The sequence below is a fragment of the Microcaecilia unicolor genome, chromosome 4 (genome assembly GCF_901765095.1).
Source record: "Microcaecilia unicolor chromosome 4, aMicUni1.1, whole genome shotgun sequence".
Lineage (NCBI taxonomy): Eukaryota > Metazoa > Chordata > Amphibia > Gymnophiona > Siphonopidae > Microcaecilia > Microcaecilia unicolor.
Window position 1 is genome coordinate 368,010,833 of NC_044034.1, and position 72,089 is coordinate 368,082,921.

The 72,089-nt window shown below is 46.8% G+C and overlaps 1 protein-coding gene across 1 annotated transcript; it reads left to right on the forward strand.

Annotated features, from left to right (window-relative positions):
• The first annotated feature begins 1,144 nt into the window (after positions 1-1,144).
• On the forward strand, positions 1,145-50,392 carry TMEM47 (transmembrane protein 47). Its single transcript, XM_030202358.1, has 3 exons — positions 1,145-1,414; positions 27,010-27,150; positions 48,629-50,392. Exons 1-3 carry the CDS (start codon positions 1,183-1,185, stop codon positions 48,805-48,807), a joined length of 552 nt encoding a protein of 183 aa, XP_030058218.1. The 5' UTR covers positions 1,145-1,182; the 3' UTR covers positions 48,808-50,392.
• Positions 50,393-72,089: the final 21,697 nt, after the last annotated feature.

A 72,089-nucleotide genomic window follows, 5' to 3' on the forward strand; every position in this document is an offset into this window, starting at 1 on the left:
CGAGCAGGGACTGTCTCTTCATGTTCAAGTGTACAGCACTGCGTACGTCTAGTAGCGCTATAGAAATGATAAGTAGTAGTAGTCTTTGGGATTCCAGAATCTTGCTACTCTTTGGGATTCTGGAATCTTGCTACTCTTTTGGGATTCTGGAATCTTGCTACTCTTTGTCCTTATCCCTTATCTGGCCTGTTTGTCTGTTCTGATTAGATTGTAAGCTCTGTCGAGCAGGGACTGTCTCTTCATGTTCAAGTGTACAGCGCTGCGTATGTCTAGTAACGCTATAGAAATGATAAGTAGTAGTAGGATTCAAGTGCATGCATCGTGTATTACTATATCTGCCCATATTAGTACACGTGTTCCATGCATTGCTGGATGTGCATGCATTAATTAGTACACAGGTAGAATGTGGTGCTACGATGATTCGTGTGCATATATTAGCACGCATGTATTGCTGGATGTGCACGCATTTAGTACACGGGTAGCACGCAGTGCTGAGAGGATTCACGTGTGTATATTAGCAAACATGCATTGTTGGATGTGCACAAATTAATTAGTACACAGGTATCATGCGGTTTTGCGAGGATTCGTGTGCATATATTAGTACATAGGAGCCGGCTCTGTGGGTGCTATGGGTGCTTGAGCATCCCCAATATTGAGAAAATTCCTTGTATGTGTCCAGGGAGGGGTTATTTCCACTGGGCTTAGCACCCCTAATAATTTTGAAAAGTTGGCTCCCATGTATTAGCACACATGTATTGCTGCTGGAAGTGCATGCATTAATTAATACACGGGTAGCATGTGGTGCTGTGATGATTCATGTACATATATTAGCACACGTGTATTGCTGGAAGTACATGCATTAATTAGTACACGGGTATCATACGGTTTTGCGAGGATTCATGTGTACATATTAGCACACACGATTTGCCGGACGCGCATGCATCACACAGCACCCTGAATCGTGTGTGTGCACGGAGTGTGTCGGTATCGGGGGGGTCTGTGCACAAGCGAGCGCGCTCCCCGCCCCTCCCCCGTGACGTCGAGGGGGCGGGGTGAAGTAGCAGCTGAGGAGCAGGAGCGGGGGAGCCGGTAGAGAGTCTGCAGCGACGGCGGCGGGGGAGGAGGAGGAGGAGGCGGAGGCAGAGCGGCGGCTGCTGCTGGAGCCGGAGCTGCGGTGGACGGATGGCTTCGGCGGGCAGCGGCATGGAGGAGGTGCGGGTGTCGGTGCTGACCCCGCTGAAGCTGGTGGGGCTGGTCTGCATCTTCCTAGCGCTCTGCCTGGATCTGGGCGCTGTGCTGAGTCCGGCCTGGGTTACGGCCGAACAGCAGTACTACCTGTCCTTGTGGGAGGCGTGCAGGAGGGGGCCGGGGGCCGCCGCCGAGAGCTGGAGCTGCGAGAGCACGCTGCACACGGGTGAGTGCAAGACCCGGCACCGCGCGGGGGAATGATTGCCAACCCACCCGAAACCCCCTGCGCACGGGGGAATGCAAAACCCACGCGCTTATCCAGCGGAGCTCAGCCGAAACCGTGGGATGAAGGGAAAAGCCCTACACTCCTCCACTGTAAACACGCTGCACCCACTCGCGCTCATCCCCACACTGGTGAGTGCAAAATCAGACCAAACACTCTGCATATGAGTGAATGCAAACCCACATCCACCCAAACACCATAGACATGCTACCTTCCATCAACCCAGGCACCCAATCGTCCACCCATGCGAAACACCCTACGCTCATCTGCACCTGACCTCCCACTCATTGGAAAAGTTCTGCTCCCATCCACACCCATCTGCTCAACCACCTGAAACGCCCTGCTCTCTCTCGCCCACATCGTCTGCCCTCCCACTTGAAGCACCGTGCTCCCATCCACACCCATCCATCCACCCGCTTCCAACGTCCTGCTCCCATCCACACCTGTTTGCCCACACACCCACCCGAACACACAGACATACGGTATTACCTTCCATCCACCGTTGCTGAGTGCAAAACCCATGCACCCACTTGTCTGCCCATGTGAAACACCCTGCACCTATCCGCACCTGACCACCCACTCTTGGAAAAGTCCTGCTCCCTTCCACACCCATCTGCCCAACCACCAGAAATGCCCTGCTCTCGTTCACATTAACCTGCCCTCTCACTTAAAGCACCCTGTTCCTATCCACACCCGTTTGCCCACAAACCCACCTGAAACACGTTCTTCCATCCATAGCCGAAACACCCTTGGGTGTGTGGGTTTTGCATTCATCCAACACACACCCACTCATCTAAACACACCCTGCACATAGGTGAATGTAAAACCCACTCGCTCACGGACCCACTTGAAACGCCCTACTCTTATAAACACCCAACCACACCCAATCTACCCTTTAGAAACACCCTATACGCTAGTGAATGCAGAACTCTCACAAAACACCTTGCATCTTCTCACATTCATCCACCCACCCAACACATCCTGGGCGTGGGCAAGTACAAAATCCATACACACATCCACTAGAAAGATCCTGCACACAGTTGAATACAAACCGACACACCCACCCGAAAAACCCTGCACTGAGGTGATTGCCAAACCCACTCGCCCAACATGCCCTGAACGTTGTTGAGCGCAAAACATACATCCCCACCCGAAACACCACGCACCCACCCCCACCCAATCCAAAATATCATTCAGATTGGTGAGCGCATAACTACCACACCCACCCCATCTACCCAATGTACTCTGCACACTGGTGAGTTCACTCTTACCCACAACCAACTGTCCAGGCATCCAAAACACCCAGCATGCAGTTGGACTCTGTAACCATGTGTTACCCAAAATACTGTGCAATTGTATGGTGCACCGTGAGATCTTTTCCTTCTATCCACTGCCCTCTGACAGTAACCATTTCCAATCTACTTGCTTGCAGAGGGCTCCCTCCTCGTACTCATCAGAGAACCTCCCTTCGACCCATCCACTCGTCCATCACAAGCACCTCTCTCCCAGCCATACTTTCATGAGGAGTAGAGAATAACATGGGGTTTGTCCCCATCCCGTCCCCGCAACAGTACAAAATCTCCTTTGTACAAGAAGCGAGCAATTGTCTTTTATCAAAAATGATGGAACTAGTGTGGTGGAGTTTGATTTTGCGGCGAAGAGGTGGGGATGGAGTGAAAACTTATTGGGATTGGGACAGACTTTGTCTCCGTGTCATTCTCTAATGATTTGCACTTGCTGTGCGAGAACCCCCTCCCTCCCAGCCAGAGCAACCTGACTGAATCTGTAACCCACCCTGCTGTGCTATGAGTACCCCCATCTTCCACTCCCACATCCAGAGCACCTTGTGAGGGCACCCATCACAGAGCAGTCTATCCTTCTAGTCATCCACTGACAGCAGCCCCCACTCCCCCACTTTGTGTGCCTACAGAGAGCAACCAACACTTAACTGACCCACCTATCCATTGAGGACACCCCACACAGCAGCGAAAACGACCAACGCCCTCTATCTCACTAAAAACTCCACTTTCTATCTCATCTGACCGACGGTAGAATTTCCTGTTATCCACCCACTCAATACAGAGCTGTCAGGTTACCCCATTCACTCTGCAACCCATCCACTCAAGCTGAGAGCATCTTCATGTTATCACTCGCCCGCCTTTGCATTTAGATTAACCTATCCTGCTGCTTATGCACCAAGAGCAGTCTACTCGCTTATTGACCCATCCACACCCACCGAGATAAACTCATCTTCCAAATCATCCGTTCACCGACCCCACCATCTGCAGAACAGCAACAGATCCCGCCATTTTTGCCCTTCCGTTCGTTCAGCCAAAGCACACTCGCCCGTTTGCCCGCTGACATCGTCCGGCAGATCATTGAGAGCGTCTACTCAAACCACCCACTCATTCATGCACCCTTCCAGTCACCCGCTGACGGCATGTTGCAGAGCAGAGAGCACTTGCCTCATCAACCCACCTTCCCTTTCTCTCTTCCACTCACTCCCTGAAGACTTGTGTAGGACAGTGAAAACATTCGACCACAGCACCTCACCCTGCTGTCCAGTCACTGTTCTGATGAACCCAACCTCCAAGGGAGTAACTTTGTAAAGTGAGCACCAAGTACTGGAATGTGTTTCTAGGTGTGAACATTGGATCCGATTCAGTAAATTAAAAATGTGCACCAGCGTTATTCTGTAAGAGGCGTTCTGGGTTGAGCAATCTTCATAGAACAGAGCGTAGTGTCGACTCCACCCAAATTTGGGCTCCAGGATTTATGCCTGCGGAAACCAGGTATAATTCCAAGTGCCCAATTTGGGCTGGTATCCTTGGTATTCTATAACATAGTGTTCACATTTCTGGAAAGCCCTTGACTCGCCCATGTCCCTCCCGTGGCCATGTCCCCTTTGGGTTGTACTGTACGGGATTTAGGCACATAGTTTTATAGAATACTGTGTAGCAGGATGTGCGTGCAAATCCCACGTTGGTGCAGTTAACATCAGTAATGGATTGTGCCCAATTGATGTTAATTGGCTCGTTACCCAGTGTAGTTGCACCCGCGTTTCAGGAACATGCCCAACTTGTAGAGTAGGGAGAGCAAACTGGTTCAAGCACCTTCTTCTCCTTCCCCCCACTCATCAACCCCTACACACACATACTCTGTGACATGTACCATTTCACCAATCCACTGTGGCAAATCTTCAGAATGAGGGATGAGTATATTTATCACTTTTTTCCACACTCATCTTTCTATCTGCCCCCACCCTCACCTACATACTCATTTGGGAGTCTATACGGTTAGAGAGTACTATGCATGTTATTGAGAGCACATTGGTTGATGCTCTGACCTATCCAGAACCTCCCATACCTACCAAGGCACTCTGCAGTGCTGTGAGAGCAAACTGGGATAGCACACCTAGATAGGGAAAATAAGGGTGTCACTTGGGAGGATGGGAGTGTCCACCTGCTCGTTAGGGGCTCCTTCTAATTCATTCCAGCCACCTTGTGGGACACCTGTACACTCTTCAAGTAACCCATACCACAGCCGGGACAACATTTCTAACTCGCTCAGCCTTCAACATACCTCTCCCACTTATCCACTTGCCCAGTCACTCACCAAAGCACCTGTATCCCACTCATCCATCAACTTGCTCACTCACTGAACCCCTCCCCCTAGGCTTTCTTGATTTTTAATCTTCCCTACATCTGGTCAAGCATTCCTCTGTCTGTCCGGTTAGGCACCCTAAGTCCATCCATCCCACTGTCTACTTAAAATATCCTCTCTCGTCCATCTGAATGGACCACTTACTGACCATCCTCCTAGGGCACCATCTCAAACAGACCTGCAGTCCGCTCAGGGCATCCTCCACCCCTGCTGATGGAGAACCACGACGTCTCCGCTTCCATCCACCTGACCTCTACCTAACACAAGTCAGAGCCTGAGAGACGCACGGTTTTATTTTCTAAGGTGGGGGCTGCAGCGAGGTTTCTTTGGTTTGCAAAATTGCTGAAATGTTTCCTTTTCTCCATCCTGCAAAGTCCCCCCCCCCCCCCCCCCCGGTCCTGAGAGGGGAAGCAGATCACTATGGCTGGTATGTGCTATGTTCTTGCAGCTCGGCCATGTGACGTGCTAGGTCCCTGAGGATCTTCAGACTGAATGCACGCTATGACTGTCGCCCTCAACCCTGTCCCCACATATCTGCTCCCTCGCTGTATCGGTGTTGGCATCCGTAAAATGCAGAATCCTGAGTATCTTGAGCATTGAAATTTGGAGGTTGATCTATAAGTAGAGGAGTGTGGTAGCCGTGTTAGTCCACTCTTAAGGTTATCAATAGAAATCAAACAAAATAAAACATGGAAAAGAAAATAAGATGATACCTTTTTTTATTGGACATAATACATTTCTTGATTAGCTTTCGAAGGTTGCCCTTCTTCCTCAGATCGGAAATAAGCAAATGTGCTAGCTGACAGTGTATATAAGTGAAAACATTCAAGCATTACTATAACAGTCTGACAGGGTGGGAGGATGGGGGTGGGTAGGAGGTATGAAATGTCTGTTTTTAGTAGGATTGGGGGGGGGGAGGGAAAGTGCTGAGGGAGAATTGATGTCTTGGGGGTGGGGTTGGGTTCCTATTTCTACTTCAGGCTGGATAGATTTTCCTTTACCCAGGACAAGCCCTGGATTTTGCAGCCTCTGAGAGAGAGAACCGTCAAGATGTAGATTAGCAGGGAAATACAGAGCGCTGGAAGGAATTTTCTTTGTTTTTCTAGCACCGTCCGTTTATCATCACAGACACCCTCTTTGGTATTTTTCTGCCTCCCTGGCAGTTCCCTTCATTTTCCTTTGGTCATAAGTATATAAGTATTACCATACTGGGACAGACCAAAGGTCCATCAAGCCCAGCATCCTGTTTCCAACAGTGGCCAATCCAGGTCACAAGTACCTGGCAGAAACCCAGATAGTAGCAACTAGCAACATTCCATGTAGAACCCCAAAGAGTAGCAAGATTCTAGAATTGTAAAGAATAACAAGATTCCATGCAGAATTTCAAAGTGTGGCAACATTCCATTTAGAACCCCAAAGACTAGCAAGATTCCATTCAGAATACTAAGTATTGTCGTACTGGGACAGACCAAAGGGCCATCAAGCCCAGCATCCTGTTTCCAACAGTGGCCAATCCAGGTCACAAATACCTGTCAAGATCCCCAAAAAGTACAAAACACTTTATGCTGCTTATCCCAGAAATAAGCAGTGGATTTCCCCCAAAGCAAATGTTTTACCTCCTTTGTATGGAAGAAAGATGCCTAGGCAAGGTGCCCCTGCCTAATCTAGCTGGGGTGATTGTCCTTTCCTCGCTTTCCCCATCCCAGATCTGAACTAAGGAGCGATGCTCCAAGTTGCTGGACAGCGTCATCCTCTCTTCCCCAATCTTTGCCCCTGTTTTGATTGGACTGCACGCTTCTTTAAGCTGGAAATCGTGGGGCGTTATTCCTCTATCCTCTACCCCCTGCATCCGCTGCAAGATGAGAAGCTGGGAAGGGTCTTTGTTACGGAGATCGAGGCCAGGAATTTCTAACTTCTAGAGAAGAACGGACTATGCCATAAGTCATTTCCCCTTTAACTCTTCCATCTCTGCCTGCTTCACATGTTCCCCTTGCACTGCAGGGTCAGCTCTCCTTGTGTGGCTTGCTAAATGTTTGGGTTGAGTTTGTTTTCATTTACGAGGTGGATAATTAATGCCCCAACTTCAGAACCCTGTTCAGGTTGTGCCATAAACACTCTTTCCTCTAAGTGGAGGAGTGGCCTAGTGGTTAGGGTCGTGGACTTTGGTCCTGAGGAACTGAGTTGGATTCCCACTTTAGGCACAGGCAGCTCCTTGTGACTCTGGGCAAGTCACTTAACCCTCCATTGCCCCATGTAAGCCGCATTGAGCCTGCCGTGAGTGGGAAAGCACAGGGTACAAATGTAACAAAAATAAAATAGATACTATTGGAGATTCTACATGGAATGTTGCTAGTATTGGAGATTCTAACATGGAATGTTGCTATTCCACTAGCAACATTCCATGTAGAAGCCTGCGTGGCCACATTGGTGATCTGCAAGGGCCGACTTCTAGTGGAACAGCAACATTCCATGTAGAATCTCCAATAGTAGCAACAGTGGAGGAGTGGCCTAGTGGTTAGGGTGGTGGACTTTGGTCCTGAGGAACTGAGTTCAATTCCCGGCACAGGCAGCTCCTTGTGACTCTGGGCAAGTCACTTAACCCTCCATTGCCCCATGTAAGCCACATTGAGCCTGCCATGAGTGGGAATAAATAAATTAAATAAATAAATTTTAATAATAGCAGCGCAGCCCTCAATCCAGGAAGGGAATTCATGTGCAAGCTTTTGCATTTTCTCATTCCAGTTTTTCAAACCCTCCCTTCTGTATTTAAAGTTGCTGGAACATACCCACTGCTTCTTTTCTCCTAGACCAAATAAAGAGTTTCCTATTTGTCAGTCTGCAGAGTCCAAAACAACCTTAAAAAAAGAAAGTTTAGTTCTCCTGGTTACCAGGAAATAGAAATAAACTTTGGAGAATTTTCTTTTCTTTTCTTTTTTTTTTGGTGCTTCTTACACAGCAGAAATGGAAATTTATGGAGGAATGTGTACACTTAAGAACAGTCTCCTTAGCAACGGCCGTCCCTCGCCCCTTCCTGTGGAGTCCCTGAAATATCATCTCTGGCTGCAGATTTTCAATAAAAGACTTTTTTTTTTTTTAAAAGGTGAATTGGAAAAAAATCGAATAGAAGACACAAGGGAACTTTTAAGCCCCTTCCCCTGACCTTGAGGAGAAAGAGAAGCTTCTGCCACAGTTTGCAGAGAATGGACTCTGGATGTTGCTTTCTGTAGGGTTCAGGCACCTGCTTTCAGGTCCCTGGAAGGGTGGGATCAGTGGTCTGGCAGGGTACATTGCAGATCTGACCCTACTCCCAAGAGCTTCCCTGCCTTCTGCTGTGGTCCAGTCCTAATAGAAAAAAGAAAAGCTCAGGTGTTGAATCACCATTATTTTAAATTTGGGGTTAATAGCTTTTTGGCAGCTCCTGGAGCTGGATTTCACGAAAATATCATAGGTGGCATGGTTGACTTGTTTCAGTCAAGGGCATTCGAGCAGATCCTTTTATTTTTCTCCTGTCTAGCACCTAGCCAGACCCAGACAGGGGTTTGAGGGTTAAGGAACTCTATTTTAAAAGAGAACACAAATGCCATTGAAAGGGGCTGGTTGTCTTTGCTGCTAGTTTCAGATTCAGAAAGGCAGAACTGGAGTTGGTGGAGAATGCCTGTGGTTGGGGGTGGGGTGGGGGGGGGGGGGGGTAACTGCTGGGGCCAGGCCAGCTATAAAATGCAGAAGAGACCAAAAAAAATACACAGCAGTTGCCTTCTGTTTCCAAGATTTCCTGACCCATTTCTGTAGCCTCGAGAACATCCTGAATTGTGCTGATGTGGTTTAACATACATTCCAGACTTAACCCTAATCTGAGCAAAGATTCAGGCTTCCAGTTTCTGGCCAAAGGCAGGTCTCTGTGTTTAAAAAAAAAAAACCAAAAACAAAACCCAGGGATGTTGCTGGAAGGGAATCTAGGGAGCTGGCTCCAGCTCCATGCACCCTTCAGATCTCCAAAGGTCGTCTGTGACGGCCTCTTTGCAAGGGACAGAACGTGTGGGGTGGGTTGAACTGTGCTTACAGGGCATGCAATAACACCGAGGAAGTCTTCAGACTTTGGCAAATTGGTTTTGAAAGGATTTGAAAAAGAACACTTTACAAACTGCAAGCCCTTCTATCTGAAGTGATAATGCACAATTATTCAGTGAAAAAGTTAGCATCATAATTAAGAATGTGAAACATCCGTATATTTCCAGCCTAACCAGAGCAGGATGCTTTGTGAACTGGCCATTTTGATATTGTCTTGACTTTGTTTTATGTGTGTTCTGTTGAATGTTTTGACTTGTGACTGACTTGCATGGAAGGCAGTTACGGCTTGCATTGAGTTATTTACTTTCAGTTACTTTGATAGCGACCCAGCCCAGAGAGTACATTTTAAAAAGGTCTTAGCCGTAGCTGCTGTGTGGATGGAAGGATTACAGGGTTGGCAGGAGCTGTTGATCCATCCCCTGCATCTGAGAAGGGAGATGTGGGTTCTTTCTTCATCCCTGTGTTGACACATATTCCAGGGAGACCCGGTAATTGGGGCAGTGTCTCCTCTTGAGGTTTCCTGGAAACTGGCATAAGCAGAGCCAGTGAAATCTTATTAACTCGTTAGTGCCCCCCGCCGGTTCGCCTCGTTTCGTTGTCGTTATGTTGGACACCTTATATCTCACGGGCCCGTTCTGGATGGAAAATAGAATCTCTTATTTAGGAAGTTTAAATGATTTCGCTATGTCATTACTTTATTTCCTCATATACTCCAGAGAGACGGAAAGTTCCCTCAGATTGTCAGGATTTGTGTGCTTCCTTTTTAAGTGAAAACTTAACTGTTTTCTGCCAGCTTGTGCCTCTGGGGGGGGGGGGGGAGCCTTGACTGCATCAGTGCCCCTGTTTTGGGTAACAGGCACAAAAGCCCCTTTCAGCTGCTCTTTATCTCCTGCCAGGTAAAAGTCACTGTGAAAGAATCTTTTTTTTTTTTTTTTTTGTTAAGGTAGATGACAGTGCACTTTACTTAAATGGCCCGAAGGGTAGCTCTACACACCTGTCCACTCTGTTTAAAAATGAAAACCTCTGACACTGTAAGCTCCTGGCGTGGCAGGATGTCTCTCTCTAGAGATGTGCAGATGTTTCTACAAGAAAGATCCTTTAGCTGTCTGGGTTTTTTTTTTCCCCAGATCGTTCAGAATCTTAGGGTTCCTTTTACTATGGTGAATGCAGCAACTGTGCACAAAATCCTAAATTCTTTAGCTCAGCAGCCTGACGCCCCCTCATTGTACAATGTGAGCACCTAAATGTAAGTGCCATTTGTGCGTTCGGATGATAGAATATCAAGTACTTTCAGATTCATGCGTGTGTTGCTAGTTGGGCATTAATCCCCAGATTCTGTATAGCGTGCCTAGAGTTACGCGCATAAATCTAGGCGTATTTTATAACTACTTGTGTACATTAATTGTTTTAACAAGCTGCTAAGCGTTGTTAACAGCTCTTACTACTACTACTACTACTTATCGTTTCTGTAGCGCTACTAGACGTACGCAGCGCTGTACACTTGAACATGAAGAGACAGTCCCTGCTCGACAGAGCTTACAATCTAATTAGGACAGAGAAACAGGACAAATAAGGGATAATGACAAAGAGTAGCAAGATTCCGGAATCCAAGAGTAGCAAGATTCCATTCAGAATCCCAAAGAGTAGCAAGATTCCGGAATCCCAGAGTAGCAAGATTCCATTCAGAATCCCAAAGAGTAACAAGATTCCGGAATCCCAAAGAGTAGCAAGATTCTAGAATCCCAAAGACTACCACTACTACTTATCATTTCTGTAGCACTACTAGACGTACGCAGCGCTGTACACTTGAACATGAAGAGACAGTCCCTGCTCGACACAGCTTACAATCTAATTAGGACAGACAAACAGGACAAACAAGAGATAAGGGAATATTAAGAGGAGGATGATAAAATAAAGGTTCTGAACAAGTGAATAAGGGTTAGGAGTTAAAAGCAGCATCAAAAAGGTGGGCTTTTAGCTTAGATTTGAAGACGGCCAGAGATGGAGCTTGACGGACCGGCTCAGGAAGTCTAATCCAGGCATATGGTGCAGCAAGATAAAAGGAACGGAGTCTGGAGTTAGCGTTGGAGGAGAAGGGTGCAGGTAAGAGAGAGAGAAGCAATAACGAACACTAATTGGCAAAAATTAGAATTTACGCGCGTACATTGCCAAGCGTATTCTGTAATGTACTGCGCCTAAATTCTAATGTGTGCAGGCAAAAAGGGGCGTGGATAGGGCTGTGGAAATGGGAGTTCCAAAATCTATGCGCGTTGTTATAAATCTACGCGCAGGGATTTACACCAGCTTTTCATTGGTGTAAATGGACACGCATAGATTCAGTCACACGAACTATGCCTAAGTGTAGATTTACGCACGGTATTTAGAATAGGCTTAGGCGTAATTACCTAGCGCGCATTAATTTTAGGCACCATATATAGAATCGGTCCTTAGCGGTATTCCATAATCTTAGCACGGGGGTTTTCATATGGGCGTGGCGCGGGTAGCTCCCACAACTACACACCTGTTTTCCGGAACAGTGCCATTAATGTGCTAAAGTGCCGCATTTTGGGGCGCATATTCACAGCCAGAGACATGGCGCAAGTGGGCGTGCCTAATTTGGTGTGGAAATGCTGCCTTTCCATAGTATTCTGTAATGGAATCTGGGTGCCCTGATCCCGTTATGAAATTCACGCTTACCTCCGGATTCCGTTTATAGCGCCTGGGGTTCCACGCCAAAATGCAAGCGTATTCTATAATAATGCGTGTAACTTCATTGGCTTAACATGCCAATCAGCGTTTTTAACAGCACTTAACAAGCAATAATGAGCACTGACTGGCAATAATTAGAATTTACGCTTATAACTCGTTAAAACTCAGTAAGCATATTCTGTAACGCAGAGCGCTTAAATTCTAACATGCAGAGCTAAAAAGGGGCGCGGTTATGGGCGTTCCAAAATGTATGCGCACTGTTATAGAATATGCCCTTCTGCGCCTAAATCTACGTGCTGGTATTTATGCCGCATTTCCCTTGAGGTCTATAAAATAATGAGTGGAGTTGAACGGGTAGATGTGAAGCGTCTGTTCACGCTTTCCAAAAATACTAGGACTAGGGGGGCATGCGATGAAGCTACAATGTAGTAAATTTAAAACTAATTGGAGAAACTTTTTCTTCACTCAACGTGTAATTAAACTCCGGAATTCATTGCCAGAGAATGTGGTAAAGGTGGTTAGCTTAGCAGAGTTTAAAAAAAAGGTTTGGACGGCTTCCTATAGGAAAAGTCCATAGACCGTTATTAAATGGACTTGGGGAAAATCCACTATTTCTGGGATAAGCAGTATAAAATGTTTTGTACATTTTTGGGATCTTGCCAGGTATTTGTGACCTGGATTGGCCACTATTGGAAACAGGATGCTGGGCTCGATGGACAGTTTGGGAACCGCTGCTATAAGGGGTCATTTATGTGTGTACGCTGCTACTTCTGTAGTAAATGGTTTAATACCCTCTTGACATACCTTAATAGAAGGCCTTAACGGCACTGCACCAGTGGCGTAGCTACGTGGGGTCGGGGGGGGGGGGGCCTGGGCCCCTGTAGATTTGGCCCTGGACACCCCTGCTGACGACCCTCCCCCGCCGAAGCCTTGCAGATCAGCCAGCGAGGTTCTCTTCTTCCGGCGCAAGGCTTTGCTCTGTTTCTGTGAGTCTGACGTCCTGCACGTACAACATGCAGGACGTCAGAAACAGAATGAAGCCTTCGCGGGAAGAACAGGACCTCCTCGGCTGGCGGGGATTGGGGTCCCCCCGCCAGCAAAGGTAGCCCACGGCGACAGCGGGGGAGGGTTTGTGATGGGAGAGGGGGGTCGAGAGGGTCGTCGGCAGGGGTCGTCAGTTGGTGGTGGCGGCGGGTGGGGTCGGTATTGGCGGGGGGGTCGGCGGCACCGGGGGGGGGGGGCTAAATGTGCCCCCTCACCTCGGGCTCTGGACCCCCTCCCGCCGAAGTCTGGCTACGCCCCTGCACTGCACATACATTTAGCACAGGTTAAGGGTATTTGTGGCCTTCTGTGTGGCAGATGCCAGGAATACCCCTAAAAGTCAACGCAAAGCTTTGCGGTTACTTCCTGGTAATTCTGGCAGTTACCACGCTTAACTGTACTTTGGTGAAAGGGCCTTTTTAGGCTCATCTTTCTTTAACTGATGGGAAGTGAGTGAGGATATACCTCAGTTTGTGGTATTGTGTCAGGAAAAAGATCAGGGTGTAGTTGTAGATATTACGCGGAAATTGTTTTGCTCAGTTTGCAACGGTGGCCAAAAAAAGCAAACTGTGTGCTAGGAATTATTAGGAAAGGGATGGTGAATGAGTCCAAAAATACTACAATGCCTTTGTATCGCTCCATGGTGCGTCCACACCTTGAGTATTGCGTTCAGTTCTGGTCGCTGTATCTCAAAAAAAGATTTTCAAAGCACTTAGCCTTCCAAAGTTCCATAGGTTTCTATGGAACTTTAGAAGGCTAAGTGTTTTGAAAATGAGCGAAGAACAACAAAGAGAGTCCAATTCTCCCGCAAAAACACACAAAGAAACAACGAGTCAAGCGGAAGATATTCAGAAGGACCAGACTGAAGTCACAGATGTTGACAGTCAAAAATGATGGTTTATTAAGACCCTGCACGGTCCGTGTTTCGGCCAAGAGGCCTCCTTCAGGGGTCCAGTTTGTCCGTTATTGGAAAGCGAAGATAGTATTTGTGTCCAACTCCCTCAATTTTCTCCCTGCTGGCCGTTTCCACCTTCTGGGCCAAGAAGATCTGGTGCGGGGTTCCGTGCTGATAGGTGATGTAGTTCACCACCACCCGGACTGCCCTGGTAGCTGGGTGAAAATGAGCCCCATAGCGGAATTAGAAAAAGTTCAAACAAGAGCGACCAAAATGATAAAGGGGTTGGAACTCCTCTCGTATGAGGGAAGGCTAAAGAGGTTAGGGCTCTTCAGCTTGGAAAAGAGATGGCTGAGGGGAGATACGATTGAGGTCTACGAAATCCTGATTGGTGTAGAATGAGTAGAAGTAAATCAATTTTTACTCGTTCCAAAAGTACAAAGACTAGGGGACACTCGAGGAAGTTACATGGAAATACTTTTAAAACAAATAGGAGGAAATATTTTTTCACTCAACGAATAGTTAAGCTCTGGAACTCTTTGCCGGAGGAGGTGGTAACAGTGGTTAGCGTATCTGGGTTTGGACAAGTTGCTGGAGAAAAAGTCCATAGTCTGCTATTGAGACAGACATGGGAAGCAACTGTTTGCCCTGGGATTTGTAGTATGGAATGTTGATACTCTTTGAGATTCTGAATGGAATCTTGTCACTCTTTAGGATTCCGGAATCTTGCTATTTTGGATTCTACATGGAATGTTGCTACTCTGAGATTCTGCATGGAATCTTGTCACGCTTTAGGATTCCAGAATGTTGCTATTCTTTGGGGTTCTACATGGAATGTTGCCACGATTTGGGTTTCTGCCAGGTACTTGTGACCTGACTCGGCCACTGGGATACTGGGCTAGATGGACCACTGGTCTGACCCAGTATGACTACTACTCTTATCTTCTTGGTTGTCTTCCTTCTCTTTGTCCTTCCCATCCTGAAACATTGCCCGAGAGTCACAAGTCTTAAACTTAGATTTGCAAGGGAGATTTGATTCCTCCACACTGATCTAGGGCTTTCTCGGCCACAAGGGGTCACTAAAGAGCCTTATCCAAGATACCCAGCAGATTGGGGATGTGAGCCTGACCGATGTAGTCCTGGCGTGCCCCCCCCCAATCTGCAGATGTAGCTTCTGTTTTTCTTCCCCCTGTCTTTAAGTAAGAATAATTTTTACAAATGTGCCCTCAAAAGGGTTTATGTGGTTTTAATCCTTATGATGTAATGTGGCAGTTCTACAGATCGGCATCCTAAGTACCGCAAAAAAGCCATGCTTAGTGCCAGTTCTGTAATGGGGTTTAGGCTTGCCTAAACCGCTAGAGAATATGGGCCATAAGGTGGCATTGGCACCCCAAAATATAGGCACGGTCGTTTGTTTCAAGTTACTTTATCGCTTTATATACCGCTAAAGGGTGAATATTATCAACACGGTTTACAAAAATTTTAAATAGGAAAGTTTACGGCAAATGAACATAGGAAAGATAAAGGGCTAGAGATGAGGGGAGAGGGTAAAGAAGGGGAGGGGCAGATAATGTCAACTCAATGTAGGTGTAACTGGGTGCACCGCGCCACACACGCAACTTATAATATTTTTTAAGTTGCCTATCCAGCTCATTTTCGAAAGAGAAGGGCGCCCATCTTTCGACACAAATCGGGAGACGGGCGTCCTTCTCGCAAGGCCGCCCAAATCGGCATAATCGAAAGCCGATTTTTTTTTACACCCTCGACGGCTTTCCGTCGCGGGGACGACCAAAGTTTACGGGGGGGAGGGGTGTCAGCAGGGTAGCGAAGGCGGGACTGGGGCATGATTAGGAGATGGGCGTCCTCGGCCGATAATGGAAAAAAGAAGGGTGTGCCTGACGAGCACTTGGCTGACTTTACTTGGTCCATTTTTTTTCACGACCAAACCTCAAAAAGATGCCCTAACTGAGCAGATGACCTCCCCTTACTCCCCCAGTGGTCACTAACCCCCTCCCACCATAAAGAAACAGGTTAAAAATACTTTTTTGCCAGCCTCTATGCCAGCCTCAAATGCCATACTCAGGTCCATCGCAGCACTATACAGGTCCCTGGAGCAATTGTAGTGGGTGCAGTGTACTTCAGGCAGGCGGACCTGGGGGGGGGGGGGTTGGGGGGCTCAGCACCCAAGGTAAGGGAGCTAGGAACCTGGGAGCAATTTGTGAAGTCCACTGCAGTGCCCCCTAGGGTGTCCGGTTGGTGTCCTGGCATGTGAGGGGGGACCAGTGCACTTCAAATGCTGGCTCCTCCCACGACCAAAGGACTTGGATTTGGCCGTTTTTGAGATGGATGTCTTTGGTTTCCATTATCGGCGAAAACCAAGGGGGGCCATCTCTAAGGTCGATCTAAATGTCAAGATTTGGGCGTCCCCGACCGTATTATCGAAGCGAAAGATGGATGTCCATCTTGTTTTGATAATACGATCGGGGACACCCCTTTACGGGGCCGTCCTTAGAGATGGGCGCCCCCGTTCGATTATGCCCCTTCACGTCACTAGGTGAAATGCTGTGTCACGCCCATGCTCTGCCCACATTAATGCTCCCCATGCAGGGACTTAAACATGCATTTTGTAGACTAGCACTTACGAGCATAACTACCAATTATTGGTGCCTGTTGTGCATAACTGCAATTATTTTATTAATGTGGGCTTTGTTAGCGCCTAATTTTGGTGCATATTATAGAGAGGCCTTTTAAGTTTATACCTGAGGCAGTGGAGGCTTAAGGGACTTTGCCAAGGTCACAGTGAGCCACGAAGTTACATGGAAATACTTTTAAAACAAATAGGAGGAAATATATTTTTCACTCGAAGAATAGTTAAGCCCTGGAACTTGCCACCAGAGGATGTGGAAACGGTGGTTAGCGTATCTGGTTTTAAAAAATATTTGGCAAAGTTCCTGGAGGAAAAGTCCATAGTCTGTTATTTAGACAAACATGGGGAAGCAACTACCGGTACTTGTCTCTGGGATCAGTAGCTTGAATCTTGCTACTCTTTGTGGAGTTCTGGAATTTGGGATTCCAGAATCTTGCTACTGTTTGTGGGATTCTGCATGGAATCTTGTTACTCTTAGAGATTCTGGAATTTTGCTACTCTTTGGGATTCTGGAATCTTTCTACTGTTTGTGGGATTCTGTACGGAATTTTGTTACTCTTTGTGGCATTCTGGAATTTTGTTACTTTTTGGGATTCCGAAATCTTTCTACTGTTTGTGGGATTCTGCATAGAATCTTCTTTGGAATTCTGGAATCTTTCTACTGTTTGTGTGATTCTGTATGGAATCTTGCTACTCTTTGAGATTCTGGAATTTTTTTACTCGGATTTCAGAATCTTGCTACTGTTTGTGGGATTCTGTATGGAGTCTTGTTATTTTTTATTTTTGTTACATTTGTACCCCGCACTTTCCCACTCATGGCAGGCTCAATGCGGCTTACATGGGGCAATGGAGGGTTAAGTTCCTCAGTTCCCCAAGACCAAAGTCCACCACCCTAACCACTAGGCCACTCCTCCACTCCGTTACTCTTTAGGATTCCGGAATCTTGTTACTCTTTGAGGTTCTGCAATCTTGCTACCCTTTGGGTTTTGCCAGGTACTTGTGACCTGCATTGGCCACTGTTGGAAGCAGATTACTGGGCTAGATGGACCCTTAGTCTGACCCAGTATGGCTATTCCTACATTCTAAATGGGGTTTGAGCTGTTTTCCCTGCTTCCCAGCCCATTGCTGTAGCATGCGAGTTTTCTATCCCCCCCACCCCCCCCCGTTGACTGTACCGTGGACTTGTTTTTGGTACCAGACACTGAAACCCTTTTAAGATCAGTAAGTCTTCCCTTGCTGGCTTTTCTGTGCTTTAAGCAGAACAGTTGATATTTGGCCGGTGTTAATAGACATAAGTAACATAGTAAATGACGGCAGAAAAAGACCTGCATGGTCCATCCAGTCTGCCCAACAAGACAAACTCATATGTGCTACTTTTTGTGTATACCCTACTTTGATTTGTACCTGTGCTCTTCAGGGCACAGACCGTATAAGTCTGCCCAGCACTATCCCCGCCTCCCAGTCCCGCCTCCCGCCACCGGCTCTGGCACAGACCGTATAAGTCTGCCCAGCACTATCCCCGCCTCCCAGTCCCGCCTCCCAACCACCGGCTCTGGCACAGACCGTATAAGTCTGCCCAGCACTATCCCCGCCTCCCAACCACCAGCCCCGCCTCCCACCACTGGCTCTGGCACAGACCGTATAAGTCTGTCCAGCACTATCCCCGCCTATTTGGGTGCAAGCAGATGGTAATGACACATCTCTAGCTAATACGCATTCGAAAATGGTTAGGCAGGATTAGACTTAAAGAGAAAAAAAATGGAGAGAGGGCTGGGGGTTAGGTTAGGCAGCTTTATATACCAAACGTGGGAGGTAAAAACGCTGCTTTGAATTGTTTGAAATTCAAACAGTTGTATGAATTTTTAGCAGCTGCTCCCATTCGGCAACAAATTCCAGAGTTTAATGCACAAACTTTGGAATTCGTTGCCGGAGAATGTGGTGAAGGCGGTTAGCTTGGCAGACTTTAAAGAGGGGTTAGACCAGGGGCGTATCTGCGTGTGGCCACAGGGGCCTGGGCCCCCGCAGATTTCGCCCTGGCCCCCCTCCCCGCCGTCAACCCTCCCCCGCTGCTTACTTTTGCTGGCGGGGGGCCCCAACCCCCGCCAGCCGAGGTCCGACCCGCAATCTCCATATTTCGTCTTCCTCCGTGGCCAAAACCATGTGCTTCAAGGAAGTAACACTGCAGTGCTGATTCGTTGAATCCAGTTCGGCGTCTGACGTCGCAGCACGTCAGACGCCGAACTGGATTCAACGAATCAGCACTGCAGCGTTACTTCCTTGAAGCACATGGCCACGGAGGAAGACGAAATATGGAGATTGCGGGTCGGACCTCGGCTGGCGGGGGTTGGGGCCCCCCGCCAGCAAAAGTAAGCAGCGGGGGAGGGTTGACGGCGTGGAGGGGGTGGAGAGAGGCGGCGGCGGGGGGGGGGGGGGGGAGGGAGGCAAAAATGTGCCCCCCCTCTCTGGCTCTGGCCCCCCCTACCGCCGGATTCCAGATACGCCCCTGGGTTAGACGGTTTCCTAAAGGACAAGTCCATAAACCGCTACTAAATGGACTTGGGAAAAATCCACAATTCCAGGAATAACGTGTATAGAATGTTTGTACGTTTGGGAAGCTTGCCAGGTGCCCTTGGCCTGGATTGGCCGCTGTCGTGGACAGGATGCTGGGCTCGATAGACCCTTGGTCTTTTCCTAGTGTGGCATTACTTATGTACTTAACTTCTCCCCTAGTTGAAAGCTGAGGTGTGGCGGTAAAGGACGCTGGCAATAATTTCTCTGCCTTGGGTTGTTTCAGTGGTTGGTAAACGACCCAGTGTACGGAAAGGGGTGTGCGGAAGTTGGGGGTCCTTTAAGGTGTGTTTAATACCGGTCCGGTAGTGAAAAGCCAGTAACGCATTGGAAGCAGCAAAAGGTTTCCATTTAGTGCAAGGTCAGAGATGTATAGTCCAGGCGAACGAGCGGGGCTTGGCGTTCTTTTCCTGTGAATGAATTATAGATTAAGCCATTTCTTGTAACTCTGCATCTTAGGTGGAGAAGCCCGGCTGAAAGGCAAGCAGAAAGATGCCCTGCATCCTGTGGAGCTCCACAAGGTATTCAGCCTGTCACTAGGAGAACTGAGGTTTTGCCTGAAACCTTGCTAACATTTGTTTCCTGTATCAGTCAGCAAAAAGTCACATTTGGTTTAAAAGCGTGTGTGACTGACGTCCTTCGCGGTGAAAGGAACTCCCAGTTGTTTGCTGGAACTCTGCGGAAGGGAGGAATCTTTGCTCATGGCATGCAGAAATAGTGTCAAGCATGTTAAGCGTTTTCTCCCGTGGACACGAAATGGGGAAAAGCCCTTTGGTGCAGCCTGAGGTACTATTCTTACAGAAGCAGCAGCAGCAGCCCAATTTAACCGTTTAATCCGGCGTGTGCTTCCTGTAATGCAGCCAAATAAAATGTCTTCTGTTTCATGTCACTGGTGGAGCTGGGCTAGACGGAATAAAAATGTGTGTGGAGGGGCCAGGCGGGGCATGAGAGGGGGAGGAGCAAACCTACCTGATGGGGCTTGCATATTTCAAAAGGAAAACGGGATCTAATGGGCTTTGCCTGTACCATTAGATGGAAACTTTATCGAATTTTTTTTTACCCGTGCAGGGTCCAGGCAGATAAGGTGGAGGAATGTGATGCTAGCAGTGTGTAAAAGCCAGCGCTGCTACCTTTCCTTATGATGCGAAAGATTCTCAGATTTTTTTTTTTTTTTGTAGGAAGAAACAGATTTAGGTGCTTGGAAAAAGCGTTTGGAATGGGGGTGGGCAATCTCATTACTACTACTACTATTTAGGATTTCTATAGCGCTACAAGGCGTACGCAGCGCTGCACAAACATAGAAGAAAGACAGTCCCTGCTCAAAGAGCTATGTAATAAAAGTGAGCCAAGTATAGGACAATCAAGCCATTGTGACATCACTGATGAGGTTGGCTCTTATTGGTGGCCTGAGGCATTGTGACATCACAATATCACCTCTGATTACAAGAGACTACTACTACTACTATTTATCACTTCTATAGCACTACAAGGCGTACGCAGCGCTGCAGAAACATAGAAGAAAGACAGTCCCTGCTCAAAGAGCTTACAATCTAATAGACAAAAAATAAATAAAGTAAGCAAATCAAATCAATTAATGTGTACAGGAAGGAGGAGAGGAGGGTAGGTGGAGGCGAGTGGTTACGAGTCAAAAGCAATGTTAAAGAGGTGGGCTTTCAGTCTAGATTTAAAGGTGGCCAAGGATGGGGCAAGACGTAGGGGCTCAGGAAGTTTATTCCAGGCGTAGGGTGCAGCGAGACAGAAGGCGCGAAGTCTGGAGTTGGCAGTAGTGGATAAGGGAACAGATAAGAAGGATTTATCCATGGAGCGGAGTGCACGGGAAGGGGTGTAGGGAAGGACGAGTGTGGAGAGATACTGGGGAGCAGCAGAGTGAGTACATTTATAGGTTAGTAGAAGAAGTTTGAACAGGATGCGAAAACGGATAGGGAGCCAGTGAAGGGTCTTGAGGAGAGGGGTAGTATGAGTAAAGCGACCCTGGCGGAAGACGAGACGGGCAGCAGAGTTTTGAACCGACTGGAGAGGGGAGAGGTGACTAAGTGGGAGGCCAGCAAGAAGCAGATTGCAGTAGTCCAAACGAGAGGTGACAAGGGTGTGGATGAGGGTTTTGGTAGAGTGCTCAGAAAGAAAGGGGCGGATTTTACGGATGTTGTAAAGAAAGAAACGACAGGTCTTGGCGACCTGCTGGATATGAGCAGAGAAGGAGAGAGAAGAGTCAAAGATGACCCCAAGGTTTCGAGCTGAGGAGACAGGGAGAATGAGAGAGCCATCAACAGAAATAGAAAACGGGGGGAGCGGGGAGGTGGGTTTGGGGGGGAAAATGATAGTGATAGTGATAAGCCAGTCTTAGAATATGAAGCAGTTTTGCTGCTTCTCTCGCTCTTTGCTTTCATGAATTAATCTTAAGTACGTAAGTATTGGCACACTGGGACAGACCAAAGGTCCATCAAGCCCAGCATCCTGTTTCCAACAGTGGCCAATCCAGGTCACAAGTATCTGGTATGATCCCGAAAAAAATTCAATACGTTTTACGCTGCTTATCCCATAAATAAGCAGTGGATTTTTTCCCCAAGTCCATTTAATAATGGTCTATGGACTTTTCCTTTAGAAAGCTGTCCAGGCCTTTTTTAAACTCCGCTAAGCTAACTGCCTTTACCACATTCTGCGGCAGTGAATTCCAGAGTTTAATTTCACGTTGAGTGAAGAAACATTTTCTCCGATTTGTATTAAATTTACTACTTTGTAGTTTCATTGCATGCCCCCTAGTCTTAGTATTTTTGGAAAGAGTAAACAGACGCTTCACGTCTACCCGTTCCACTCCACTCATTATTTTATAGACCTCTGTCATATCTCCCCTCAGCCGCCTTTTCTCCAAGCTGAAGAGCCCTATCCGCTTCAGCCTTTCTTCATAGGGAAGTCATCCCATGTCCTTTATCATCTTCATTGCCCTTCTTGATGTATCCATCAAAATTCTGAATGTTGCTGAAGCGTTTGGGGCTGGCTGTGCACTTCTGAACTTACTGTGGATAAAATACTTCCATACCTGATCTTTTTTTTTTTTCTGGGTAAGACAGCTGCGCTTCCTTGCAGCTGAACGAACCTGCCTAATAAACTCTGCCTCTGTGCCAGGTACTATCACTGCAAAAAGCAAAAGGAGTTTATTTAAAGAGAGGCACAGAACAGCTTGAATACAGATTTTAAAGCTGCAGGACCAGTGAAAGTCTAAATGGTCTGTCAGCTTTCCAATCTTTGCCTGTCAGTTTCACATTTTCTTTCACAGACCTCTGTGCTTTAGAACAGATTTATCCCTTCATTTTGGCCACACCTCCTGATTAAGAAGCTCCCATGCCAACCCTCTTCAGTTATCCTAGAGCAGTGATGGTGAACCTATGGCACGTGTGCCAGAGAGGGCACGCGCGCCATTGCCAGGGGCAGGCCAGGACGGGCCCAGCCACTTTCCCTCCAGGCCCGCCCACCCAACATCCCCTCGCATGTCCTCCCCGCCGGTGCTGATTACCTCCGTCGAAGCGGCTGCGTCTTTGAAAGCCCTGCCCGTCTCTAGCCTTCCCATCGTGAGTTCGTTCCCTCAGAGTCAGTCCCGCCTTCTGACATCATTTCTGCGAGGGCGGGACTGACTCTGAGGGAACGAACTCACGAAGGGAAGGCTAGAGACGGGCAGGGCTTTCAAAGACGCGGCCACTTCGACGGAGGTAATAAAAAAGATTTTACATGCAGGGCATGGATGGGAGCAGGAGGGGAGGGCAGGGGAGAGAAGAGAATCGCTGGGTATGGATGGATGGAGGGGAGGGCAGGGGAGAGGAGGATTGCTGGACGTGGGGGGAGGGCAGGGGAGAGAGGAGGGTTGGTGGACATGGGTGGATGGAGGGGAGGGCAGGAGAGAGGAGGGTTGCTGGATATGGATGGATGGAGGGGAGGACAATTGTTGGACGGATGGAGGGAAGGGAAGACAGGAAGGAGATGCACATAGATGGAGGGGAAGGGAGTTATCAGCACGCATGCAACAGCAAAAATCACATTAATTATTCAAAAGCATGCCAAATGCTTTTAAAGTTCTGTTATTCAGAACATTGCCCTGTTGGCACTTTGCGATAAATAATTAGATTTTGGGTTGCTGTTTGGGCACTCGGTCTCTGAAAGGTTCGCCATCACTGTCCTAGAGGTATTCATGCTTTATATATCGGTGTGATGTTTGCATGGGGCTCTGAAGATCAGCTCTTCAGCTGTCTGTGCTGTAGTCATGATTTTCTTCTATCAAACTGACGCCTGCATGGGAGAGGGGAGGAGGGGGGGTGCGTGAGGAATAGCACCCAGTGTGCTAACGTTTATCGTGATGGGAGTGACTGAGTAGGAAAAGCTTTGATGAAGTTCAAAAGTGTAATTGGAGCAAAATTGGAGGGATCTTACTGATTTTGCTAGTTCAGACAGCTGGATGTACAAAACAAACCCCCTATAAATCAGAAGACGTGATTAAATTCCACTTTATCTAGTTCAGTTTTTCAAATTTTGAATGATTTTGTTGGAGGAAACCATAACCATAGATTTACCATTCAGTTCTTATTAGCAAACCAAAATTATACCCAGATTTATCATCTGCCTCCGTTTGTTTATATATATTTCTCTGGGAAGCAAAACCAGTGCTGGGCAGACTTCTACGGTCTACGCCCTGATTGTGGCTGAATAGATAGGGATGGGCTGGAGTGTGAATTTTAAGGGGCTTCGACGTTTGCTTCAGAACTTATAGTACAAGAACAGTGCTGGGCAGACTTCTACGGTTTGTGTCCCGAGAATGGCAAGGACAAATCAAACTCGGGTATAAAGTATCACATACCATGTAAAATGAGTTTATCTTGTTGGGCAGACTGGATGGACCGTTCAGGTCTTTATCTGCCGTCATTTACTATGTTACTATGTTGTGGTCTGGGGGTGGAACTGGAAATTTCTCGGTTAGTGGCAATATTTAGAGGCCTATTTTCAAAGCACTTAGACTTACAAAGTTCCACAGATTACTAAGTGCTTTGAAAATGAGCCCCATTGATGTACTAACTGGGTAACCATACATACATAAAATATGTCCAGCTTCCAGAAAAATACACAGGTCTACATCATCAGAATCGGCTTTTCGCATCTGGTATTTCAAAAGAGGAAGACTAGCTTTTTTCACAACGTTTCTTTGACGTTTGTGCAGATATGGAACTGCTCGATAGTGGCAAAGCATCGCGTGGCCCGTAGCCCCTCCTCTTTGGAATCCATAGCAGTACAGGCAGATATGAGGAGAGGCTGTCGGCACTGCCATGAGTACAGGAGTAGCCTAAAAGAGCAGGGCTGCCGAGAGACCCAGCAGGACACGGGGCAGGACTGGACCACTGCGTCCCCCCACTCGGGCCACTGCCGCACCAACTTGTGCCGCCCCCGTACCGACTGCTGCTGTCTTCTCCTGCTGCGTGTGCCGCCCAGGAACCGGATGATTGCATTAACGCGATATCGCATGGATGATCAGAGATAATGCATGCAAATTTAAGCAGCGCAATTATCTCTGATCATGGGGTAGACGTTCGGGAGAATTGTGCCTGAGCATTGCCTCAGCACAATCCTCCCGCACTTGTTTGACAGGCCTGGGCTGTCAAAAGCCCAAACCTGTCAAACACAGGGGCTTGGAGGTCCATGGGACCACCAGGCCCTGACTACCCCTGCCCCGAGCAAGGCAAAACGGGGGGCTGGAGGTCCGGCGGACCTCCGGTCCCCCCGACGATCCCCCCCCCCCCGAAAATGGTCCCTGGTGGTCAAGTGGCCGCCGCCCCCCCCAACCCAACCCCCAGCATTGGCAAGGGTCCACTCTGCCATCCGATCCGACGCCCACCCTCCCTCTCAGCCTGCCTGCCCGCTCCCCTACCTTGATTGGAGGAGGGTCGCAGCCTGCCTGCCTCCCTCCTCTTCCTTCGATGCCGCAAAATGGCGGCGCCCTGCCCAGCGCATCCTGGGATGCGCTGGGCGGGGCTACACACCACATAAGCCCCCCCATCATGTCTTTCCTAGTGAGAATGTTCAAGCCTCCCCACCCAACTAAAGCAGGGGCATAGCCAGAACTTGATTTTTGTGATGTACTGGGGGGGGGGGGGGAGCTTTTCCTTTCGGTCCCCCCCATCATGTCTTTGCTGGTGGGAATATGCAAGCCCCTCCACCCAACTAAAATAAAGTAGGGGCATAGGCAGAACTTGATTTTTGGGATGTACTGGGTGGGGGGGGGGGGGGCGGGGGGGGAGATGAGCGTGGCGGTAGAATGGATTTCAGGTCTGTTTTGGTGCCAAATCTAGAGGCTGACCAAATTTCAGTTTCCGAGTCGGAATCCCTGGTATGGCCCTTGCCCAATACAGGTCTGAGAGGAAGGCAAGAGCCTGCATCTGTCGGGGAAAAGAACTCATGTGCTCAACTGCATGATGACACGTGATTCAGTGGTGCTGCCGTGACACGGGGGGCATTTTTGATATGACGGCTAAGTCTGACTTTAGACGTTTTGCAAAAAACAAAAGTCCAAAATCTGAATAGGAAAGAAGTTCATTTTCAAAAAAGAAAAACATCTTTCTTTTGTTTTCGAAAATACTGTTTCTAGCACGGTTTTGTGCTTTGGATGTTTTGGTTTATGGTCAATTAAAAAAAAAAATGTCCACGTGAAAAACGTAGAACATCAAGCCATTGGGATGTAGGAGAGGCCGGCAGTTTTACTACACTGGTCTCCCAGACATCCCAGGAGATAAATGGGACACCTTAGGGGGCACTGCCCTGGACTTCAAAAACATGCTCCTAGGTACACCTCTCGCCTTTACTAATTTTGTCTGCTGAGCCCCCCCCCCCCCCAAACCCACTGCCCACAACTGTACATCACTACAATAGCCCTTAGAGGTGAAGGGGGCACCTATATCTGGTTACGGTGGGTTTCTGATGAATTTTGGAGGGCTCAGTTTCCCCCACTAATGTGACAGGTAGAGGGAGATAGGGACCAGAGTCCCCCACTCCATGGTGCACTGCACTGACCACTACACTACTCCAGGGACCTACCTGGCTTTAACATCTGAGGCTGTCATAGAGGTTGCTAAATCGTATTTGTATTCACATTTGTAGGGCAGGGCTGCCGAGAAGGGGTGGGGGGGACAGGGGGGACAAAATTCCCCGGGCCCGGCCGCCGGCGCTGCAGTTCCCGGTCTCACCTGCCTGCCTCCTCGGCTCGGGGCCCCCTGCATTCGAAGCGGCAGTTGCAGATCTTCTGGCCTTCCCTCCCTGTGTCCCGCCCTCGTGGAAACCGGAAGTTACATCAGACGAGGGCGGGACACAGGGAGGGAAGGCCAGAAGAGAGGTGATCTGCGACTGCTGCTTTGAATGCAGGGGGCCCAGAGCCGTGGAGGCAGGCAGGTGAGACCGCGGAGTGCAGCGGGGGGGCCGTGCTCCGGGCCCGGCCTAGTCTCTCGGCGGCCCTGTTGTAGGGGGGTGGGAGGGGTCAGTGACCACTGGGGAGGGGGGTACTGGGGGTAACCCCTGATTCCCTCCAGTGGTCATCTGGTCATTTAAGGCACTCTTTTGTGCCTTATTCATTATAAAAACAGGTCTAGCTCAAAACGTCTTAGTTTTAGTACTGGACACTTTTTTGTTTTGTTCCATTGCGGCTGAAAAACGTCCCAAGTGTTAGGAACACCCAGATCCCGCCCTTAACATGCCCCTGACAGACCCCCTGTGATTTGAACGCACTTCTGATGGACTTCATAGAAAAAGCGTCTAAAACTTGGTTTTGAAATACCAGTTTGGACGTTTTGGCGAGAAAAACGTCCAGATGCAGATTTCTGCCACTTTTTGGACGTTTTTCTCTTTTGAAAATGAGCTCCACTGTGTCGTATTTACACCAACGTCTTTCTCTCTCCACAGACTGGCAGATTGCTACTCTGGCTTTACTCCTGGGCGGTACAGCCATCATTCTCATTGCTTTCCTCGTTGGCCTGATCTCCATCTGCGTGGGATCCCGTAGACGCTTCTACAGACCGGTTGCTGTCATGCTGTTCGCGGCAGGCAAGTAGAATCCTCACTCCTAGAATTGCGTTAAAATTTTATGAACAAGGAAGGCGAGTACTGCGTTGTTATTGCCAGCTAGAAGCGTTTTTGCGGTACATCGATTTCTTGTCTCTAAGAACTGGGGATTTTCATGTCACGCAATGATAGTTAAATGTATAAAAACAGCCAGTTAATCTGTGCATATTGGTGGGAATCCTGCAGTTAATTACGATCTTTTTCCAAGAGGATCTGCAGGGGAGAGGTAGATTAGTTTGCCAGAGTTAATATTATCAATAGAAATCAAACAAAATAAAACATGGAAAAGAAAATAAGATGACACCTTTTTTATTGGACATAACTTAATACATTTCTTGATTAGCTTTCGAAGGTTGCCCTTCTTCCTCAGATCGGAAATAAGCAAATGTGCTAGCTGACAGTGTATATAAGTGAAAACATTCAAGCATTACTATGACAGTAAAATAGATACCATTGGAGATTCTACATGGAATGTTACTACTATTGGAGATTCTACATGGAATGTTGCTACTATTGGAGATTCTACATGGAATGTTGCTACTATTGGAGATTCTACATGGAATGTTGCTATTCCACTAGCAACATTCCATGTAGAAGGCTGCGCAGGCTTCTGTTTCTGTGAGTCTGACGTCCTGCACGTACGTGCAGGACGTCAGACTCACAGAAGCAGAAGCCTGCGCGGCCACATTGGTGATCTACAAGGGCCAACTTCTACATGGAATGTTGCTAGTGGAATAGAATCTCAAATAGTAGCAACAGTGGAGGAGTGGCCTAGTGGTTAGGGTGGTGGACTTTGGTCCTGGAGAACTGAGGAACTGAGTTCGATTCCCGGCACAGGCAGCTCCTTGTGACTGGGCAAGTCACTTAACCCTCCATTGCCCCATGTAAGCCGCATTGAGCCTGCCATGAGTGGGAAAGCGCAGGGTACAAATGTAACAAAAATAAAATAGATACTATTGGAGATTCTACATGGAATGTTTCTATTCCACTAGCAACATTCCATGTAGAAGGCTGCGCAGGCTTCTGTTTCTGTGAGTCTGACGTCCTGCACGTACGTGCAGGACGTCAGACTCACAGAAGCAGAAGCCTGCGCAGCCACCTTGGTGATCTGCAAGGGCCGGCTTCTACATGGAATGTTGCTAGTGGAATAGCAACATTCCATGTAGAATCTATAGAAATCAAACAAAATAAAACATGGAAAAGAAAATAAGATGATACCTTTTTTATTGGACATAACTTAATACATTTCTTGATTAGCTTTTGAAGGTTGCCCTTCTTCCTCAGATCGGAAATAAGCAAATGTGCTAGCTGACAGTGTATATAAGTGAAAACATTCAAGCATTACTATGACAGTAAAATAGATACCATTGGAGATTCTACATGGAATGTTGCTACTATTGGAGATTCTACATGGAATGTTGCTATTCCACTAGCAACATTCCATGTAGAAGGCTGCGCAGGCTTCTGTTTCTGTGAGTCTGACGTCCTGCACGTACACTCACAGAAGCAGAAGCCTGCGCGGCCACATTGGTGATCTACAAGGGCCGACTTCTACATGGAATGTTGCTAGTGGAATAGCAACATTCCATGTAGAATCTATAGAAATCAAACAAAATAAAACATGGAAAAGAAAATAAGATGACACCTTTTTTATTGGACATAACTTAATACATTTCTTGATTAGCTTTCGAAGGTGAAATAAGCAAATGTGCTAGCTGACAGTGTATATAAGTGAAAACATTCAAGCATTACTATGACAGTAAAATAGATACCATTGGAGATTCTACATGGAATGTTGCTACTATTGGAGATTCTACATGGAATGTTTTATCATTTTCCTTCGACCCCTTGAGACAGGCAAACAAAATTCATGATGTGTTTCTCCTAGTAGTAACGCCGAGCGTACAGTAAACAGGATTACATTCGGGGGTGTTTATTTCCGTGTTGGTACTGGAAGAAAAATCAATTTCACTGTGGCATTCATACACTTATTAATTTAACACCCATCACCTGCCAGGGCTTTTTATGATCTAGGGATGTAGATTTACATTGCGTTTTTATTTTTCAAAGCACTTCGATACAGCAGTCACAGTAAACCATTCTGCAGAAATAAAAGCTTGAATGCCACCCATAACAAATGTTGGAAAAAAAAAATCCCTGATTTTGCATTCTAGTGTTTTTAATCTTAGCCAGTAATAGATTGTATTTTTTTACTTCTGAAAGGCTTGCTGCCTTTAAACTTGCCAGTCGCATTTGTGTTATAACCAGCGGCACGCGCTAATCCCGTCCGATAGCTGGTAATGGAGAGCTGCAGAACCGTCCAGCCTGTTACATGGATTAGGAAAACCAATTTACAAGGATGTGAATCAGTGGGGGAGTGTGACCCCCGCAGCTGGGACGTATGACAGTCTCCTGCTGCCCCCTGCTGCTTCTGCTGAGAACTAATGAACCTCATCAAAGCAGAACCAGGACAAAATCTGTCGGGCAATGCAGAGCTGTTAAGGTGGTGGAAATGACAAGGTTACGTTTTCACTACAAAGCAAAGCTGTTCGGGTATTGGAAAGTAGCATTTTAGGAAAAGGGAAATGGGATGGGATTGAATATACCACATTTCTGCGCTTAAAATCAAAGCTTCGTTCAGTTTCTGAGTCTGATCTGCAGGACGTCAGACTCAGAAACAGAACGAAGCCTTGTGCTGGAAGAAGAGGACCTCGGCTGGCGGGGGTTGGGGTCCCCCGCCAGCAAAGGTAGGCGGCGGCAGGGGAGGGTTGGTGGCAGGAGGGGGGGGTCGAGAGGGTCGTCGGCGGGGGGGGGGGTCAAAGTTGGTGGCGGCAGCGGCGGGGGGGGGGGGGGTGGGGGGTTCTAAAATGTGCCCCACCTCAGGCTGGACCCCTCTCCCGCCGAAGTCTGGCTACGCCCCTAGCTGTTATCAACACTGATTAGCTTGTTAAGCCAATTAAGCAACGTACATTGTTACAGAATACGCCTGGATTTCGTCGCAGATCTGTAGGCACGCTATATAGAATCCGTCGGCATGTATTCCGGCACCCAACTTTGGGAACGAGAACACCAACTGAAGCCTGGTGTAAATCCTGCAGCACAGCCTTCAAATTCTATTATACTGCGTAGAACACTTTACGGCGCTTATGCCCCTCCCATAACCACGCCCCCTTTTGGATTGCACATGAGAGGATTTGGGTTCAGATCTTGATAGAATCGCGCACAGCTAGATCCACGTGCCAATCCAAATTAGAGCCAGTTAACATCCATGCTTGATTGTTAACAGCTCATTAACTATTTGTATGCCGATCTCGGGATCATGCGCGATTTTGAGCTCCCAAATTTGGGCACCATTTAGAGAGTCCAGGGGATGGTGCTTAGAAGCTCTTCTATTTTAGAACAGTGTTTCCCAAGTCCAATCCTGGAGTTCCCCTTGCCAGTCAGGTTTTCAGGATATCCTCAATGAATATGCAAAAAAAATTGAGTTGCATATATTGCCTCCAATGGTCCATCTAGCCCAGTATCCTGTTTCCAAACAGTGGCCAATCCAGGTCACAAGTACCTGGCAGAAACCCAAATCGTGGCAACATTCCATGTAGAACCCCAAAGAATAGCAAGATTCTGGAATCCTAAAGAGTGACAAGATTCCATGCAGAATCTAAGAGTAGTGTCACATCCCTCGCTAACTCCGTCTGTGCTTACCCAGAGGCCAGCCCGCAGCCATGGCCGGCCTTGATCCCGCCGCCGAGCGATGCGCCGGCTCCTCGCCCTGGTAGCCGGCCATTCCGGTCTCGAGGCGATGCCGGCCAAGAGCGGGGGCCGGCCGCTGCCGAGATTGCGGCCGAAGACCGGCCTCCTATGACTTCTAGTTCTCCATCGCCGGCTATGGAAGTTGCGCTCGCTCCGGCAGGGAAGATGGCGCCGGGAACTTGGGGCCAGCGTCTCTTCCGCCTAGTGAACGCGGGAATCAAGATCCCGCCCTGGAGGACCCTGATTGGGTGGTTGGGACCAAGGCTCCACCGGAAGACCGGCCTTGAACCACTCCGAAGGGTTCCTCGAGGGAGCTCCCCCGAAGTCTCCGCCCCTGTCAGCTGAGGCTCGCTTGCTGATTGCTAGTAGTATTTAAAGCGTCATCTCCGGCAGGCATATTGCTTCGGCTTCTGTTCAGTGAGGCTCCAGCTTAGTGGTGATTTCTGGACTACTTTGCGTGTCGCCTGTTTTGACCTTCTGCTTGTCCCTGGACTACTCTGCTCGCCGCCTGCCTTGACCTGTTGCCTGTCCCTGGACTACTCTGCTCGCCGCCTGCCATGACCTGTTGCCTGTCCCTGGACTACTCTGCTCCTTGCCTGCTCCTCTCCCCTGCTGGGGTTGGGAGGCTTGTCCCCTTGTGTCCGGTCAGTCCGGCCACCCCCGCGGTTCCAGAAGTCCCGTTGGCCACCTGCAGCTGGGGGCTCAACCTCTGGTGAACGGTGGTTGCCGCGGGTGAAGTCGGGGTGCTCGGCTGTCCTTTGGGGGAACATTGAGGCATACCTTACGTTCTCCTGGGGGATCCAAGGGCTCACATCTCATCAGTCAGGACAAGTAGCAACATTCCATACTACAAATCCCAGGGCAAGCAGTATCTTCCCCATGTCTGTCTCAATAGCAGGCTATGGACTTTTCCTCCAGGAATTTGCCCAAGCCTTTTTTAAAACCCAGATACGCTAATCGCTGTTACCACATCCTCCGGCAAAGTGTTCCAGAGCTTAACTATTCGTTGAGTGAAAAAATATTTTGTTCTGTCCCGGCGGACAGTACAAAAATACTCCTTCCCTTCATACATGGAATTTCAATCCATGATGATTCCATGTTGCTATCTGTTTCATATGGAATGTTTATTTTATTTTATTTGACTCGATTCCCTCTTTAACATATAGCGCAACTCCCCCCCTCCAATGTGATCCTCTCTATCATTGCAATACAATTTGTACCCTGTTAACACAGTGTCCCATTGCTTGTCCTCTTTCCACCAAGTCTCTGAGATGCCTATTATATCCCACCTCATCATTAAGTTCTATATATTCTAACTCTCCCATCTTATTTTTTAGGCTTCTAGCATTTGTATACAGGCTGTTCAAATTGATTTTTTTCCTTTGATTTACAATCTGCTTAGAAGTTGAAGGGAGTAATTTGCATCCTTTATCTCCAGTACTGGACTTGGAAATACTAGTTTAGAGCATCTTATTTCTTGCACTAATGTATTTAAGGTGTAGAAGATGAGGGGAAGGATGAGCACATGTACTGTGTCTTGAAGACGTCCGCCGTTTGCTGTGATAAATCTAAGCTTATTGCTGAGTTGTCCGAAGGAGGTGGGGTTTGCAGAGTCTGATTGCCATTGGTTTCATGCTTTTTGCCTAACCAAATTTAGAATGTGGTTTTTTTTTTCTGAGCCCTTGGCCGTTAATATACAAGGTACATCCTTGGAGGTGTAGCCTAGTGGTTAGTGCAGTGGATTTGATCCTGGGGAACTGGGTTTGATTCCCGCTGCAGCTCTTTGTGACTCTGGGCAAGTCACTTAACCCTCCAATAAGTACCTGTATATACTATGTAAACTGCTTCAGATGTAGTCACAAAAACCACAGAAAGGTGGTATATCAAGTTCCATTTCCCTTTCCCCCTTTCCCTTATGACATTACAATATCAGAAGTGAGCCAAGTATCGGGCAATCAAGCCATTGTGACATCACTGATGAGGTTGGCTCTTATTGGTGGAATGAGTGGAGGAGTGGCTTAGTGGTAAGTGCAGTGGACTTTGATCCTGGGGAACTGTATCGGGCAATCAAGCCATTGTGACATCACTGATGAGGTTGGCTCTTATTGGTGGAATGAGTGGAGGAGTGGCCTAGTGGTTAGTGCAGTGGATTTGATCCTGGGGAACTGGGTTTGATTCCCGCTGCAGCTCCTTGTCACTCTGGGCAAGTCACTTAACCCTCCAATAAGTACCTATATATACTATGTAAACCCCTTTGAATGTAGTTGCAAAAACCACAGAAAGGAGGTATATCAAGTCCCATTTCCCTATTTGAGAGTCTGGATGGAATGTTGCTACTATTTGAGATTCTCCATGGTGGAACATCATATATACTGAATACACAATCTAACCTTTGCTGAAAACTTGCTGAAAAAAGTTTTTAACGTATAAATATAAAATTGGATTACGCTGAGAATAGAGAACAGGTTTCTCACAAGAATTTAAACAGAAACCTCAACGCCCCGTATAGCGTCTGTTTTTAATATAGTGAAGATTTTCACAAGAGCGCCTTCTTTGTCGCCTGAATTTATTTTTATTTATTTATTTATTGCATTTGTATCCCACATTTTCCCACCTTTTTGCAGGCTCAATGTGGCTTACAATGTATCGTTCTTGGTAGATAATAGATTGGAAGATAACAATTAGTGTTACATAAAGGCCGTGAATGACATGGTAGAAAATTGAACAAGCAGATATAAGAAAAAAACAGTTCTGATTATAGGTAAGGTGGAGATGTGTTATATTTACCATTGCTGAGCTTTGTGGTATGCCTTGTTGAAGAGGTGGGTCTTCAGAGATTTGCGAAAGTTAGTTCATAAATAGCTTTTAAGTTGTGCGGCAGTGCGTTCCATAACTGTGTACTCAGGTAAGAAAAGTTTGACGCAAGCGTTAGTTTGTATTTTAGACCTTTACAACTGGGGAAGTGAAGATTGAGGAATGTGCGGGATGATCTTTTAGCGTTCCTGGGTGGCAAGTCTGTCAGGTCTGACATGCCGTGAATAATTTTATGAACTAGAGAACACACCTTGAACGCGATACGTTCTTTGAGAGGGAGTCAGTGTAACTTTTCCCTTAGGGGTTTAGCACTTTCATATTTTGTTTTTCCGAATACGAGTCTAGCTGCGGTGTTCTGGGCGGTTTGAAGTTTCTTGATGATTTGCTCCTTACAGCCAGCGTAGAGTGCATTGCAGTAATCTAGGTGACTAAGCACTTATGACTGTACCAGGTTGCGAAAGATGGTCCTTGGGAAGAAAGGTCTTACTCTTTTTAATTTCCACATTGAATGGAACATCTTCTTGGTTGTATTTTTCACATGATTTTCAAGCGTGAGGTGTGTCGGTCAATGGTAACTCCAAGAATTTTTAGGGTGTCCGAGACGGGAAGGGACAGGTTTGATGTGTTTATGGTGGTGAATTTGCTTGTGTTATGTTGTGAGGTAAGTATAAGGCATTTGTTTTTTCTGCATTAAGTTTCAACTGAAATGCATCTGCCCATGAATGCATGATATGGAAACTTTGGTTTATGTCGTTGGTAATTTCCTTTAAATCATGATTAAATGGGATGTAAATCGTTACGTCATCTGTGTATATGTATGGATTGAGGTTTTGATTGGATAATAATGTGGCCAAGGGTGTCATCATTAGGTTGAAGAGAGTCGGCGAGAGGGGGGATCCTTGGGGGACTCCACATTCAGGTATCCATTTGGCTGAGATGGTCGAGTTAGATACTACTTGGTATGATCGCATGGTTAGGAAGCCTTTGAACCAATTGAGAACGTAGCCTCCTATTCCGAAATATTCAAGGATGTGTAGTAGTATTCCATGATCAACCATGTCGAAAGCACTGGACATATCGAATTGTAGAAGTAGTATGTTGTTGCTAGTTGCGATCGCTTGTTTAAATTTAGTCAGGAGAGTAACTAGTACTGTTTCAGTACTGTGGTTGGATCGAAATCCTGATTGGGAGTCGTGAAGTATTGAGAATTTATTTAAATAATTGGTGAGTTGTTTGGTCACCATACCTTCTGTTAATTTGGTTATCAGGGGAATAGTTGCTACTGGGCGGTAGTTGGTTAAGTCGCTTGTACTTTTCTTTATGGCAACAGACGGATGTACACAGAGGACGTATAATAACGGAATAACTTTTCATAGGTAGAGTAATAATTCCAGATGATGGCCGTCATTGAGGGGTCCTTTTACTAAGACGCACCGAAAAATGGCTTGCAGTGGTGTAGGCGCGAGTTTTGGGTGCATGCCAATCCATTTTTTTTGCGTGCCCGTAAAAATGGCCTTTTTTTTTGCCGCGCGTCATTTTGGGTCTGAGACCTTACCGCCAGCCATTGACCTAGTGGTAAAGACTCACGCAGTAACCAGGCAGTAATGACCTACGCGTGCCAAATGCCAATTGGTGCGTGTCCGTTACGCACGCCTGAAAATAAAAAATATTTTTCAGACGCGCGTATCGGACGATCCCAAAAATGAAATTATCGCAAGAGCCATGTGGTAGTCGGGTGGTTACTCCATTTTGGCGCGCATTGGGCGCATGTAGATGCTTACGCGGCTTAGTAAAAGGGCCTCTGAATATCCAGATAGAGCAGTTTCTGATGGCATAATCCAGATAACAGTGGTAGTCCATTCTCCTTATTGTATCAGGCGAGTTCCCACCGGACAGTTCCCCCCCCCCCCCAAGACAATTCTTTTTACCAACCATAGCTTCTCTCTTGTATTGGGTCCCATAAGTCCTGGTGGTACTTTTTTTATTTTTAACAGCGACTGGAACAAGGAGGTTAGAATTGTCAAAGATAGTGGATATTTCTGAGGATACTCTTCTTAAAAACTTATCTTTGAGAAAAAAAGAAATGACATCTTTTTTTCAGATGAACTAAGACAACAGTGCCCCACAAGATCGTGTAAACACAGCTATTAACTGAAAGAAATCTAATTGGATCTTTACCCTCGATTGGCTGACCCAGTCTCAAGAACTTACGTTATATATAAAATAACACTGGAAATATCCAAGAAACAGCCTGCTTTGAAAAGTGCTGACAGGCACTCATTGTAGCCTGGAATCAAATGGTCATTTGAGGCATCTTCTCAAGTTGGTCCATTTAACGCCAGGATGGTACAAGACCATGTGCAAGGGTGAAGGCTGGTTTACCAAATACTAGCCATCACTAATAAGAGAACGTAAGAACATAAGAGTAGCCATACTGGGTCAGACCAATGGCTCATCTAGCCCAGTATCCTGTTTTCCAAACAGTGGCCAAGCCAGGTCACAAGTACCTGACAGAAACCCAATTAGAAGCAACATTCCACGTAGAATCCTAAAGAGTAACAAGATTCCAAGCAGAATCTCAGAATAGCAATATTCCATGTAGAACCCCAAAGAATAGCAAGATTCTGGAATCCTAAAGAGTGACAACATTCCATGCAGAAACTCAAGTAGCAACATTCCATGTAGAATCCCAAAGAATAGGAAGATTCTGGAATCCTAAAGAGTGACAAGATTCCATGCAGAATCTGAGTAGCAACATTCCACGTAGAACCCCAAAGAATAGGAAGATTCTGGAATCCTAAAGAGTGACAAGATTCCATGCAGAATCTGAGTAGCAACATTCCACGTAGAACCCCAAAGAATAGGAAGATTCTGGAATCCTAAACAGTGACAAGATTCCATGCAGAATCTCAGAGTAGCAACATTCCGTATTAGAAATCTCATATGGCTATTTTCATGGCCACATTGGAAAAATAAATGAAATAGCTTTATTTCATCACTAGTAAAAGAGGCCCGTTTCTGGAGCAAATGAAACGGGCGCTAGCAAGGTTTTCCTCCCCAACACCCCCCTACCTACCGACCCCTTCGTCGTTCTGACGCCATTGCTCCGCACCTCCTGAACGCACCGTACCCCATTGCTCCGCCCTCGGTGTGTGACGCCATTGCTCCGCCCTCGACGTCATCACGTTTGACGCGAGGGCGGGGCCCCGAGACTTGGCGATTTCGGTGGCTTCACCACCACGAACCCTTGGAACCCGTTTTGAAGGAAGTGACGTCAGTGTCTTCAGAACGTTGAGGGTGAGTTTTATTATATAAGATATAATATGGGCACCGTACTTGAAAAGCAACTAAGTAATGCTGAAATTGTAATGTGTAGATCAGTACCTGAGCGCTAGGCTGAAATGCAATTACAGAATCCACCACCAGAATTAACCAGGCCCAGCATTATTTACTATATATTTTATTTAGGACATTTTTACCCCACATTACCCGAAAGTGACTCGGGCTCAATGTAGCAATTAAATGCATGAAACATATTAGAAATTACATAAACAGATCATAAAATACCACAAATAATGATACGCTGAAACCTTCTGCTCAGTGTGCTGCTGCGGCTAGGAAAGCGAATAGAATGTTGGGTGTTATTAGGAAGGGTATGGAGTCCAGGTGTGAGGATGTTATAATGCCGTTGTATCGCTCCATGGTGCGACCGCACCTGGAGTATTGTGTTCAGTACTGGTCTCCGTATCTCAAAAAAGATATAGTAGAATTGGAAAAGGTACAGCGAAGGGCGACGAAAATGATAGTGGGGATGGGACGACTTTCCTATGAAGAGAGGCTGAGAAGGCTAGGGCTTTTCAGCTTGGAGAAGAGACGGCTGAGGGGAGATATGATAGAAGTGTATAAAATAATGAGTGGAATGGATCGGGTGGATGTGAAGCGACTGTTCACGCTATCCAAAAATACTAGGACTAGAGGGCATGAGTTGAAGCTACAGTGTGGTAAATTTAAAACGAATCGGAGAAAATTTTTCTTCACCCAACGTGTAATTAGACTCTGGAATTCGTTGCCGGAGAACGTGGTACGGGCGGTTAGCTTGACGGAGTTTAAAAAGGGGTTAGATAGATTCCTAAAGGACAAGTCCATAGACCGCTATTAAATGGACTTGGAAAAATTCCGCATTTTTAGGTATAGCTTGTCTGGAATGTTTTTACGTTTGGGGAGCGTGCCAGGTGCCCTTGACCTGGATTGGCCACTGTCGGTGACAGGATGCTGGGCTAGATGGACCTTTGGTCTTTCCCAGTATGGCACTACTTATGTACTTATGTACTTATGACTTCGTAAGACAAATCTAACATATGTGGCGAATTAATCTGGATGCAACTGTTCTTAAGGGTAGATGGATAGAGAAGAAGATTAAATCATAATTAAGTTTGTAAGCAAAGAAGTGAAGATGAATAAATATGGGTACAATTAGGGCTAGATAGGATTAGGAAGGAAAGTGAAATGAATTGTATGAATGGATCATGTTCAGATAGAATTCTTTGTTTTCTGAAAGGCTAAATTGAAAAAAATGAGTTTTTAGTAGGTTTCTGAAGGACAAGGTAATCTGTGCATTTAATTGTTTTTGGTAGAGAGTTCCAAATTTTAGTACCTTGATATGAGAAATTGGCATTGTGAATTGTTTTATAGATTACATTCCTACAAATAGGGAAATTCAGAATGAGAGACTCTCTGAATGATGATACAGCATTACGTGGGAGTAATTGAATTATGCTCATATCGGAGTTTTAAGGACAAATTGTGGTCCGTACGTTATGTGCCCTGACACTCCATGTAGCTTGCGATCGCCCCCATGTTTAAGAAAATGCAGAAAATGTGGCTGTTCAGGAAGCCTGTGACGGAAAGAGACTCTATGACGATTTTTGGTTGACTGTCTACGTTGGTTTCTGTCTGATGTTTTTATGTTTGATTTTATATACTTTTATGATTTTGCTGCGATTGCAGCAGTCTTGTCGCATTTAAAATGGAACAGGCACTATGTTTCAGGAAATTACTGAAGACTACCCTGTTTAAGAAGGCTTACCTTCATGACTCAACTTAATTTACCTCTTCCTGTTACAGCAACTTCCACGGACCCTTACCTTTATTATTCACTCATATTATCTCTGTTGTTCTTTACGATACCTATACGTTTCCTATTTTCTTATTACATTATTATGTTATTTTACTGAACTATATTGCTTTGTTATGTTATTTAATTGAACTGCAGTTTGCCCTACGGTCTTGTAAGCCACATTGAGCCTACTATTGGTGGGAAAATGTGGGGTATAAATGTGTTAAATAAATTAATTAATTAAAAAAAACAAAACAAAACCCAGTGCTTGGTAAAACAAGAAACATGAGAGTCAATAGTTTATTCTTTTGCAACCAAGTGATTATAGAGTGCGTTGTGTGTGCAGAATGTTTCAAAGGTACCGACTTTTCTGGCTTTTTAAAAAATATTTATATATATACCCATTTTTGTTTACCTTGTGTATTAATCTTTCTCAAATACAACACTCCCGGTCGTGGGGCTGAAGGGACGTCTTCTCTGAGACTGACCCTCAGTGTCACCCTTTCATGTAATCAGCAGAGGTTCCACCTCCTGTGCCCTCATTCAGACAGGAAACTTATATCTTGGGGGTAGATATTCAGAGGAATTTAAGGGGCTGGAGAGGCCCTGGCTCGCTTAAATCTCCTGTCGCTGTCCACCTGCCAATATTCATCTTGCTGATTACACATCTGACCGGCAGTCAGGGGCAGGCCTGGGGCGGTGTTGGGGAGGAGCTGGGGCTTATGTGGGTTCAGGTGATATTCAGCCGATGCCTACATAAGCTTTTTTTTTTTTTTTTTTTTAATTTGAGCCGTTCTTGACCTCCCGACGCATCCTCTTCTCACCCTCTCCTGCCCCCCCAAAGACCACCACGGATCAAGATAGGTCTGGGGGGAGGGCCAAACCTGAACTTCTGAGAGGTTGGAGGCAGGGGGTGTTGGGGAGGTTAGAGGGGGATGCGTCGGAGGCTCGGGGGGGGGGGGGGCTAAAAAAAAAAAAGCTTATGTGGGTCCAAGCCCAATATTCAGCCAGGACCACATGACTCTTATGCAGGCCCTAGCTGAATATCAGCGGGGGCCATAAAAGCTGTGCTGCCCAGCCCACCTACCGTTAGGCCCCCAATATTCAGTGCCAGTGCCCGGATATGGTCCAGGCCCGGATATTGAGGGCCTTATGCCTTGTTACGGCTTCAGACCACCACCTCCAGGGTTCATGAGTTAAGGGGTGTGTGTGTGTATATATATATATATATATATATATATATATATATATATATATAATTTTTTTAATTTAACATTTTCTAAATCATCTTCTGAAGCTGAAGAGTCATAAACTCTTTAGCTTTTCCTCATTTGAGAGGAGTTCCATCCCCTTTATCAATCTGGTATTCTGGCCGCTCTTCTTTGAACCTTTTGTAATCCACTATCAAGCTCATTTTCGAAAGAGATGGACGTTCAAAAAGTGACATAAATCGGCATTTGGACGTCCATCTCACAGAGACGTCCAAATTGGTATAATCGAAACCCGATTTTGGACGTCTTTCTCTGAAGTCCGTCGGAAGGACGTCCAAATCTCAAGGGGGCGTATCAGAGGCGTGTTTAAGGCGGGACTTGGGCGTTCCTAAGACTTGGACGTCTTTCAGCCATAATGGAACAAAGCAAAGACGTCCAGGACTAAAACTTTGGACGTTTTCAGCTAGACCTGTTTTTATTATGAATAAGGCACAAAAAGGTCCCCGGAATGACCAGATGACCACTGGAGGGAATCGGGGATGACCTCCCATTACTCCCCCAGTGGTCACTAACCCCCTAATACAACATAATCAAAAGACACTTTATATGTGGCTATGTGGCTGTTATTCAACTAAATATGAAGAGAATCCCTCAGAAACCCATTAGACCACAAGTCCTAGGTTGACAACGGATACATTGAAAGCCGTTGATACGTTTCTGTCATCGGGATTTTTTGTATATTTGCAAACTCTAAATATATTGCTTCACTTTTTTTTTCAAAAAAAAATGTTAAGTGCTCAATACTATATTCAATAGCTATGTGATTCCGACTAGAGCCACTTCTTATCAAGGAAAGCGCCAAACGAATACGATGCAACACTTAACTTTTAGTCCTACAGCGCCACCGTTTCACCAATATGTGGCTTCATCAGGGACTATCGTTGCAACAATCAGCTTCCCATAATTTTTCAGTCGGAATACCTCTTCTCAAAATGGACCCAAATTGGTTTTTAATAATTTCCGAAAGATTGTTAGGTCGTGTTTTATTTTCATGATGTTTGGTAGTACGTTCCATGCATTTAAAAGCTCAGCTTATCATATGTTTGATGGATAACACGCCATACTTTGGTTTCATGCTGACTGTTCATGGTATCTATGTCAAGTAGTTAATTTATTTGTTTGTTTGTTGCATTTGTACCCCACATTTTCCCACCTATTTGCAGGCTCAATGTGCAATGAGCAGCAGAGTTATGTAAATCAGCTTATTACCTATGAACGCAGTTAAATACTGCATGTTAAAAATGTGCAAGCGCATAGCCATAGCTGCCAGAAGCTTAACCGCACCTCAGGGAGATGTGGTTGATAATGATATAAGTACATAAGTGATGCCACACTGGGAAAAGACCAAGGGTCCATCGAGCCCAGCATCCTGTCCACGACAGCGGCCAATCCAGGCCAAGGGCACCTGGCGAGCTTCCCAAACGTACAAACATTCTATACATGTTATTCCTGGAATTGTGGATTTTTCCCAAGTCCATTTAGTAGTGGTTTATGGACTTGTCCTTTAGGAAACCGTCTAACCCCCTTTTAAACTCTGCCAAGCTAACCACGTTCTCCGGCAACGAATTCCAGAGTTTAATTACGCGTTGGGTGAAGAAAACGTTTCTCTGATTTGTTTTAAATTTACTACACTGTAGTTTCATTGCATGCCCCCTAGTCCTAGTATTTTTGGAAAGCGTGAACAGACGCTTCACATCCACCTGTTCCACTCCACTCATTATTTTATATACCTCTATCATGTCTCCCCTCAGCCGTCTCTTCTCCAAGCTGTATAGTCCTAGCCTCCTTAGTCTTTCTTCATAGGGAAGTCGTCCCATCCCCGCTATCATTTTCGTCACCCTTCGCTGCACCTTTTCCAATTCCACTATATCAATATGGCAATATAACTGATTTACATTCGATTACCGTGGGTCGTCAACAGAGAACAATAATGGCTCATGTTATCACAATTCAGTACTCCTGCCTGCCAGTGTGGTCATTGATGCAGCAGCCCTGGGCTCGGGGGGGGTGGGGGTGGGGGCATGTACCAGGGCTCCTTCCAGGACCACGAATCTAGCCACTAGGTGTCGCTGTTGAGCAATGACCACAGCACCTTCCCCTGTCTACTCCTCCCCCTCCTCCTCCCATGCAGCATCCCATCCTCAGTCCCTGGCAAAAAGTAGAAGACCCCACTCGGGGACAGAACAGACAGCTTTCCACATGGAGAAATACTCTTGTTTCTTGCATCTAAAAGGATCAAAGGATTCAGCGTGTACATGTTGACAGTAAACACTGAGAGATTTCTTGTTTTTAATACTTGCTTCCTTAAGGTGATTCCTGTTCCTGTGTTCCTCTGTCTTCTTTAGTGTTTATCCCTGTCAGTTTGACAGTATTTTATGAATACAAAATTATGACTTGATGATGAGAACAGCACATTTTAAACCTCTCTCCCTGGTGGCAGGATGGATCCCAGTTTATGTAAATTCAAGAATATGTTTTTATATCAGGAATGTTAACTCCTTCCTGCTCCCTCCTCTATTATTCCTTCAGCTCTTAATGTGTCCAGCCAGAGGCGTAGACAGGTTTTGATCTCAGGGGGAGCAGACTTTTATAAAATAGGCGCCGGTTGGTGTCAGCTAGACAGCAGTGTCTGTGTTGTTGCTCAGGGGCTGTGGCGGGCAGTGATTAATACACGCTGTCTCTGTTGCGTCCTGCCTACAAGGAAACAGTAAGTTACATCAGTAGGCAGGACGCAGAAGAGGTCCCTGGACTGGCCAGAGCAGGCAACCTGTCTTCTTAACGTCAAATAAAAATATTCAAATCGTGACCATCACCTCAGGAATATAGTAACATAACATAGTAGATGACGACAGAAAAAGACCTGCACGGTCCATCCAGTCTGCCCAAGAAGATAAATTCATATGTGCTACTTTTTTTTATTTGTACTGTCCTCTTCAGTGCACAGACCGTATAAGTCTGGCCAGCCCTATCCCCGCCTCCCAACCACCAACCCCGCCTCCCAACCACCAGCTCTGGCACAGACCCTATAAGTCTGCCCAGCACTATCTCCGCCTCCCAACTACCAGTCCCGCCTCCCACCACCGGCTCTGGCACAGACCCTATAAGTCTGCCCAGCACTATCCCCGCCACCCAACCACCAGCCCCGGCACAGACCGTATAAGTCTGGCCAGCCCTATCCCCGCCTCCCAACCACAACCCCGCCTCCCAACCACCAGCTCTGACACAGACCGTATAAGTCTGCCCAGCACTATCCCTGCCACCCACCACCGGCTCTGGCACAGACCGTATAAGTCTGCCCAGCACTATCCCTGCCACCCACCACCGGCTCTGGCACAGACCCTATAAGTCTGCCCAGCACTATCCCCGCCACCCAACCACCAGCCCCGGCACAGACCGTATAAGTCTGGCCAGCCCTATCCCCGCCTCCCAACCACAACCCCGCCTCCCAACCACCAGCTCTGACACAGACCGTATAAGTCTGCCCAGCACTATCCCTGCCACCCACCACCGGCTCTGGCACAGACCGTATAAGTCTGCCCAGCACTATCCCTGCCACCCACCACCGGCTCTGGCACAGACCCTATAAGTCTGCCCAGCACTATCCCCGCCACCCAACCACCAGCCCCGGCACAGACCGTATAAGTCTGGCCAGCCCTATCCTCGCCTCCCAACCACAACCCCGCCTCCCAACCACCAGCTCTGACACAGACCGTATAAGTCTGCCCAGCACTATCCCCGCCTCCCACCACCAGCTCTGGCACAGACCGTATAAGTCTGCCCAGCACTATCCCTGCCACCCACCACCGGCTCTGGCACAGACCGTATAAGTCTGCCCAGCACTATCCCCGCCGCCCAACCACCAGCCCCGGCACAGACCGTATAAGTCAGAATAGCACACCCAGTCCTTCCACTGCTAGACACCTTGTTTAAATCAGATGGGCTTTTGTTTGTGTGGCGGCTCTACAGGATATGAAGAACACTAGTCTTGAGCATTTTTATCTTGGGTGACCTTTGGTGGCCCTTGCCCCAGAGCTAGGGTTACCATTTTTTGTCCTTAAAAAAAGAGGGCCCTCTCCCTGCCCCATTTCACACCCTCTCCCCTTCCCCTTGTCGCACCTCACCCCGCCCCCCTGTTGCATTTTTCCCTCCCCCTGGTCGCCCCGTCACCACTTCTCCCCTTACTATCTTCCATGGTGGTCTAGTGACTTCTTCGGGGCAGGGAAAGAGCCCCCTCTTTCCTGCCCGGAGCACTGCTCTGCATCCTGTATGCTGCCTGTGACGGTCTCGGCGAGATTCAAAATGGCCGCCGAGAATGGAAGCGGCCTCGTAAGACTTCAATCCTCAGTGGCCATTTTGAATCTCGCCAAGACCGTCACAGGCAGCATACAGGATGCAGAGCAGCGCGCCGGGCGGGAAAGAGGGGACTCTTTCCTGCCCCGAAGTCACTAGACCACCAGGGAAGATCGTGAGTAAGGGGAGGGGAGGTCCGCCGCCCGCACGCACGTCAGCCCGCCCATTTGTCCAGAAATCCGAACAAATGGGCAGGCTGGCCAAAACCCATCTGGAGTCCGGGTAAATCCGGACGTATGGTAACCCTACCCAGAGCCTACTTTCAAACAGGGCTAGACACTTTGTGAAATAACACAAACCCCTGCAAAAGGACACCCACAACCTATACTGAAAACTTACCACACCAAAACAGCCCTAACCCACCTATGAAAAGACAATGCTATAAATATTACAGTGGGACCTAGAGAAGTGTTTCCCTAGGTGGTCCTGGAGTATCCCCTTGCCATTCAGGTTTTCAGGCTATCCACAATGAATCTGCATGAAAAAGATTTGCATGTAATGGAGGCAGTATATGCAAATCAATGTCATGCATATTTACTGTGGATATCCTGAAAACCTGACTGGCAAGGGGGTACTCCAGGACTGCCCTAGAACACAAAACTTACCACACCATAACAGCCCTAAACCACCTATCAGAAGACAGTGCTATATATATCACACTGGGCTCTGGAGCACCAATATACCTACTACTGGGAAACTGGAACCAGCTGCACTGTTACACATTCCTTCACAGATACTACATGCTGGCAGAATCCTTCACCTCAGTCACACATGCAGAACATGGACAGACCCTCATCTATATAACATAAGAGTAGCCATACTGGGTCAGACCAATGGTCCATCTAGACCAGTATCCTGTTTCCAATGTGGCCAACCCAGGTCACAAGCACCTGGCAGAAACCCTTCTACTACTACTACTTAACAGTTCTAAAGCGCTACTAGGGTTACGCAGCGCTGTATATTTTAACAAAGAAGGACAGTCCCCGCTCAAAGGAGCTTACAATCTAATGGACAAAATGTGCAGTCAATCAAATTGGGGGAGTCTAGATTTCCTGAATAGAGGTAGAATGGTTAGGTGCTGAAGACGACATTGAAGAGGTGGGCTTTGAGCAAGGATTTGAAGATGGGCAGGGAGGGGGCTCGGTGTATGGACAGCTTTCTCCCATCTCTAGCCCTCCCCCTTGGGCAGCTTTCTCCCTTCTCCAGCCCCCCCCCCCCTCCCCGAGCGTTGCATCTTTCACTTTCTCTTCTGCCCGTCTCTCCCGTCCGCGTGGTCACTTTTTACTTCCCTGAAGCCTTCTCCCTCCTGCGCAGCACTGCACCGGCGATTCACAGTCAGCCTTCTGACAGAGTCGGGGCCTCTCCTCAGGCACGTCCCACCTCTGCGGAAAACAGGAAGTTGCAATAGAGTAGGCGGGACGCGCCTGAGGAGAGGCCCCGACGCTGGCAGAAGGCTGACTGTGAATCGCCGGTGCTCCGCAGGAGGGAGAAGGATTCAGGGAAGTAAAAAGTGACCACACGGACGGGAGAGACGGGCAGAAGAGACTGGAAAAGATTAAGACTCGGGAGGGAGGGAGGGAGCAGACACAAATATTTATTGGCACGGGGCGCATAGGCGCAATCTTTTCAAAACAACTGTTTGGGGAAGCGACCGCTCCCCCTGCGCCCCACCTAGCTATGCTTCTGTGTCCAGCCCATCCCAAGAAGGGCTAATTCTTCCTGGGAGAGAGTGTGTTCTATGCACATGAATTCCCCTTTACAGCTTCCCCTCCCCCCCAACCTCCCCACAGATTTTGGCCACTTGAATGTGTGTAGTTTACAGGTTTAATCTGAAGAATTGGGGCTGGCCTGTGAATGAGACCTTTACCATGGGATAATCTTTCCCTTGCTGCTTGTTCTGCCTGGACTTGAGGTCCACCTTGTACAGCTTGTTTCATGTTGGGTTTGACCACTGACATAGAGTTTGACCTGGCATTGGGGGGGGGGGGGGGGAGAGAGTCTTTTTTCACTATTATGTACTGCTGTTATTAGGGAGTCATTGTGAATTTGGAGAAAGTAGTGGTCATTACTGTATCGAGGGCTGTCCCTGAAACAGCTGAGAAACACGGTGTTGGGGACCAAGAATGAAGCTATTGTATTTAGGGACTGAAGATAAAAATCCTTTTATCTACATTGGAAACACTTTAGATAAGTTACTTACACATTTAGGAACATTATTTTGATGGATGTTATCTTCTGAGTAGTAATTTCTGAAGCATAAGGTTGGCAAAAATGTATAAAAATGTAAAGTGTCTTTATTGATAACCTTTGGAATATGTATCTCAAATGTGTGATGATTATAACTGACACAGCGTTCTATGATTTTCATGATGGCAGTACGTTCTCATAAGGTATGAGTACAAATATATTTTTTCTCGTTTCTAGAGTGTTAAGGTTTGTGTGTTATTCTGAACAGTGAGGGTTTTTTTTTGTATCTGATTAAGTAACTTGTTTGGGCTGTAGAAAAAAGCGTCAGTTGAAGATTGTTATACTGAGGGTGTTTCTTTATTTTATCATATTGCGAGGTGACAGTGAATAGTTCAGTTGATGCTCTTGAATCCCTTCTAAGGATAGCAAAGGGGGAAAGAACTGTTTTTCTTCTCGTGAGCCCTCTCTCTCTCCACCTCACAGGACACGAGCAAAGGTTCACAAAACAGCTGATGTGAATGCAGTGGCGTTCCTAGCCTGGATGGCACCCGGGGCAGATCGCCGATGCGCCCCCCCCCCCTCGGGTGCAGCGCTCCCCCCCCCCCCGCTAAATGATACCTCCCCCCCATCCGGCGCAATGACACCCCCCCCCCGGGTGCACGCCGCTGGGGAGGGGGGTGCCGCGCCTGTCGGCTCCGAGTTCGCTAACTTCGCTCGTTCGCTGCAGCTCCCTCTGCACCCGGAACAGGAAGTAACCTGGAGCAGGCGCACGCCGCGGCACCCCCCAGCGGCGTGCACCCGGGACGGACTGCCCCCACCGCCTCCACCTTGGTACGCCACTGTGTGAATGCGTCACTAATGAGACACTGCTGCACCCCTGCTCCTGTTCACCTGCACTGGCAGACTCTAGTGATTTCATAAGGAGCGTGTCGTAGGCACTGCATCCTGTTTCTCCTCTTTGTCAATCATTTTCTTCTCCTTACCTCTTTGCCTTACCGCCAATGCATAATACCAGTGGCTTTCCTTGGTCGGCTGCCACCCAGGGCACATCCCCCCCCCTCCCCCCACTCCTGGTGCATTCTTACCTGCTGGGGTGCTGGGAGCAGCCCCATGGCTGTCGGCTCCGCTGGTTCCCTGCTTCCTCTGCCCCAGAACAGGAAGTAACAGTAGAGGGAGCAGGGAACCGGCTGAGCTGACAGCTGTGCGGCTGTTCCCAGCATCCCTCCAGCAGCGTGGAAAATCAAAAGAGCAGATCGATAAGAGAGAAATACCAATTTATTATATGAGAAAAATATACAGAATCAGCCCGACACTGGCCTTGTTTCGCCCAGCAGGGCTGCGTCAGGGGCTATAAAGGATAAGTCACAAAAGGTAGCGACACGAGGTCTGTCCTACACCCACACAACTGAAATGCTGTGACTTACCCGTTATGCTGTTTTTTCCAATAACCCTTTGAAGAAATATGCTTCCACAATGTCTGGATATTTTATACAGCGACACTAATATTTCCTCGACTGTAAAGGAGTATTATATAGCCCCTGACGCAGCCCTGCTGGGCGAAACACGGCCAGTGTCGGGCCGATTCTGTATATTTTTGTCATATAATAAATTGGTATTTCTCTCTTATCGATCTGCTCTTTTGATTTTCCATTTTGGAGTTTGCAGACCGGTTGCCCTGTTGTTTTCTTGGCCCCTCCAGCAGCGTGCATCCAAGGTGGACTGCCCCCCACCCCCCGCCCTCGGTACGCCACTGCATAGTACAAGCTTTGAACCCTTTACGCCGGGGCTAAGGAATAGTTCTAGGAAACATGAAAGTCATGACAGGTTCACACGTGTGTTGCCAGAGTAATTTGTACAGTTTGCAAAAGACCAACTGGAAGAGGCGGTCTTGTTTTTGTCAGTTCATTCAGTCTGTTGATAACTGTCATGTTCGTAACTCACATCTTTTTGTTTGATTTATTTTTTCTTTCAGTTGTCCTTCAGGTCTGCAGCCTGGTCCTCTATCCAATCAAGTTCATCGAAACGGTTACCTTGAAAATCTACCACGAGTTCAACTGGGGCTATGGCCTGGCTTGGGGCGCAACAATTTTCTCCTTTGGGGGTGCCATCTTGTACTGCCTGAACCCTAAGAACTATGAGGATTATTACTAGCGTCCGCTGCTTCTGAACGGAGAGAAGCGCCCGAAGAAGTTACTCCATCTTTTCTAACCCGCTGTTTTCTACGACACTTCTGGAACGGTCAGCAGTCTCAACTCCTGGTTTAATCTTCGTTCGTCCTTTGTCGGTCAATGCTACAACCGGCTTTTTTACATCCATATGAGAGAATTGTAAAAAAAAACAGTTCAACGAGAGCAGATCGGTCTGCCAGCTGCCGATTCATGACCTGGTTTGGCTAGAGGTGAAGGATCGACATGACGCCAATCATTGTGTGCAGAAATCAAAATTGCAGTGCTTAAGCATTGGATGCAGGGGTGCGGGTAAGAAGGTGCATCGTGAGTTTCCTTACACTGTGAGGGGATCGGAGCTTGGTGGAACCAGATCCCCCTTGCTGAGCTGGCCGGGTGGTCTGTTTGCATGAGAAGTTTCCTAAAGAGATGAGGCGGGGAAGCAGTGGCTTCCCGATGCATATTCAGCAGTGAGCATCCTGGACTATCATGAGAGATTATTTTGGGGGCGTTGCTTTTCCCACTTCTGACGGATCAGTGGCAGAATCCAGAACCCAGAGCCTTGGGCATTTTGTTCTGGGATTAGAGATTGTGTCTTGCCTGTTGCAGACGGAAAAAAAAGGCTTCTCACTTCCCTGAGAAAGAGAAGAGGAAATCTGTGCATGAACTCCATTCAACCGAAATAACTCTGTTAACCAATTTTCAAACTTTACAGTGTACAAAAGTGTGTAACAAATGAGTCTTTTCTTTTTAATAGGTGGTAACTGTGTCACATACACACATCATGTAATGTTGCATCTAAAAATGGTACAATGATTTGTTTAAAGTGGGTTAAGCACTAAACCTGGAGATAGACTGACACATACACACACATATATCACGGGCTGATTCTCCAAACAGCCATATGCTAAATATAATTTTCTATATCTGTCTTTGTGCTTCATCCTGATGTTACGTCAGTGTCTGATCTCAAGGATAGTTACTTGTATGTTACAGTCGATAGTCCAGGACCCTACAGAGTTTGCTAGATGATCTGTCGCAAGAAGGTTTTGTTTCTTGATTTTTACATTCACATTTCTTGTTCAGTCGCATACGGCACTCGTGCAATCTGGCCACGTCTTCCGGCTGCTTCGTCTTCTTTTCTCCTGCACAAGCGTGCTAGATCGATTCATGGTTTTGTTTCCAGATGAGGCGACAGGAAAGGGAACACATTAGGAAAGCAGAAAAAAAAAGACAGTCTGGATTAACATCCGTTTACGTAAAGTACTTTGTAGACCTTTCCTAGAATCAATCATGTGTCTGTGACCTTTTCGGAATAAGCACATATGCCAGCTGATTAAAATTAAGACACTTAGCAGGACATAAAAGGAACAGAGCCTAAGGAAAGACTGGGCCTGTGTTTTGCATGTGTTTCACTTCCTGTCTAAAGCAAAGCCCTTGGTGTCAGGGGAAGAGTGAAGAGGTCCATCCCTGCTTACTTGGATCTATCGCTGTTTCTCCTCCCTTTCCACCAGCCCCTCCTGCTGAGTTCAGTCTGGCCCAGTGGCGTTCTGAGGGGCACTGACACCCGGGGCGGACTGCCCCCACCGCAAAGTAGCAAATCCAGGACACAAGTACCTGGCGAGATCCCAAAACAGTACAATACATTTAATGCCTCTTGTTCTAGAAATAAGCACTGGATTTTCCCCAAGTTCATTTTAATAATGCTGGGAGATCTGGCTGGGAATAGGGTAACTGAGTAGATAAGGGAGGCCGTGCATGCCAATCTCTATCATGCATATTCATTGTGGATACCTTGAAAACCTGTGGCCCTCGAGAACCAGAATTAAGTAGCCCTGAGATAAGGGTAGATCGAGGCCCCTTGGCTTTCCCACTCTGTTCCATTAGTCCTGTCTGCACAGCTGTACCTAAGGGTGTATTCTCCGGTGATCAACAGGAAATTACTCACTTGTTTGAGGATCTGATAGGTTCTTCCAGGTGACCCAGAGAATGATACTGGGCTTGATGGGTCTTTGGTTGGGGTCCAGTTTTATGATCTATCCTAACTGTAGCAGTACAGTCTTCGCCAGCTGTAATATTTTCATTTTCCCTGTCTTCTTCTCTAACAATTAACTCGAGGTGTTTTAGCCAACTGAGAAGCATCTTTGTAAGAGGCATGAGAATGGAAGTTAAGTTGTTTGCTTGTTAAAAGATTAAATTTGCTATACTGCTTTGTTTAAAAGTAAATCACAGCAGTTTACAGAAATTAAAATCAACATCGGATAAAAAAAAGAAAAGGACTGCCTTAGGTTTGATGAGAAAGACATCGATGACAAATGTTCAAAATAAGTAAAATAATACATCCTTAAAAGCAATAGATACAGATATACCTCCAGGGATATCCGGTGATTACTGATTAGAAAGACCAAAAACCATCATGAAAAAAAAGCATATGAACCAGTGAGTGAAGGAGGAGCCTAATGGTTAATGCAGCAGCTTAAGAACCAGGGGAACTGGGTTCAATTCCCACTGCAGCTCCTTGTGACTCTGGCCAAGTCACTTAACCCTCCATTGCCCCAGGTACAAACAAGTACCCGTATATACTATGGAAACCGCTTTGAATGTAGTTGCAAAAACCTCAGAAAGGCGGTATATCAAGTCCCATTTCCCTTTCCCCCTTTCCCTTATGACATCACAATATCAGAAGTGAGCCAAGTATCGGGCAATCAAGCCATTGTGACATCACTGATGAGGTTGGTTCTTATTGGTGGAATGAGTGGAGGAGTAGCCTAGTGGTTAGTGCAGTGGACTTTGATCCTGGGGAACTGTATGGGGCAATCAAGCCATTGTGACATCACTGATGAGGTTGGCTCTTATTGGTGGAATGAGTGGAGGAGTAGCCTAGTGGTTAGTGCAGTGGACTTTGATCCTGGGGAACTGGGTTCAATTCCCACTGCAGCTCCTTGTGACTCTGGGAAAGTCACTTAACCCTCCATTGCCCCTGGTACAAATAGTACCTGAATATAATATGTAAACCGCTTTGAATGTAGTTGCAAAAACCACAGAAAGGCAGTATATCAAGTCCCAGTTCCCTTTCCCTATTTGAGATTCTACATGGAATGTTGCTACTATTGGAGATTCTACATGGAATGTTGCTATTCCACTAGCAACATTCCATGTAGATGCCTGCCACTGCAGATCAGCAACGCGGCCGTGCAGGCTTCTGTTTCTGTGAGTCTGACGTCCTGCACGTACGCTGATTGCTGATTTCCCTTCCCCCCTTTCCCTTATGACATCACAATATCAGAAGTGAGCCAAGTATCGGGCAATCAAGCCATTGTGACATCACTGATGAGGTTGGCTCTTATTGGTGGAATAAGTGGAGGAGTAGCCTAGTGGTTAGTGCAGTGGACTTTGATCCTGGGGAACTGGGTTCAATTCCCACTGCAGCTCCTTGTGACTCTGGGAAAGTCATTTAACCCTCCATTGCCCCGTTTATAAAATAAGCACCTGCATAGAATATGTAAACAGTTTTGATTATAACCACAGAAAGGCAGTATATCAAATCCCATCCCCTTTTCCCTGTCTTAAATTGTAAATAGGTTACCTATTCCAGAGTTCTGGCATCAACCAAAAGAGGCAGTATCTTTGTGTTGAAGCCATTGTTATCTTAGAAGTCTGCTTGGCACATAAGGCACAACCAATGATGCTAGATAAGATGGGACATTTTCATGCAAAATTTTGATTCAACACTAGTATTTGAAATGCAATACGGAATCTTTCTTGATGCCAATGATATCTTATGAGCAAAAGGGAGCATGACGACCTGCTGTACCCAGTAGATGTACTGCTGCGTTTTGTAATGTTTGAAGCATCCTTAGATTAGCGGTATTACTATAATCTAACTTAGAAATCAACAAGCCGTGGATGAAGGTCTGTAAAGCTTCTTCATCCAGGAAACTGCTAACGGCTTGAAGCTTGCACAGCCACAAAGAATCCCTTTTTTTTTCTACATTAGAAACCTGATCTCAGAACGATAATCTATAAGTATCCCTAAATATTTAAAACAATCAACCAACGCAACAGGATGACCTGATAGAATCAGCATACTATTTGGACGAGAGGTACAACCAGTAATTCAACAGGCTGTTGTCTTAGCAATATTCGAAGCAAGTTGATGTTCCTTCAACCAAGTAAGAGCTATATCAAAACAATTCTGCAGTGGCATATTAAGTTCCGAAGGTGAAATCTTTACTAGTAATAAAATGTCATTCGCATAAAAATAAACAATAATCCCAGAGTCTGAATAAATGTAGGCAACAAGTTCTGAAAAATGTTAAATAGAATTGGGAGAGAGAGAGAGAGCAGGGCCTTGGGTCATACCACGTTAATTATTTCTAGACACTTTGATAACATAGTGTACCCTAAAACTTTGACTCGACAAAAACGATACCAATTTAGTACTCCCCCCCCCCCCCCCCCACTCCAACAGAGCATAATTTAATCAGATGCACTAAAGGGCATGAAGTTTTATCTGTTGAACTCCTTATATGTATTGATAGACTAATATATATTAATCACCTTCGCTTAATTCTCATTATCGCAGTCTGTGGACCTCGCTGATACAAAACATTTTACATACTGGGGAATGTAGACTTGGACGATCAGCTTGAATGAAGTGATGCTTGCAAGCTTTTCATATGTACAGATCAGGATACTTTAAATCATGCTCATAATTTTGGAGTTGAGTTTTGAGTTGGTCATGGAAACGGGGCCCATGTGTGAATGGAAGAATAAGTATATATTTCTATAATTTCTCTCATAGAAGCTAGTCGGTGGTTTTTGCCATGAAATGCTCTTTCTAGTAGGTTAGCACCACATCATCCAGTGGGGTCAAGGCAGTTTTGTAAAACTGTGTTTAACAAGGAAAGTCTAATTATTAGACATGTAGACTTGGGCAAAGACACGGGCTCTTCCTGAGATTAAGCAGTAAGGAATAGATCTCCTGAGATCTGCTGGGGGTACTTGTGACCTGGATTGGCTATTCCAGGGCTCAGGGATCTTTGGTCTGATCCACTGTGACATATCTTACATCCTTTTGCCGAGGTTTGTTAGAGGTATGACCAGAGAGAATATGTAGCCGGGGGAGGGGGGGGGGGGGAAGGTGTCTATGGTGGTGCAAGTAGTTTTCTGGGAAAGATTAACAGCATCAGAACGTCAGTTTCTAAAATGTTTAGGGCCAGAAATCCATGTCCTTAGCTGTTTTAAGCTGCAGTTTAGAGAGGAGTAGGGTAGGCTAGCTCTTTCCAAAAACCGAGGTAGACGTATGTGTAGTTTAAAGTCTTTATTGAGAAGCCATCAAGTGACTCAACAAAGCTGTTGTGTTTCGACGCCTAAGCGTCCGCTTCAGGAGTCTATAAAATATTTAAAATCTGAAGTAGACATAAAAAGGACATTAAAATATAAAAAAACCAAGAGGCAATAAAAGATAAGGATAAAACACCAATTATATGATACATATCTGGATACAAGAGATTATAATATGTGTAGCTAATCATCTACAGTGGGGGAAATAAGTATTTGATCCCTTGCTGATTTTGTAAGTTTGCCCACTGACAAAGACATGAGCAGCCCATAATTGAAGGGTAGGTTATTGGTAACAGTGAGAGATAGCACATCACAAATTAAATCCGGAAAATCACATTGTGGAAAGTATATGAATTTATTTGCATTCTGCAGAGGGAAATAAGTATTTAATCCCTCTGGCAAACAAGACCTAATACTTGGTGGCAAAACCCTTGTTGGCAAGCACAGCGGTCAGACGTCTTCTGTAGTTGATGATGAGGTTTGCACACATGTCAGGAGGAATTTTGGTCCACTCCTCTTTGCAGATCATCTCTAAATCATTAAGAGTTCTGGGCTGTCGCTTGGCAACTCGCATCTTCAGCTCCCTCCATAAGTTTTCAATGGGATTAAGGTCTGGTGACTGGCTAGGCCACTCCATGACCCTAATGTGCTTCTTCCTGAGCCACTCCTTTGTTGCCTTGGCTGTATGTTTTGGGTCATTGTCGTGCTGGAAGACCCAGCCACGACCCATTTTTAAGGCCCTGGCGGAGGGAAGGAGGTTGTCACTCAGAATTGTACGGTACATGGCCCCATCCATTCTCCCATTGATGCGGTGAAGTAGTCCTGTGCCCTTAGCAGAGAAACACCCCCAAAACATAACATTTCCACCTCCATGCTTGACAGTGGGGACGGTGTTCTTTGGGTCATAGGCAGCATTTCTCTTCCTCCAAACACGGCGAGTTGAGTTCATGCCAAAGAGCTCAATTTTTGTCTCATCTGACCACAGCACCTTCTCCCAATCACTCTCGGCATCATCCAGGTGTTCACTGGCAAACTTCAGACGGGCCGTCACATGTGCCTTCCGGAGCAGGGGGACCTTGCGGGCACTGCAGGATTGCAATCCGTTATGTCGTAATGTGTTACCAATGGTTTTCGTGGTGACAGTGGTCCCAGCTGCCTTGAGATCATTGACAAGTTCCCCCCTTGTAGTTGTAGGCTGATTTCTAACCTTCCTCATGATCAAGGATATCCCACGAGGTGAGATTTTGCGTGGAGCCCCAGATCTTTGTCGATTGACAGTCATTTTGTACTTCTTCCATTTTCTTACTATGGCACCAACAGTTGTCTCCTTCTCGCCCAGCGTCTTACTGATGGTTTTGTAGCCCATTCCAGCCTTGTGCAGGTGTATGATCTTGTCCCTGACATCCTTAGACAGCTCCTTGCTCTTGGCCATTTTGTAGAGGTTAGAGTCTGACTGATTCACTGAGTCTGTGGACAGGTGTCTTTCATACAGGTGACCATTGCCGACAGCTGTCTGTCATGCAGGTAACGAGTTGATTTGGAGCATCTACCTGGTCTGTAGGGGCCAGATCTCTTACTGGTTGGTGGGGGATCAAATACTTATTTCCCTCTGCAGAATGCAAATAAATTCATATACTTTCCACAATGTGATTTTCCGGATTTAATTTGTGATGTGCTATCTCTCACTGTTACCAATAACCTACCCTTCAATTATGGGCTGCTCATGTCTTTGTCAGTGGGCAAACTTACAAAATCAGCAAGGGATCAAATACTTATTTCCCCCACTGTATATATATAAAAGGCACTTTGAAGCCTCAAGCCGGAAACTTGAGGCGCCCGGGATATCCGGTTTGGCCTGCAGGCTCCAGTCACTGTAGCTCCGCCCTCGCGTCAAAACGCGATGATGTTGAGGGCGGGGCGGCCCTCGCGTCAAAACGCGATGACGTTGAGGGCGGGGCGGCCCTCGCAACCACGTCACTGAGGGACGAAGGGACGAAGAGGAGAGGTGTGCAACTCGGAACGGAGGCACGGAGGGGTTGTATGCAACTCGGGAGGGAGGACCGGGGGGGGGGGGGGGGGATTACCCTGCTAGCGCCCGTTTCATTTTTGCCAGAAACGGGCATTTCTTACTAGTGCAAAAGTAACATACTGTGTGAAGTATAAATTGGATAAACGAAATACTAAAAATTTACATATACAAAACATAATATAAAATGCTAAAGAAGTTTACATGTACAAAAAAAAATATTCTATACAAATAATCAATTTCACAGTCTATGTTCAAAGAATATAAACATCTTAAGACTGAATGCTCTAGACCACTGACCTTGTGATGTTTGTCACGAAGGCACCAGCTTCCACCTCGGAAGGGAATATGTGGCTCTTAAACTGCATTTTGTGACCTTCCGGCCTACGTCTAGATGTCCTCACCGTTCTAATGTCCAGCAGTACGAGTTGCTTTTTCTGCCGAGTTTCTGTGGAAGGGCGGACCGAAATTGTTCAGTGTCTCCTGTTGCGCCCAGCAGATGGCGCACCATGCCATCTCGTCCCGTTGGACTGGGCGTTTCCCTCAACTAGGAGGGTGCGTCACAGATTAGAAACCTACCGTTCGTCGTTGGGCGCTCATTCCAGATGGCTCCGGATGGCGTAATTAGGGCTAGAATTAGAACCAATGTACACGGCCTCTTGGATTTCATGCGCAGTTTTATCGTTTTAGCTTTTGTCAGCTCAGCCTGTACATTTTAAAAGACAACTATTAGAGAGACCTATGTGTTTGAACTATAAAATGATATCTATGGATTAGCATGTGACTGTCTTATTATTAAACATGCAATTAACTGATTGGGAAGTGAAGTCTAATCTTACGTAATTTATTTGGACAGTATTTTTGTACAGAACAGTTAACACTTAACCGATTTGCCTCTTGTCTCCTCTCTAATGCCTAAAACTGTGCCTAGAGGATTTAATTTGTCTTTAAAAAAACAAAAAAGTATTAAAATATTTGAAACTGGTCCATGGTACTAGTGTTTTGAGTGTTGCTCTGCCCTGTGTGCTTACACGGATCCTAAAACATGAGAAGCTGCATCCTTCAGGGACTGTTTTGTGGGTGTCTACCTTAAAACTTGAAGTCTTTTTATTCCGGCCGATATTCAAAGTGATTTAAACGTCCAGAAGAGGCTCCAGGCTTGTCTGGGACTAAATGGGGATATTGCGCAGTGCTTATCCGGACAGAGCTGCCGAATCTCCCCTCTAAATAGCCTTTCCCTAACTGGTGAGGTTAGGGCGGAGCGGTGACCTAGCTGGTTACGGTAATATTCAGTTCACTATCTGGCTAGGTAACCTGCATACAGTTATGACAGCGAAAAGGCTGAATATTGGTCGGAGCCCAGTTAACCTCCGGGCAGGGCTGGTGTTAGAACTGGGGAGGGGGCCTCAGAGCTGGCCTTCAGCCTACGCCTTCTTCAGCTTGAAGCAGGCTTGGGGGCCTCCTGTAGTATGAAGGTCCACGACAATTTCCCTGTTTGCCACCCCTTTACGTGGCCTTACCTCTGGGTAGCACATTGTGTCCCTGCGGCTCCCCTCCCCTTTCCTGATTTCCCCCTCAAAGAAATATGAGGAAGCCTGAGTCCCACATCCTCTGCAGGCCCTGAGCCTACCTTTTTTGTTCCCTGGTGGTCTAGGGGAATGAAGATTTCTCATTTCTGCCCGCATGGCCGTTCTTCGCCTCTATCGCGATCTCTAGCAAAAGGCTCGAGCTTCTTCCATGTACTGCATCGCTCCTGCCGATTTTTCCCTAGCCCACCAAGGATTAGCAAAGGTAGGCCTGGGGGTGTCTATGGGGATGGTGGGGCTTGGACCTCCTTGTATTTCCTTGGGGGGGGGAGGGGTTGGAGACAGGATTGAAAAGGGGAGGATTCTGATGGTCTGGGTTGTGGGAAGGGGGATGTTAAAGGGAGTGTATGCTGCTCTGGGGTGGGGAGGGAGGCTCGGAAAGAGAGGGGGAGGGATGTGGGCAGATACTGTTATGCAGGTCTCAGCCAGTCTTCAGCTGAGACCCGCATAAGACCAGCGGCCAGCACCTAATCAATTAGTCCTGGGTTTTCAATGTCTGGAGTCTGGACAAGGCCTGCCATTAGATAGCTAGGGCTGATTCTGTCCGCAGCAGTCGGTGTTTTAAATAACACTGACCACTGTGAGTTGAATGTCAACCATTCTGGGGGGTTATTTTTTTTAGATTACAAGGGGGCCTTTTTTTACTAAGCCGCATAGGTCCCTACGTGTGCCCAACATGCATCAGTTTGAAGTTACCGCCCGGCTACCTTGTGGCCCTTGCGGTAATTTTATTTTTGATGCACGTCTGCTACGCGCGCCGGAAAATGATTTTTATTTTCTGGCGCGCAGCAGAAACTGGGCAGTAATCGTCATTGTACATGCGTAGACGATTACTGCGCAGTTAATGTGTCAGACCTTACCGCTAAGTCAATGGCTGGCGGTAAGATCTCAGACCCAAAATGGACATGTGCCAATTTTTAATTTTGCCGCACGTCCATTTTTGGCCAAAAAAAACCCCCACGGACGTTTTTTGCAGGCGCGCTGAAAAACGGACCTGCGTGTGTCCAATACACGTGTCTATACCAGCGCAGGCCATTTTTCAGCGCATCTTAGTAAGGTGTGACAGTTGTGGACCATTGGCTGATGCTGGTTTACACCTATGGAGCACTGGCAAAGATCTGTGGAAAGCAACCAGTGGGGGGGGGGGGGGGGGGGGGGGGGGAGGGAAAGGCCCTTGTTTCAATTTTGTGCAACTTTGCTGCTGCACCATGATTTTTGAAAATATAAATAGACATTGTTAGTCCCAACGCGTCTTGACTGGGGGGGGGGGGGGAGAAAAAGCCTCATAATTCCACACAGGGACTTATTTATGTCTTAATACAAAACAATAAGTAGTGAACTGAGTTTAAATCACTACTTTTTGGGGATCTTCCCATGTATTTGTGACCTGGATTGGCCACTGTTGGAAACAGGATGCTGGGCTTGATGGACCTTCGGTCTGTCCTAGTGTAGCAATACTTATGTACTTGGGATTCTGAATGGAATCTTGCTACTGTTTAGGGTTCTACATGGAATGTTGCTACACTTTGAAATTCTGCATGGAATCTTGTTGTTCTTTAGAATTCTAGAATCTTGCTACTCTTTGGGGTTCTACATGGAATGTTGCTACTCTTTGGGGATCTTGCCAGGTATTTGTGACCTGGATTGGCCACTGTTGGAAACAGGATGCTGGGCTTGATGGACCTTCGGTCTGTCCTAGTGTAGCAATACTTATGTACTTGGGATTCTGAATGGAATCTTGCTACTCTTTGGGGTTCTAAATGGAATGTTGCTACACTTTGAAATTCTGCATGGAATCTTGTTGTTCTTTAGAATTCTAGAATCTTGCTACTCTTTGGGGTTCTACATGGAATGTTGCTACTCTTTGGGGATCTTGCCAGGTATTTGTGACCTGGATTGGCCACTGTTGGAAACAGGATGCTGGGCTTGATGGACCTTTGGTCTTTCCCAGTATGGCAATACTTATGTACTTAGCTTTGGAATTGGCGTTTGCTTTCTACCGGATCCTCAGACCTCGGCAGGTACCCATTTCGCTACAGCTTCATCAAGAGATCTGAGCTTTTAAACACGTCTAACGTTCACCCTCCGTACGCAAATGCCAATTCCAAAGCTAAGTGATTTAAACTCAGTTCACTACTTTTTGTATTAAGACATAAAGAAATCTACCAACAAAAAAACATTTAACAAAATTTTTTTAAAAAATCTATTCAAAAATATTGCATCTGGAGGAGAGGGATTTTTTTTGCCTATGATTACATTCAACACAATATAAGTGCATAAGCATCGCCATGCTGGGACAGACCAAGGGTCCATCGAGCCCAGCACCCTGTCACCGACAGCGGCCAAAAGGACAAGCAATTTGTCCCGCCCATCCTAGAAATACTGTATTATTCCCTCGTCCATTCTACGGCTTTTTCCTTCTGCTGCCAATTGTTGACTATAACCCTGTGTGGAATTATGAGGCTTTTTCTCCCCCCCCCCCTCAATCAAGACGCGTTTGGACTAACAGTGTCTATTTATATTTTCAATGATCTATTTAACAGCAAACAGACCTAGGTTGTGATTTTTTTTTTTTGTTTAAGGCACCATGATTTTCAGCAAATTCAAGAACTTTTCCAATTCATCCTTCGCAGTCCCTTTTTGGTGAATCAGTTAAACCTTATTAAGGGGATGCACAAGATTTGCATTCTGCAATGCAACGAGTAGCCAATTTCCCAAAGTTTATTGATTTACATTCTGTTTCTTGACGGAAACTGTATTTCCTGGTAAGTATAAACAACATTGCAGACACACTCAGATCATTTTAACATGTCCGTTCCAACTGGGGCAAAATGGGGAAATTGTAAAACATTATTAAAGAGCTGAGAGCTGGCTCTTACACATAGGTGAGGTGAGAGAGTGGCTGGTTTCAAAGCTGTGTGAAGTCTGATAGTGGATGTACAGTCCAGCGATGCTTCATTTAATTTTGCTTCTGCTGTAGCGAAATTAACTTCAAAGACAGTGATGCTTTTTTTAAATTCATTGCTCTTATTTTAATAAATTATAGACATTTATCTAGCTGTATCACCCTTTTATCCCCCTCTGCCCCCAAAATACAGTGGCGCTCATCCCAGGCCTTGGAACACACCCAGCCAACCAGGTTTTCAGGATATCTACAATGGATATGCAGGAGTTAAATTTGCATGCACTACCTCCAATGCATGCAGATCTGTCTCCTGCATATTCATTGTAGGAGGACTGGGTGGGGAACCCTCTGCAGTCCTTGGCAATAGCTCTGGTTGTTAACCGTTTAAACATAGAGTCAAGAATTGAAGATGGTTATGCCCTTGCTTGGGTCGCTTGCCTTGCGCTGGCAGCTGTTTCCGTTTCAGAAGACTGCGGTGGAGATAGCAGTGTGCACACAGACACAGCAGTATGAGCAAGAACGTCCTCCTGTGTGTGGGCATTGTATTGGTTTGGAGTTCCGCAATAAAGATTTGTTTGTATCTACGATTGACCTGCTTTGTCTGTTTCTACATTGGGTTTTGCGGATTTGCTGCCCTGTTGCTTCTTGGAACCACACTTTTATTTATTTATCAGGCTTCATTTACTGCCTTTTTGAAAGAATTCACTCAAGGTGTGGTGTACAGTAAGAATAAATCAAACATAAGCAATAGACAATTACAGCAGTAAAAATATTCAAACAACAATACAAAGTATGGCATAGTTACTACTTACAAAGTCAACACAATACGTAACAGCACGTAGGGTAGAAGCAAAGAGGGAACATATAGATAGGTAAGAGGAGTTAGAAAATAAGGTGACTAATTTAAAGAAAGTTGCACATCAGGTCAGAGAGATGATTAAATGTTAACTCAGCTAGGAGAGGGAGGGAGGGAGGGGGTCTGGAACTCGGAGGAGAGGGAGCCGAAATTGGGTGGCGGAAGAGGGGGTTGGTGGTTGGGAGGCGAGGATAGTGGAGGGCAGACTTATACGGTCTGTGCCAGAGCCGGTGATGGGAGGCGGGACTGGTGGTTGGGAGGCGGGAAATACTGCTGGGCAGACTTCTACGGTCTGTGCCCTGAAAAAGGCAGGTACAAATCAAGGTAAGGTATACACATGAGTTCATCTTGTTGGGCAGACTGGATGGACCGTGCAGGTCTTTTTTTTTTTTTGTTACATTTGTACCCTGCGCTTTCCCACTCATGGCAGGCTCAATGCGGCTTACATGGGGTAATGGAGGGTTAAGTGATTTGCCCAGAGTCACAAAGAGCTGCCTGTGCCTGAAGTGGGAATCAAACTCAGTTCCCCAGGACCAAAGTCCACCACCCTAACCACTAGGCCACTCCTCCACTGTTGCTACTATTTGAGATTCTACATGGAATGTTGCTATTCCACTAGCAACATTCCATGTAGAAGTCGGCCCTTGCAGATCACCAATGTGGTTGCACAGGCTTCTGCTTCTGTGAGTCTGACGTCCTGCTCGTACGTGCAGGACGTCAGACTCACAGAAACAGAAGCCTGCGCAGCCTTCTACATGGAATGTTGCTAGTGGAATAGCAACATTCCATGTAGAATCTCCAATACTGGCAACAGAACCTCAAATAGTAGCAACATTCCATGTAGAATCTCCAACAGTATCTATTTTATTTTTGTTACATTTGTACCCTGCGCTTTCCCACTCATGGCAGGCTCAATGCGGCTTACATGGGGCAATGGAGGGTTAAGTGACTTGCCCAGAGTCACAAGGAGCTACCTGTGCCTGAAGTGGGAATCGAACTCAGTTCCTCAGTTCCCCAGGACCAGAGTCCACCACCCTAACCACTAGGCCACTCCTCCACTCTGCCGTCATCTACTATGTTACTATGAGGGGGGCCTGGAACTCAGATGAAAAGGCCAGAGGGGGGCCTGGAACTCGGAGAGATTAATTAAACCAAATTTCTTCATGATACTTGTAGCAAACGTAATAAACTCGTGTGTCTAATATCCAATCACACAGCAAAAAACAGCACTTAACTTAGATGTGCTCCATCTTCAACCCGATTAGGTTGATTGGTCTGTCAATATCCCTTTCAGAATAATCAACAGATAAAAAAATTAAAAAATTAAGTAATAAAAAATTTGTAAAATTGTGATTTAAGAAATTAAAGAGTAAATAAGTAAATAGTGGAACTGAGGGAGTCTTTAAAGGTTAAATTGGTGTCCACATGGTCTTGTTTTAAGCTGAGATTTTTTTGGTGCAACCGTTCAGAGTTTTTTTTGTGTTTGGTACAATACTGGATTAAACCAGTGGTCCTACAATGTTGCAATCCGAACTCCAGGCCTCCCCCTAAGTGGTTAAATGCCACTGAAAATTGGCGGTTAACCTCAAAAAGGCAATTTTAACCAGAGAGGAGAGGGAGGGGGGCCTGGAACTCAGATGAGAGGGGAGGGAGGGAGAGGGGCCAAGCTAGAACTCGAAGGATAACCTTGCTAGCGCCCGTTTCGTTTGTGTGAGAAACGGGCCCTTTTTTTACTAGTTTATAAATAAGATATCCGCAATGAATATGCATGAAAGAGATTTGCATACAATGGAAGCAGTGTATACAAATCAATTTCATGCAGATTCTGGCAAAGTGGGTACTCCGGGACCAACTTGGGAAACACTAGTTCAACCAACCAGAAATGGCTCATGACTGGTTAAATTGCCTTTTTATTTATTTATTTATTTATTTGTTGCATTTGTATCCCACATTTTCCCACCTATTTGCAGGCTCAATATGGCTTACATTGTTCCGTAATGGCAATCGCCATTTCCGGAACGAGAAATACAGAGTTATATGGCATTAAGGTTCGTAGGTGACAGAGAGGGGGGATAATCAAACGGGGGCCCTCATCTCTAAGGGCGCCCATCTCTAAGGATGGCCCTGTAAAGGGGCGGGGCAACCCTTATTATCGAAACAAGATGGACGTCCGTTTTTCGTTTCGATAATACGGTCGGGGGCGCCCAAATCATGAAATTTAGGTCGACCTTAGAGATGGTCTTCCCCGGTTTTTGGCGATAATGGAAACCGACGACGCCCATCTCAGAAGTGACCAAATCCAAGCCATTTGGTCGTGGGAGGAGCCAGCATTTGTACTGCACTTGTCCCACTAACTGAATGGAAAAAGCCTTTCCCTTACCGATCCGGAAAGGAAGGGGCATGCATGAAGGAAGTTGCATGCAAATGAGCTGCTCGCTGTTAGCTCATTTGCACACGATTTCCTTCCTAAGGAGGGGAAGCGACGGCAGTCGAGGATGTCCCTCCCCGCCACGGCAGCCGAGGATGTCCCCCCTCCCCATGATGGCAAGGCTAACCGCCAATTTTCAGTGGCATTTAACCACTTAGGGGGAGATTCTATATATGGTCCCTAAAAAAATCATCGTGGAAATCGATGTCAACTAACTATATTCTATAAGACTTAGGTGTGGCATATAGAAAACGCTTAGTTGGTATATCTGTGCCTAAAACTACGCACATCTATTTACACCATCGAAAATGTGACCTAAATCCTGGCACATAGATTTAGGTGGATGGACCGACCATATTTTATAACTATGCATGTAAATTTTGGAACATCCATGAAATGCCCATTTCCCCACCCGTAACCATGCCCCCTTTTGCCTGCGCACATTAGAACTTAGGTGCAGTGCATTACAGAATGCGCTTAGCGAGTTGTGCTTGTCAATTCTAATTATCGCTAACCAGTGCTCATTAGTGCTTGTTGAGAGCCATTATCAACGCTGATTAGCTTGTTAAGCCAATTAAGTTAACGCGCATTGTTATAGAGTACGCTTAGCGTTGATTTCTGCGCTGATTTTTTAAGCACCATTTATATAAGCACCTCCTTAGTGCTGCTGAAAATAACTGCTTAGCGCCGATATTCTGGGAGCATTCCAGGAGCAGAGTTGGCACTTGGCTAGTTAAGTGCTGAATTAATATTAAAGATAGTCTTACCTTTAGGCCTTGATTTTAAGCCAGCTCAACTATTGTACTTTTTATTGGATGTATGCAACTAGTTTTAAACAGACTGCAAACTTTGCAAAATGTAGCAGTTTGTTGGATCAATTCTGCTAAGAAGTATGGTGGGGCATCTCCCCTCTTGGTGAGGGCCCACTAGCTTCTCATTAAAGCTAGTATATATATATATATATATATATATATATATATATATATTAGATTTTGCACACCTTTTTCAGTAGTGGCTCAAGGTGAGTTACATTCAGGTACTCTGGATATTTCTCTGTCCCAGGAGGGCTCACAATCTAAGTTTGTACCTGAGGCAATGGAGGGTTAAGTGACTTGCCCAAGATCACAAGATGCAGCAGGGGGGGAAGTGAACCGGGCAGCTCTGGATGTCAAGACCCATGTTCTAACCACTAGACCACTCATTCCAAGCACTACTAGACATAGTCAACACTGTACACATTATATGCAGATACTTTCTCTGTCCTTAGAAGACTCGCAATATAAGTTTTTAGTACCTGGGGCAATGGAGGGTTAAGTGACTTGCCCAAGATCACAAGGAGCAGCAGTGGGATTTGAAATGGCCACCTCTGGATTGCAAGACCGGTGCTCTAACCACTAGGCCACAATCATCTTTAAGAAGTCCTTTTCCTAAGGTGAGCCGAAAAGTGGCCCGTGCTGGTGTATTGGACACGCGCAAGTTCATTTTTCAGTGCACCTGCAAAAAAGGCCTTTTTGGGGGTTGTCGAAAATGGACGTGCAGCAAAATGAAATCGACGAGTGTCCATTTTGGATCGGAGACCTAACCGCCACCCATTGACTTAGCGATAATGTCTTGCATGTTAACTGGGCAGTAATCGTCAGCTCGCATATAATGTCAATTACTGCCTGGTTAGTGCTTGGCCTGCGGTGGTGTAGATGCGTCTTTTGGGCGCGCGCAGAATCATTTTTCAGCGCACCTGTAAAAAAAAAAAAAGCCTTTTTAAAAATTCTTGCTAAAAATGGACGTGCGGCAAAATGGAAATTGCCGCACGTCCATTTGGGGTCTGAGACCTTACCGCCAGCCATTGACCTAGCGGTAAAGACTCACATGGTAACCGGGCGGTAATGACCTACGCGTGCCAAATTCCGCTTGGCGCGTGTCCGATACGCACGTCCGAAAATAATTTTTTGGACTTGCGCCCAAAATGAAATTGCTGCCAGAGCCACGCGGTAGTGAGTAACTCCGTTTCTGCGTGCGTTAGATGTACGCAGACGCGTATGCGGCTTAGTGAAAGGGGACCCTAAATCTTTGCATTTGGAGCTCTTTCAGGCTTTTGGAAGTTATCTTGATTGATTTTTGTGATTCCACACCCGTGTTTTGATGCCTGTAGTGTATTCTTTCTTTTGCACCGCACCAGCAGCTGATATCTGGCACAGTGCTTTGTATTTTAATAAAAAACATAGTAACATAGTAGATGACGGCAGATAAAGACCTGCACGGTCCATCCAGTCTGCCCAACAAGATAAACTCATATGTGTATACCTTACCTTGATTTGTACCTGCCTTTTTCAGGGCACAGACCGTACAAGTCTGCCCAGCAGTATTTCCCGCCTCCCAACCACCAGTCCCGCCTCCCATCACCGGCTCTGGTACAGACCGTATAAGTCTGCCCTCCCCTATCCTCGCCTCCCAACCACCAACCCCTCTTCCCCCACCTGCTCCGCCACCCAATTTCAGCTAAGCTTCTGAGGATCCATTCCTACTGCATAGGATTCCTTTATGCATATCCCACACATGTTTGAATTCCGTTACCGTTTTCATCTCCACCACCTCCCGGGGGAGGGCATTCCAAGCATCCACCACCCTCTCCGTGAAAAAATACTTCCTGACATCTTTCCTGAGTCTGCCCCCCTTCAATCTCATTTCATGTCCTCTCGTTCTACCGCCTTCCCATCTCCGGAAAAGGTTCGTTTGCAGATTAATACCTTTCAAGTATTTGAACGTCTGTATCATATCACCCCTGTTCCTCCTTTCCTCCAGGGTGTACATGTTCAGGTCAGCAAGTCTCTGCTCATACGTCTTGGAACGCAAACCCCATACTGCTGTGATGGAGCTGGGTATGACATTTGGGGCTGGCAAAAAATAGTGGACAGGGAGCACAATTATAAGACCTTCAGGCTTATTTTCGAAAGTGATCGCCGCCCATCTTCCGACACAAATCGGGAGATGGGCGGCGATCTCCTGAATCCGGCTAAATTGGCATAATCGAAAGCCGATTTTGGGCGGCTTCAACTGCGTTCCGTCGCGGGGCCGGCGAAAGTTGAAAGGGGGGCGTGTTGGCATGGTAGCGTAGGTGGGACGGGGGTGTGCGTTGAGATGGCCGGCTTCACCTGATAATGGAAAAAAGAAAGCCGGCCGTCAGGAGAATTTGGTCCGTTTTATTTGGACCCTTTTTTTTTTTTAGGTCCAAGTCCCAAAAAAGTGCCCCAACTGACCAGTTGACCACCAGAAAGAAGCGGGGATCACCTCCCCTTACTCCCCCCGTGGTCACCACCCCCTCCCACACACCCATAAAAAAAATCAGACATTTTTTGCCAGCGTCAAATGTCATACCCAGCTCCATCACAGCAGTATGCAGGTCCCTGGAGCAGTTTGTAGTGGGTGCAGTGCACTTGAGGCAGGTGGACCCAGGCCCATCCCCCCCCTACCTGTTACACTTGTGCTGGTAAATGGGAGCCCCCCCAAAAAACCCTAAACCCACTGTACCCACATGTAGGTGCCCCCCTTCACCCCTTAGGGCTATGGTAATAGTGTAGCGTTGTGGGCAGTGGGTTTTGGGGGGGGGATTTGGGGGGCTCAGCACACAAGGGAAGGGTGCTATGCACCTGGAAGCTAATTTTGTTTTTTTTTAATTACTTTTTTAAAGTGCCCCCTAGGGCGGTTGGTGTCCTGGCATGTCAGGGGGGCCAGTGCACTAGAAATGCTGGCTCCTGCCACGCCCAAATGCCTTACGTTTCGCCGGGTTTGAGATGGCCGACTCCGGTTTCCATTATGGCTGAAAATCGGAGTCGGCCATCTCATCTAAACCCGGCCAGCGATTTGGCCGGCGCCAAGCGTATTTCGGAAATACGCTTGGCTCCGCCCCTTCATGGAGCCAGCCCCGAAGATGGCCACCCATCGATTTGGCCGGCGCTGTTCGATTATGCCCCTCGTGCTCAAGAAAAGGATTATTGCTCTGTATGGCTCACTGTAGTCAAAGAAACTTTTCTGAAACTGTTTGTGAAAGCTAGAGTATAAAACCGAGAATTAACAAATTCTCACCATGATATTCTTAATTAAAACCACCCTTTTCTTATACAATAAAACGAGCATAAATTTAAAACTTCCTGTGTTTCTTGACACAATGATGTATAAAGTAGGAACAGTAAAGACTAATTAGAATCAGTATGTGAAACAGTAAGTGAACCCCTAGTCTCCTTAGCACAGTTAATTGGCTAATTAGAATCAGACGTTTAAATGAATGAGTAACGAGTACATCACCCTGCAGTTTTAATTAGCTCGACTGTTTTTGGGCTCCTTGTCCACAAAGTTTTGAGTTTTGTCTTCACCACAAAAATGTAGTGGAAATTCATCATGTCACAAGCGAAAGAAATTACAGAGGACTTCCAAAAAAAGTAGATGACGCCATTGGTTGGATTTGCCTGCTTACTTTTCCCCTTCCTTCCCCTCCCTAGAGGGAAAGAGTTATATTGGCACTGGAGGGAGGGGGGCCAGTTCATAGGAACCAACTTTTCAAAATGATTGGGGGTACTGATTTTTTTTTTTTTACAGGTGGTGCATTCCCCCCTCCCCCGTCCCCCTCCCTCGTCCCCCCTCCCAATTCCAGTCCCTCCCTCCGAGTTCCGGGGTCCCTCCCTCCCTTCGAGTTCCAGGCCCCCTCCCTCCAAATTTTAAAAGTCATCTATTTTACCTCGTCGGGATTAGGGCGGCAGCAGTGGTAAAAAGCATGCAGGCTCGGCTCGGTGCTTAGTTGTTTTCCCTTCTCTCTCTCTCAGCTCTGGTCCCGCCCTCATTTCCTGTTTCCGCTAGGGCGCACAGGGGTTGCATGCTACTTGCGCTAAGAGCCCTCGAGTGCGTTGTTTCAGGCGCTCGAGGGCTCTGATCATGGGTCGGCAGCAAACTCCGGCGCTGGTATGGCATTAACAACCTCTAGCGCCGGAGTTTGCTTTTGATCATGAAGGCCTAAATGTCCGAGCTGTCTCCTCGGTACTGTGTTCTTTTAACGTGCCCTTGCAGGGAAAGCACACTGAGCTTTGCGTAGGCCATACATTGCGTTTCTGTTTGCTGTGAAAGACGGAGATGTTGCACTGTGAATGTTGAGCTGTGATGATGGAAATTGCACTGACTTTCAACATTCCAGCAATTTACGTCACCCAGTAGGTCTGCAGTGACAGAGGTGTGCCAAGACCAGTGCTTAAAAGAAGGTTGTTGAGCTGACATTGATTGGGTCCAGTCTCCGTTATGCCTGTGAAGTATGCAGGGTCATGGAACGTTCTCTGTAAGCAAAGTGATCTGCTTCCTTCCAAATCCCCGTTCCCAGATTACGTTCAGGGAGGCTTTGACGTGTGGTATGCTCTGTGCTCTGATAGATAGAAAGTCTGTGCCTTCCCCTGTGGCTGGGGAGTGGAGGGAGACCAGCAGGAGACTTGATAACCTCTGTTTGTAGGCGACAACATTTCAGAATGATTTGGGGGTGCCAAAAAGAATACATATTACCTCTCCCTGGGGTCCTTCTGACTGAGAAATTCTGGTTAGGTGTGATTGGAACCCCCTCAGCCCTCCCCCCTCCTGCAGTTCAGGTTTGGAACTATACATTGAGGAGGCTTTACACTAACAGACAGGAGAGGGAAAGATTTTATACAAGGACAACTAAGGGGCCCTTTTAGAAAGCCATGGGAAAAATGGCCTGCGGTAGTGCGGCTGCGTCTTATAGGAGCGTGCTGGGCCATTTTTTACCGCAGCTGGGAAAAAAGTGATTTTTTTAATGGGACTGCGCTAATATTAAAATTAGCGCACACCAGGGGCGTAGCCAGACTTCGGCGGGAGGAGGGTCCAGAGCCCAAGGTGAGGGGGCACATTTTAGCTCCCCCCCCCGGCGCCGCTGACCCTCCCACCACTTTTGACCCTCCCCAGCACCACCGCACCTCCCCCGCCCTCCCGGTGCCACCAACCCTCCCCCGCCATTGCCAGGTACCTTTGCTGGTGGGGGTCCCCAACCCCCACCAGCCAAAGTCCCCTTCAGCGCCGGTCTCCGAGTCCGGCGTGTTTGCTGATCTGGATTCTGTTTCTGACGTGAGTCCTGATGTCCTGCACGTTCCTACGTGCAGAAACAGAATCCAGATCAGCAACGTGCCGGAGACCGGCACTTAAGAGGATATCAGCTGGTGGGCATTGGGGACCCCTGTCAGCGGGTGGCGGCGGTGGGAGGGAGGGTCGAATGTGGCGGGGGAGGGTCAGCGGCAGAAGGGGTGAAAGCAGGGGGAGCAGGGCTAAATCTGCGGGGGCCCATGGCCCCGTGGCCCCACCTAGCTACGCCCCTGGTGCACACCTATTTACGGCCTGAGCCTTTTGAATTAGCAGTAAAGGCTCACGGGCTACCCACATAGTAACTATGTAGCACGTGCCACCGTGGGTGCGGTGCCAGTTACCGCCAGGAACGCCCCCGCGGCAGAAAATAGAAAATTATTTTCTATCGTAGGATTTAGTGTGTGCCAAAATCAGAATTACTGCCGGGCGCACAGGCTACCCCGGCGATAGCGCTGCTTGGGGACGTGCTACCGGTGCATTAGCTCTCCCGTGCCTGTGTGAAAGGGCCCCTTAGTTATTATCCTTCCCTGCCAGAAAACAAAGAGGAAGGAAGAAAAACCGGCAAAGGGAAGAGAGCCGCAAATGCACCTCTAAAAATAATTAGGACGATGTAAACCGGGGCACCAGGAGGGGGAGAGGAAGATGTGAAAGGTATAAAATCCTGAACCTGGAGGTCCGTAATAACAGAATGTGGCTTTGGGCATTTTAGGTATTGGAGACAAATAAGAATGATAATTGAATCAGGCAAAGCTCTGGGCAAAAAGGCAGGACAGGTTGAGAAGAAACAGCAAGGGAATCACAGGAGATGAGGCCGCACTCCCTCCAGAGGTCCACCTGAGCTGGGAACGCTGAAGGTAAGAGATATTCTAATGTTGACATTTTTCATCACTTGGCCTTGCAGTTTTGGTTGCGCTGATTTTTTAGGTTGGTTTCCGAAAACAAAGTGAACTGTTAAAATAAGTATGTAAGTATTGCCATACTGGGACAGACCGAAGGTCCATCAAGCCCAGTATCCTGTTTCCAACAGTGGCCAATCCAGGTCACAAATACCTGGCAAGACCCCCAAAACAGTACAAAACATTTTATGCTGCTTATCCCAGAAATAGTGGATTTTCCCCAAGTCCAATTTAATAATGGTCTATGGACTTTTCCTTTAGGAAGCCGTCCAAACCTTTTGTAAACACTGCTAAGCTAACTACTTTTACCACATTCTCTGGCAACGAATTCCAGAATTTAATTACATGTTGAGTGAAGAAATATTTTCTCTGATTTGTTTTAAATTTACTACTTAGTAGCTTCATTGTGTGCCCCCTAGTCCTAGCATTTTTGTAAAGAGTAAACAAGTTACTTCCTGTTCCGGGGCAGAGGGAGCAGTGAACACATGCGAACTCGGAGCCGAAGGGCGACAGGCGCGCGCCGCGGCACCCCCCCCCAGCGGCGTGCACCCGGGGGTGTCATTTCACCGGGGGGGGGGGAGGGGCGCTGCGCTGCACCCGGGGATGGCGCATCGGCGATCCACCCAGGGTGTCAGCCAGCGTCGGAACGCCACTGCTCCACTCATCTCTCCCTACATTCCTCCACGGGAACTCCGTTCACTGGGTAAATCTCTCTTGTCTGCACTCTTCTCCTCCACCGCTAACTCCAGACTCCGTTCCTTTTATCTTGCTGCACCATATGCCTGGAATAGACTTCCTGATCCGGTACGTCAAGCTCCATCTCTGGTCTTGTTCAAATCTAAAAGCCCACCTTTTTGATGCTGCTTTTAACTCCTAACCCTTATTCACTTGTTCAGAACCCTTATTTTATCATCCTCACTTTAATATTCCCTTATCTCTTGTTTGTCCTGTTTGTCTGTCCTAATTAGATTGTAAGCTCTGTCGAGCAGGGACTGTCTCTTCATGTTCAAGTGTACAGCGCTGCTTACGTCTAGTAGTGCTTTAGAAATAAGTAGTAGTAGTAATAATTCCGACACAGCCCATTCACTTTGAATGGGCC

What these genes read in the sequence shown, in the direction of transcription:
- TMEM47 (XM_030202358.1), top strand. Translation starts at nt 1,183, where the DNA reads ATGGCTTCGGCGGGCAGCGGCATGGAGGAGGTGCGGGTGTCGGTGCTG. An exon ending in CGAGAGCACGCTGCACACGG is followed by an intron (nt 1,415 to 27,009) that starts GTGAGTGCAAGA and finishes CTCTCTCCACAG; the next exon opens with ACTGGCAGATTGCTACTCTG. An exon ending in TGTCATGCTGTTCGCGGCAG is followed by an intron (nt 27,151 to 48,628) that starts GCAAGTAGAATC and finishes TTTTTCTTTCAG; the next exon opens with TTGTCCTTCAGGTCTGCAGC.